At 31.7% G+C, this 72,089-nt stretch overlaps 2 protein-coding genes across 2 annotated transcripts; both read right to left on the bottom strand.

Annotated features, from left to right (window-relative positions):
- Positions 1 to 2,275: 2,275 nt before the first annotated feature.
- LOC129224887 (protein fantom-like) lies at positions 2,276 to 25,515 on the bottom strand. Its single transcript, XM_054859433.1, has 9 exons — positions 25,404 to 25,515; positions 19,102 to 19,230; positions 12,073 to 12,214; positions 10,639 to 10,703; positions 9,434 to 9,528; positions 5,479 to 5,559; positions 4,600 to 4,676; positions 2,879 to 2,953; positions 2,276 to 2,470 (listed from the first exon to the last, which is right to left on the bottom strand). The coding sequence occupies exons 2-9, from the start codon at positions 19,181 to 19,183 to the stop codon at positions 2,344 to 2,346; spliced, it is 744 nt and encodes a 247-aa protein (XP_054715408.1). The 5' UTR covers positions 19,184 to 19,230; positions 25,404 to 25,515; the 3' UTR covers positions 2,276 to 2,343.
- Positions 25,516 to 45,893: 20,378 nt separating this feature from the next.
- On the bottom strand, positions 45,894 to 63,589 carry LOC129224618 (sprouty-related, EVH1 domain-containing protein 2-like). The gene is made up of 5 exons (XM_054859103.1): positions 63,452 to 63,589; positions 58,635 to 58,812; positions 51,995 to 52,163; positions 48,710 to 48,768; positions 45,894 to 46,987 (listed from the first exon to the last, which is right to left on the bottom strand). The coding sequence occupies exons 1-5, from the start codon at positions 63,469 to 63,471 to the stop codon at positions 46,082 to 46,084; spliced, it is 1,332 nt and encodes a 443-aa protein (XP_054715078.1). The 5' UTR covers positions 63,472 to 63,589; the 3' UTR covers positions 45,894 to 46,081.
- Between the last annotated feature and the right edge of the window lie 8,500 nt (positions 63,590 to 72,089).

Genomic DNA, 72,089 nt, shown 5'->3' with positions numbered 1-72,089 from the left:
GAAAATCAGCTAAACTTTTTATTGCAAAATGAAACTAAATGTGAGCTATTTATTTTGAAAATGCGGCAAGTCAATAGTTGAAGAAAAAAATGATGATAATGGTAAATCTAGATAAAAATTACAAAGATCTTTTTATCTGACAACTTAGAGACAAAAAAATTCAAAATCCTGATATTTGGGAGGTGGAAGTTTAAACCCTTTATTAATAAAATAACTTAAATATCTTGCAATAACAAAAAAAAAGGACTTTCCCCACTTTATAAATAAATAGGCACATGCATTACATTTAAAAGTATATATCATTAGACATAAACAAAACAGGAAACCACATTAGTTGGCTACATTTATACTGCTATCTCAAAACTTTTAATCTTTAAATTATGCATAATTGAAGATAAATTTCATGAAAGCATATTGACTGTAAAATGTAACTGATAACTGGGAATGAAAACATCATATCTCAAAAAAAAAAAATGTACAGTGGCTCCCAAAAGTGTTTGTACACTTTGAAATTTTTTAGTAAAACCAAAATAACTCAAAACTGAATTTGAATATGAAGTTCAATATTTTTTCACATCATTCCTATATTATTCTAAATAAAACCCTATAGTTTCTTCAAATTATTGACGGATCTTCTTTTTGAAATGGATCAAAAAACGAAGAGACAGAAAAATTTACGCCACAAAAGTCATCGTACACTTAAATATTTTCGAATAAATTCATGATTAAAATTATCATATGTCGTTTTATTAATATTTTTGCATTGTGTTGACCCTTTATAAGTCATTTGGCTTTAATTTTTTGTTTATTTATTCCTTAATATTGTGCTTATTACTGTAAAATGGCTGGTATTCGTAAAAAACCGCAAACACCATTCAAAATTTAAATTTTTTTCCCACAGTAGTGGTAAATTGGTTTGAAATGCCTCTAAATTAGTTAATTTATTTGTTTGCATAGTAAAGTGCTTGATAAAATGCTTTAAAGAAAGGAATCGGACCGAAAACAAGGTAAGAAAAGGTCAACCGGCAAAGTTGACAAAAAGTGATCGGAGATTTAAAGTTAAAAAATTTATGAAAAATACACATTTGAGTGCTGTAAAAGTTTCTAAAGAGTTAAATGAAACATTTTACATTCAATTTTCCGCTAAAATTGTTCGTCAAGTTCTCTGATTAGCTGGACTAAATGGGACCTCTTCCCGCAGAAATTTTCTTGGCCGTGCGAAAAACAGAAAGCTTGCGCTTTTCGTCGCAAAATCAATGATAAATAAGCTAAAAACGTTTTATAATCACGTCTTACTTATGGATAAAAATTAATTCAACATTTTTGGTTAAATTATTGTATAACTGTAAGTAGAAGAAAAAATTAGGAACTTAATCTTTCGAACTTATTTGGATCAGTAATCAGGACAGTGGAGGTGTTCTAGTGTGAGGGTGCCTTTTAGCACCAGGACTTGGTAGTTTGTAATGTTTTGATGAAATAATGAATCATGCTGTTCCTTTAAATATTTTAAAAACCAATTTTGAACTCTTAGCCAAAAATTTGGTTATTAGAAACAACTTTGTTTTTTATCAAGATAACGATAAGAAGCACATGGTTTTCAACGTTTGCGTATAGTGCTTCGAAAATTGTCCTAAAGTTTAGAAAATACCCCCTCAATCTCCTGTTTTTTACTTAATGTAACGTATATAGAGATATCTGGAGGCTAGATTACGAAAATAGGGCTTTAAAACGAAAATAGAGCTAGAAACAGTTAGACTCAAAATGTGGTTGAACACTTACTCAGAAATTACGCAAAAAAAAAAGAAAGAAAAAGAATAAAATCTATTCCCAGACGTTTAAAAGGTGTTATGAATACTGGATGATATTGAACTAATTAATAACTTAATCAAAAGTTAGATTATTCAATAATATATAGACATTTTATAAAGTGTACGAAGACTTTTGTGAGATAAAATTTCCAGCACTTTTTGGTTTTTGATTTTAAAAAAATTAAGTTTTAATATTTTTTAAAAACTTTTTATGTAGTTTTGTTAAAAATTGATCATACATCTTATAATTAAATACCTATTCCAAAATATTAATCCTAACCAATGGATTGAGGCCTATTTCGTTGAAAGTCGTAGGTGTACGAAGACTTTTGGGAGCCACTGTATATTTTCAGATATCATATGTTATTAGATGTATAACCTCAAATTTCCCAATACTTGAGAATAATTGTTATAAAATATAAAAAATATTTTGTCACAGGCATGCTCAAGTATTGAGAGAAATTAGCTTTATTCATCAAATAACATATAAAACATATTTAAGATTTTTTTTTTTTTTTTTGAGGTATGGGGTTTTTCATTCTAGGCTATTGATATGCTCAGAAAAAAAACTAATTACAATAAGAATTACCTTTTGTTTCAAAATCTCATTCTCCTGTTCATAAAATTCAATTTGAGATTTTTGATTTGACACCATCATTTTCCTTAAAGAAAGGATAAAAAAATACTTTACAAAGCTTGTTCTGTTAAATACATTTAAGTTTCGTTTATTTTATTTTTTATTTTATTTTATTTATTTATTTATTTTTTTTTTAATGTTGCAATAATTGTTTTTATAACAATTCTAAAAAGGATTACATTATAACTGTCAGACATCTCCTAATTAAAATACTTTCGAAAACTAAAAAAAAATTGCACATATAACTGTATCAATGTTCTTTATGAGTTGGAGTTAGAAAGGAGGATGTCAATCTAAAATCTCTTGTATAAAATTTACATACACAAACAAAAATTTTACAAGCTTTAAGAAAATTAAGTGCTATAAGTTTTTTTTTTTCTAAAAAAAATTTATTTTAGTGTAAAAATATCACTTCCGACACACAGATACATACAGCTCTGAAATATCATTTCTTGCTTCCTCCAATAAACTAATTGCATAAGGAGGTATAGGTGCAACAGGTGGTTTTCTAAAAGGAAAAAAAAAGATTTTAAAAACTTAACTACAGGTTATTTATATGAAATCAGCATATTTAAACTAAATGCATTGATAATATTACAACTATTCTTCCATGCAATTACACCAAAGTATCAATATTAGAGTCTTTTTTAAAAATATTATACTAATAGATGAAATGAAACTTTTATATCAGTTTTTCAAAATAGGAACCCCCCCCCCCCTTTTTTTTTTCTTTTTTCAGCTTAGGATTATTGCTATTACGTATTTCACAGTGCTTCTAAGTAGGAGAGGATTAATTGGCAATACTAATTTAAACAGCCATAATTAGTCACTTTGCAGAACAAATTTTACTATTATTTGACAGAGAAAATATTTTCCACAATAATTGTTTTTAAGTATACCTTCGACCAGAAACTATGCCTAAATGCCAGAACATGCATGAAACTAATGCCAGAAAGCATGCCCAATTTCAGTCCGATCCGTCCAGTGATTTGGGCTGTGCGTTGATAGATCACTATGTCAGTCAGTCAGTCACCTTTGAGTTTTATATTATTTAGATACATTCACCCTAGCTTTTGATGCCACCATTTTTTTTCCAGTTATTTTCTAGAACTATACAAATGATTGCATCACACATTTTGCAACTTACTCTAGAAATTATCAATTTTCGATTCAACAAAATATATCTTATTATTGAACATCATTTGATTTCTGGAAAATTTATGTACTTACTTTACTAGGTTTTTTAACATACTGGTGGTTGAAGTAATGTTATTTTATTAATTACTTTTTTTTCTATTTTGAGTGAATATACAAATATGTACAATATAGCAATATTTTTTATACATTGATACTTTTGTCCTTTAGCAGAGTGATTTTAAATAACCATATGATTTTTCATAAGGAATGAAAGTCTTGAACTAAATAGCTTCTAATATTTAAAAAAAATAAATAATTAATTAAAAGGGCTCCTAAATTAGCCTGCTGACCACAAACTACTCCCTCAGATTTTTAAATTTTCAAGTTTAATTAACATAATTAAGTTTAAAAACGATAATATGAACATTTGCTCAAAGAAATCGGATGAAATTTTGAAATCAATTTAGGAAAATTAGGAAAGTGGAGAAAAATAAATCATTTCTCAAAAATAAACTACTAACTATTTCTAAAGTCAAAATTATGAAAGAAAACAATACATCACTTCTCATGAATGATCCTTCATAAGTAAAATATTATTAGTGGCTATTTTAATTATTTCATTATTTATTTTATTGTTTGAGAATAAGCTAAAGTAATTATAAAAATAGTCAAAGGAACATTGGTAAGAAACTATTTAACTTACATTTGATTTTTGATAGAGTAGTTTGCTTACACTGAACTTAACGCTTCACCCTAACTTATCTCAGACAAACTAGTTTTTTTTATCACCAACTGTACCCAGCTCTTCAATTAATTAAAATAAAATTATATCCTATTACAAAAATCGTGCAAAAGTTTTCAGTTGAATGAAACATAAAAAAAGAAGAAAATAAATTGTTAAACATAGTGTTTTCATTAACAACTCTAAAATCTTCAGCATAAAATTAAAAAGAAAGAATTTATTAATATCATGGGAAAATTATACATAAAAGATACTTGAAAATTATGTTTACAAACCTTGACAATGATTGAGGACTTTTCCCTTTGAAGCTAAGAGACAAAAAATATGGAGATATTCCACTCCTAGAAATCCCCTAAGAAAAAAAAAAAACACACACACACACACGCAGGATATATTGCATTAAATTGACTAACACAAAATGACATTTTTTACATAAAACAACCAACTTGATGTAAATGAATGCATAAAATTAAGTCAAGAGATGTACAACAAATAAGTTAACAGTAATGATAAATAATTCTTATAATGCAAAATATGCTTAGAAAAGAACCTTTTTCTTGATCATTTCTTCATTTCAAAACTAGTTATTCTTTAAAAACTTTATTGTGCTGTTTAAAAATATGAATATATACAGTCAAATGCTCATATGTGAGAGACTTTTATGCAACAATTTCAAAAATGTTTTTAAACTTTGAATGAAACTTTGAATGAAATAAACTCAATGAAAGGTTTTGCATCAAATATTAAACAAAGTTGCTGGGAAAAATAGAATAAAAGAATTTCAAACTCTTAAAAGAACAGTAAGAAAAATAGTGGAACCTTTTTAATATGGATGCTAAGTTAATCGACAAAAAGTATCTCTTTCAGACTTAAAAATCAACTTATTTTCAGTAGTTACATAAATTACTAGAGAGAAAAACCCTTTTCAAAATGTATAAGTATGGAATTTCTCGATCTTTTTTGCAATTTATATTCCAGCAACATTTGATTGATCATTAACTATTTCTGCAGGCAAAAGGATAAGTTTTTACTTCTTAAACGGACTATATTTATTCAAAACACATTCAATTCAAGTACTAAAATATTGTTTTAGAAATTTATCAATACGGTAAGTTGAAATGCATATACTGAATGAAATGAATTTCCATACTTACAGAATTTACTTTAGGTGGAATATGACTGTATGGATTTGGTCGTCTGACTTGGTTAATGACTTGTTGTTTTGCAACTAACATCTAAAAAAGAACATTTACTCATAGGCAAATACAATGCTAATCATATTCTAGTACAAGGCCTCAAATCCAGAAACCATTCTGCGATTCTTCAAAATCCATATATTTTTGTAAATGATCATTTGGAATGGAAAATAGAAAACATAAACATAACAAAAAATTATTTATTAAAGGAATTTTGTTCTAAATTTATTCTCCACCTTTTAAAGAATAGTTACTTTTTGTGCGGTTATGTTTAATATTTCAACCTGTATGTATGTATATATATATATATATATATATATATACATTAACTTCATTTATTACTGCTTTTGCAGCTTGTCAGCTAGATTACAGGAATAACTGTTTCAATAAGGGCTTTGACACATTTTTCTCATGTCAAGGAGCAACAATTTGGGAGAAACCTTACCAAGAAAAGAAAACTCGAAAATGGTAAGAGAAAAAGTACTGTGCCAAATTGCATGACTATAACTGGCTTTCAACCACTGGAAAAGTACTGTATTATGTGTAGTTAAAAATTTAGGGCATGTAATAATAAATGTCTTCTCTATGCCTAAAATATTATTACCATAAGGAATGTACGGTGCATTATTTACAGAGAACTATCTGACCTATTTTAGGATACAGTAACCCCTCATTATATCCCGTTCTTTGGGACACTATAAAGAACACACTATGTCTGAAACCGTGACATAATCGAGCGCATGAAAAGTACCTATTCATTTAACATATAAATAAATTACTTGACACAAAGTACACAAAAACATAAGTATAACCATACAATTGAGGCAGTGAGAAGCAAAGGGATGTAATTGGACATTTTCAAGTTTTGAGTAAAACGTGTTTAAAGCAGGGTTGGCAGGATTGGACGCATAGTTTTTTTTTTTTTTTTTTTTTTTTTTTTTTTTTTTTTTTTTTTTTTTTTTTTTTTTTTTTTACAGGGTGGCGACAGGAACTGTGAAAAAAAGTTCCCTGACTTTTCCCTGATTAAGTTCGCCAAATTTCCCTGATTTACGTTACCAATGATAATGGTTTTCTTTCTTTGCTCTACTTGAAATCCATTGTATGTTTGTATAAAATGCAGTATTTTAAACGTTTTAAGTTGTGTAAAAGTTGTTGAACTAAAGATGTATTTTAAAAAGATGCTACTTTTTTAATAAAATGGTTAAAAAAACATATCAAGTCAATTTTTTTAGGGAAAAAAAGCCTACAAAACAGCATATTCAATTTTTCTACATGGAAAGATTATAGAAAATTTAAAAAAAAAATACTTTCCTTCCAGAAACCACTTAGGATAAGAATTTTAAGAAACTATTAAAATTACTCTTAAAAACATATGTGTATTTATGATAGAACTAAAAAGCAATTGAAATTATTTTGAACTAAGTTTTCAAACAGTATAATAATTGTTGCAAGAATAACAAATAATAGTGAAATAATAGAAGTAATGTAGTTATTCTTATATAACTAATTGAGATATTTATGCAAAACAGATGAAACCATTTGACATCCATTCATAGGGAGCTTTTCTCTAATCAAGAACATAGGTTTTAATGAATGAATACAGCATTTTAACAATAAAAAAATAAAGATATTTACTTAAGTGCACAAGTTAACTCTATTTCAAATGATTTCAGTATGTAACGAAAAAAAATCTTAGATTCCTTTCGTAAGAAAGAACTTGAAAATGAGAGAAAAAAAAAGAAAAAGAAGATAATTTTAAAATATATAAAAGAAGAGTATAACTTGGTTATAAAATTAAGGAATCACTTAAGTCTGAAGAAAAGAAAACCTTTATAATCTGCGGTGACAACAAATAGTATAACGGCAAAAACAAAAGTTTTTTTTATTGAAAGTTCAATTTTAGCAATTAAATTTAAAACGCGAGGAAGTAATAACTTTTAAGCTTTTCTAGTATTAATTCGAAAATCAAAGATTTCTTCTTGAAATCGTGATTACAGTATGCTAATTACTTCGAGACAACGGAATAAAGGCAAAGGAGCTAAGGCATTAATAAAGGCTTCCTCTTTGCCTGTATGGTTGTTTATTTTACATAGCATTGGAAGCTTTAAAGGAAATTTCAAGCTAGGTAAAATAAACAACTTAACAGACACAGAAGCAATCTTAGGAAGTTCATCCTGTGGTTAATAAGTAAGATTCAATACTTTGACGTTGAGGAAAAAAGATGCACAAATATGCGGCGGTGTATAATCGCACCTCATTAATTTTACTTTATTTTGGACGCATAATTGGCAAAAAATGTGTAGGGAATTAGAGTACTTAATTTCGTAAAGCAAAAAAAAAATTTTTTTCTTCATAAAATCAATTTTCCCTGATATTTTGTTATTTTTTCAAATTTCCCTGATATTTCCCTGACTTTTCCCTGATTAATAAAGTTCCCTGACTTTTCCCTGATCTCCCTGATTTCCCTGATCTGTCGCCACCCTGTTTTAACATTTCAAAAAACCCATTCATTCTTTAGCCCACTTTTGGGTTTTTTAAAATTTTCTGAGACGTTTTTAAAAAAATTAATTTAAATGCTTTCACAATTTAAACTTCTTTTTTATTTGTTCTTCACCACAGACAATGGATATAAAAAATGAATTTTCAACTTAAAAAGTATTTCTTAACTCGTAATGGCATTAAAAAATACTTCAAAGATTTTAAATACATATATTTAACTTTTTTCTTTAACTGGTCAATTAATAACTCAAAATAACTTGACTAAATTCTGTCACGTCTGATTTTCTCAATATTTGTAGATTGTGAAGAGGAAACTACTCTAACTAAAAGGCTTTCATTTGAATTATTTCCTGCAAACCAACATGTGACAAATCTCGAATAAACAAGGTATATTTTTTAGAAAATTAACAGCTGTTACAAACGAGGAAATGTCTTGATTAAGCTGGAATTCAGTAAAAAGGGATTTAAACTACTTGAGGTTCTACAGTAGTTTTGCATAACAGAATGAAATACAATAAAGTAAAATTCAAAAAAAAAATTTAGTAATTAAAAACAAACAAATGTACAATAGATTTTATCACTCGAGAAGTAACTTTGCCTTAACTGTTGATAATCATGGAAACTAAAAAATCTGAAACTTCACCATTCTTGGGTTTCGTCATCTTTTATACTATTCTTCAGAAAACGCTGAGTTTTCCAGCTTTTTTTTTACCCCAAGACAATTTTTGTGCTTTGTCCATATACTTACACTACAATATGCTACAAGTACCCACATTTTCCCTAAAAAAGACAAAAAAAAAAAAAAAAAAAAAAAAAAACATTTCTTTTTAAAAACCCAGCTTTAGTTAGGTTTTTTTTTTTGGGTTTTATTTTTAAAAAAAAACCAAGGTCCATGGGCTTTTTTTTTTTTTTTAATTGTTTTTTTGCCAACCCTGATTTAAAGTTATTGTACTAGGTAGACTTTCATTGGAAAGTTTTTTTTTATAATTTTGTTGTATAGCAGTACTTACTAGGGTTACTAGTACTATCAACAGAGGGGTTCACTGTTGACAAAACACAGTATAACACAGTATGGAAAGATTCACCTACCATTAGTACAGAGCATCTCCGAATTTTTAATTTTTGTACTTACATCCCTTTACTTTCCACTGCTTTGATTGTTCTTTAAATAGGAAAATGAATTCAAAATATTTCTATAGTCTGTCGATTAAATAAGAATCTAAAGTTGCAACTTAAAATGCAGCAAAATTAGGTGCATGGAAAACTCTAGTTTTGTTCATTTATAAGCAAAGGGGAAAAAGAAGAAGAAATTATTTTCCCTGAGGAATACAAGTACAATGTTGAATGAACATTATAATGTGGTGCAATGTAATGTTGCAGTAATATCAAAAAACATTAACTAAAGAAAACTTACTTTCTCTCTCAAATGAGAATTTGTTTTTTCTAATTGACGAACTTTATCTTGTAAATCTTCAACCATTTCTTCAAGTTCTAAGTCCCTTTTATGACCTGTAAAAATGTTAAAAGAAAACAAATGTTGTGAAGTCCCTTTAGTTTGACAGTTTTCAAGTTTTGCGACTTAGAAATATTTGAACAAAATAGAAATGAAACTGAAAGCAATATAAGAGAAGCTTGCTTTTTGGATTTTTCACATTTTTTTAACAAAATCAAAATTGTACGATTTAAACATTACATAAAGCATTATGAAATGTAAAAATAGCCAAAATGTTTTCTAGCCAAGTATGAGAAATTATCAATGGGTGAAACATTACGTATACAAATTCCTCAAACCTGTTCTCTCTCCTCTCTCTCTCTCTCAATATAATGACAGTGTTAAAATGAGGCTCACATAAATCTTTGTAGCCCTAGCCTTAGGGTCTTGCTCATTGTTTTTCAAGGTACAATAGTGTACAAGTGTACCAACTACTACTAAATCATATTTGTAGATGCTAATAAATATTACTATTGTTAGGACATTAAAAATCACTGAAGAATATTCATTTTTGTATCATAAACAGCACAAAGCTGCGATACCCTTACAGATTCTTGAAGGAATCTGCAGACTATTTCTGATACGGATTTTTTTTTTTTTTTTTTTTTTTTCATTTTCTGCATTAATGTCTCTTAAAGAAGAATAATAAAGCTCAGAATGAATAAGGAATAACAGTAACAACAAAAAAGTTCCTAAACTATGTAGGAATCCTCAGTAGCTGAGAGGTTAAAAGCACTTCTTCCAGCAACTAACCTGCTGTCAGTTGCCTGTTTTACTTTGAACCATTTTTCCCTTCATTTCACTTGGAACTTTTAAACTTAGCATTTTATTTTCAGGCATTTCTTGGTGATGCTTTATAATAAGGGTTATGACTAATCCCTCGCAGATTGCTGAAAACAATTCTACTACTGGGGACTAACAGAGCTTCTTGCACAATTTAATGTAAATGAATCAGGTACTGTCAAGTAACAATTAAATTAGGAAAGGAACAGACATCATGATTTTTGTTTCAAATGTTAAAAATAACAATTCATCAGGAAAACCATTTTATGACAAAATGGGCTAAAGCTAACTGGACATGAAGCAAAATTTTAATAAGACAACAACAAAGAGAAGAATATACTCACCCGGGCTATTTATAAGTTCCATATTTTTCTTTTCTCTTAATAATCTAGTCATTTTGGTAGCTAATCTGTACGAAAAGAAATACAAGAGGAACCTTGAGCAAAACACTTTAATATTCTTTTATTTGTAGAAAATAAAAGTGAAATGAAAAGAAAATAACAGCATACTTACTAATAAAAAAACATAAATTATCACAACCATTCTGCTCCATTTAACACTCATTAAAAAGAAGCAGACATGGGAGATTTTTTTCAAGTGCGTTTTTAATCAATGGTGACACATGTACTGTACACACAAAGGTTTCATATTATTTTATTTCATTAGGTACTCCCCCCCCCCCCTTTCTTTTCGACAATGCAGTCCATGAAAAAAAGTGAATTACGCCCTACATTTGACAGGGGAAAATATTAAAAAATATATTTGTCTCTATATCTGTTTAAATACAAATGTACAAATTTACTAGAAAATATTTGGTGCAGATCTTAAATAATTGTGGAATTCTTGGCAGAATTTCACGCATTCAATTTTAAAATCAACATTGGTTTAAGAACTGCAATTTGTACTCTGCTTTTTGCTAGTCTTCAAATTAGTTATGAGCGAAAATACCCTTCCTACACGCACATTAGGCACGGGAAAAACATAAAACATATTAAATAACTATGCATGATTTAATTTACTGTCATAAAGATGATTCAACAGCTCCACCCAGTGACTTTCAGTTGAAGTATTCAATGTTTCATTTTGTCAGAAAACAGGACTTTTCAGAACGTGCAAAGAGAACAGGACAGAATACCTGAAAATAGGACTGTCCCTATTTTCTGAAAAATATGGCTCCCAAAAGCCATACATATGGTCACCTTATATATCATGCACACAATCCGTGAGATATAGGTGTTACTTCCATGATACATTTTTTCATATTGAAATATTTACGCTGATGGCAGTGCAAAACTTAGCAAATGTTTAACGCATTTAAAAATATTTTAATATATTCACAAGCATAATGCGGGGCGTCAGATCTAAGAAATATTAACATTACTAGCGGTACCTGCACAGCTTTGCCCATAGTAGAAAATTAAAAGGTCATTTGGTTCGCCTGTATATTTACAAATAATGGATGATGAATTTCTCACCAATTTGCTTGCCCATGTTACGGTTCTACGTTATGAAAATTTGTTAATTTATTCGTCCATGTTATGATAAATTGCTTGGTAAAATGTTCTTAAAATTGGAATAGAAAAAGGAAAAAATCGAATTTTCCAAAAATCACTTCGAAGAGCACACCCCATGCTACAAGCTAATTTTGTGTCGAATCTCGAATTTCATGAAAATCAGCCGAACCGTCTAGGCGCTATGCATGTCACAGAGATTCAGACATTCAGCTTTATTATTAGTAAAGATAAAGATAAGCCCAAAATGAAAATAAAGATGCATACCGTTTTAGTTCATCTTCTTGCTTTTTAGCTGCTTTCTTCAATTGATAATTTTCTTCCTTAAATTTATAAAACTGATCTTCCAGGTCACTTCTAGTGATATGAGGACCTGTTCTTTTCTCTATAAAAGTATGTCTATCTGGAACTAACAGAAAATAAAATGTATTAATATTCAGATTTTTTGAATCAATTCAATATCAGAATGATTATCATTAGGAAAGAAGAAAAATAAGATAAATAAATACCTTTGCGCTGAAAAGTAAAGTAAGAAAAAACAACGTTAAAAAGCCCAAATTGCAGATTACTTGCAGACTCATGTTTCAGTGTTACAAGGAACACCTTTATCAATACAAAAAGTAACAAACTTATGGATGTAAAGCTTGCTAATTTGTTTTGTTTTAGCTTTGTTTTCTTTTAGCTTTGTTTTGTTTAGCTTTCCTTTTGTTTTAGCTTTGGCTTAATCTTTGTCCAATTGAATTCTTTCTTTCAGCTTTACTGTGCCTGTGAGAGAGCTCCTGCCCTTTGTTTGCATTCCTATTGGTTCTTTTTGGTTTACAATTTTCTTATTGGTGTTTGGTTAATCTGCTATTCTTACTGTTTGCTTATCTGCTCTTGGCTTTTGTCGGATGTCTTTTCATCCATAAGCTCGTAACTTTTTGCATTGATAAAGGCGTTTCTTGTAACGCCAAAACACGTGTCTACAGTAATCTGCAATTTGCTTTTTAACGTTGTTTTTTTTTTACTTTACCATTAAGAAAATTTGAATAATTTTATTGTAGGGCCTTTTCATGGAAAAAAGTCATTTTGTCTTGCATTTTACACCTCATATATTTCACTAAAAATATTAAATAAAAAGGGTAATGATAAAAATTTTATTGCTTAACAAATTGCAAATAAATGTGTGATTTTTAAAACATAAGATTTCATCCTTACTTTTTTTTTAAATTACTTTTTAGTTAAATATATGAACCATCATGTTCGGGACAAAAGAACAACATTTTTGTGGAATGACGCACAACATATCTTTGTCAATGGTTTAAAAAATTGTTTCTCAACAAATGAGATATGTTTTCCTTACATTGGAGCCTTTACTCTAAAATCTACAATTTATTTTAACATTAATATAGTAACAGAGCAAAAATATTAACTAATTCGTAAGCAAGTTACAAGAGGTTGATTTTGGATGTCCAGCACGTGACGCACAGGGTTGGTAAGAAAACCGTTTTTTTTTGTTTAAACCAGGTTTTTCTGGTTTAAACCGGGTTTTGGAACTGATGTGATATACCCCACCCTTGGCGACTTTTTCCTGTTGGCGCCAAGAAAGCGTCGCCAAGAAAACGATGTATGACGACATATGTCATACATCGTTCTTAGCGATGCTTTTTTAGCGCCAACAGGAAAAAATCAGATAAGAAAACATGATCAAAGCACTTCAGAACACAATATATATAAAAACAACATAAAAGCACAACAAAAAACATCACGAATATATGCTTCAAAAATGTACAGGGCCGGGGTTTTTTGTAAACATATTAAAATACAATGAAATAAATTATTGTATTAATTACAAGTCGAAATTAATGCATTAATTTTTTTTTCATCATTTCTCCGGGATACGAGCCCTCGGTCTCATAGTACTTTCGTAATGAGACCTCGGCTCGCCGGCCCTGCCTCGGTCTCATTACGAAAGTACTATGAGACCTCTGGCTCACCAGGACCTCGCTTCGCTCGGTCCGTTATACCTCCGACTGTTAATATACATTACAGTCGGAGTATGATCACAGTTATGTATACTACAAGAACCCCTCAAGGATTTGTAAAAACAAAGAATTTTGGAAGTGAGAGGTTTTTTTTGAATTCTAAAATAAAGAACTTACCTTTTTATATGGTATAAATATTCACACTCAGTCTAAAACAATACATCATATGACAATGGCACGTTACAGATACACACCACGTTGGAGTTAACTTTTAATTAACCTTCAAGTTTGAAGAAACTGGCATTTTCTAATGTTTTTACTTCAAAACACAACTACTGAATTTAAACTAACACAAAATAAGCATTCCTGTAAGGTATATTGCATGAAACAACACCACGTCGTAAAATCCCCCTAAGAGTGGTACATATGTGCACCTACCTCCACGGACACACGTGCGAAAAGAATTAGTTCACATCTGTACTTCCCAGGTATATTCTGCAGGGTTACTAGGGCTACCGGAAAAAGTTTTATCGCCAACGTTGGCGATTTTCGAAATGAGCTAAAAATTCTATCCTCGCCAAGGGGGGGGGGTATATCACATCTGTACCCCGGGTTTTTTTGGTTTAAATACTATTTGCGAGAAAAACAATTAATTTTCGGAAGGTAATTAAGGTTCCATGTAATTAACAGTTATTCAATAGTCACATTATACCTAATTTCTTGATTAATCAAAGAGATAAGAACAAAATCTTGTAACTAAATTAAATAATTAAAATAGCTTTCTGCTTCCAATGAACAAAAGGGGGGAAAAAAATAAGAATTATCTGCATCCAATAGTCATAAAGCAGCATAGGTGTATAGACAATCAAACTCTTTTGAGCACACAGAATCCAAAAAAAAAAAAAACACCAATGGAGAGTGTAGTTTATATGTGAAGATTTATAAATTTCTCAATCAATTTTTACACATACATTTGCATTTTGTTCTGGGAATTTAAAAATTTGTCTTTCAATCTTCCTACATTATAATATAAGGAACTATTATGTATCATAATATGAAGCATAAACTTTTTTTTTAATTTGATTCAAAAAATATTATTTGTGTTCACCTGCAGAACAAATCTTATTTTTTAGGTGCAAACAATTAAGTTAGACTGTTGATTACCTTACAAGTCAGTTAAAATTCCAGGACAGTGCAAATAAATGGGCAAAAATGTCACACCCCTGCAACAGGAGTGAGCAATATAATGAATTGCATCTACAATAAAAGATTCAATCCTTAGTAAATCTTAACTAATCATGCAAATTAAGCATAATGATGGAAGTTAACTGAAATCTGCTTTATAGCACATATATGAAATAAAAAATATATTAATATTTTTGTCGATTAAAGCTTGTAATACATTTTGAAGAAGCAACTTTGCAATTTTAGTATTTGTCTCTGCAACTTAGCTAGGAACTTAGCATAAATAGAATTTTACATTTTTCAATATGTGTGGGGAAATCAATGTAAACCTGTTAAATAGTTTTTTTTTTTGGCTTTTAAAAAAAAAAATAAAAACATTTTAAAAAAAAATGCATGGTTTTTTTAAAAACCAATTGGTTTAAACCATGGTTTAAATCAACGTGGTTTAAACCAAACAACCCTGGTGACGTATGCAAATAAATTAAATTTAAACTAACAAAAGTGTTTAGTAAAAATGTAACTGTGTTAGGAGTAGCTTGGTATCAAATGTAAAAAATAAAAAATTTGCTTATCCCTGTTTAATTAAAATTAAGAGATATGATAAAATGTGAATAAAATCTAAGCGTCTTTTTGTCCCGTACGAGACGGTGGAATGGCCCAGTTCATGAGTTTGACATTATACATAGCTGTACATAGTCTATGTACTGCTCTTTTTGTACAAACTTAATTTTAGATTGACACAATGAGCTTAATTAAATCCATTAAAAAAAAAACCTCGCACATTTCACAAAGAAAAACTTTCTTTTTAAAATACAGAATAAGTACTTCTGAAAGAACAAAATAAAACTTCTTTTTTCTCTCAAATGTTCGACTTTTTGTAATCAAACAATAAGGAACATTAAAACTCCTGCACATTAAAAATGAAATGTTGAACAATATTTTAGCTTAAGGTTTTTTCCACAATGCCATTTGTAGCCAATTGAGCTACAAATGGCACAAAATATATTAAAGCTGTAAAAAAAAATATTTAAGCATTAAAATACGTTTTAAATTTATCTTTCATTCAGTTTTCAATTCATAAAAATGTTACTCAATAAATAAATTCAGACTGGTACACATTTTTACCTATTCAACCTTTCATATTTTTTAGCAAAAACTTAAATGTTCTAAGAATGAATCACCAATTTAATATTTGTAATCTTGTGACTAAAAACTAGTATGTTGTGGCCATCATAAAACTTTCTTCTATATTTTTCTTATAATTCTGATACCCATGCTTGATGAGGAAGCAATATTCCCAACAAAAACAAAATTACACGCTCCAAAACTTGACGACCATCCGAATTCCCGATTTGTCTCAAAAGCAAAGCAAAGAACGAAAACTGAAAATTATTTAAAAAGTCTTGCTTAAAATAATTGTTAACAAATTAATTTGTTAACAAACGCAATTTGGCTACAGTTAAAAAGTTTAAATCATCCCGATTTTCTGGTCATTTTCCAACAATTAAAATCACCCGAAATACGCAGACGACAGTCATTACGATTTATATCCTTCTTATTGTTGCATTTATAAAGATATTTTTATTCGCACAAACCCAACCCCCACCCACCCCCATGGAGCGATTGGCACCAAAACTGAGCCAACGCCTGTTTACATATGGATTCATATTCATTCCATTTCATCCAGAACATAGCATTACTTCTTGAGATATGGCAGACTTAAAATGAAAAAAAATAATTTGAATTTTGACACCTTGAATACAAATTATACTTTTCGCAATCACGAGTGTGTTTGTGTGTGGGGGTATGTGTGTTTGTGTGTGGGGGTATGTGTGTTTGTGTGTGGGGGTATGTGTGTTTGTGTGTGGGGGTATGTGTGTTTGTGTGTGGGGGTATGTGTGTTTGTGTGTGGGGGCATGTGTGTTTATGTGTAGGGGGTATGTGTATGTGTGTAGGCATGCATGTTTGTGTCTGTGTGTGGGGGGGTATGTGTGTGTAGGCATATGTTTGTGTCTGTGTGCAGGCATGAATGTGTGGATAGTTGTGTGTATGTGTTTGTGTGTGTATATGTGTGTGTAGGTGTGTGTATGCGCATGTGTATAGGACATGGATGCAACCTGGAGACGGCTTTCGCTATAGGAGCAGCATCGTGAGGAGCCGGTCGACGGTGATGGTGCGGAGGGTGGCAGTGAGAAAATAAAATGATAGGACATCAAAAACAGTCAAGTGAAAGCAATAAGCAATCGTGATTGCTCAAAAAAAAAAAGCTTTCGATTGCGCCATTCCCTTTTCAGCTATTGATGCCAAAATAGAATCAGGTCTTATACCCTTTAAGGGCTACTTGTCGATAAATTTTTGTTTGATTCCATTCATTATTTCTTGAGATACAGCAGTCACAATTGACAACGAAAACGTTCTATAGCTCAACCCCCGTTTGAGTTATTGACACCAAAATTGAATCAACATTTGTACCTGTTAAGGATAACATATGGACCAAATTTTGTTTGATTCCACCATTACTTCCTGGGGAATAGCAGGCGCACATAACTCAAGAAACGTCCCATTGCTCCCCCCCCCCCCCCCAGGAGGAATTTGTGCCAAAAACCAAGTTCACATAGAGGCACATATGTATACCAAATTTCGTTTGATTTCATGCGGTAGTTTTTGCTGTAGAGAGGCCACAAAAAACTGGTCACACACCATACGGACACACACACAGACAGGCATTTTCCAAAAATGGTGGAAATGAACTCAGCACACCTCAAAATGTTTGAATCCGGTCAAAATTCGAAATTTGAAAATTTGCACGAATCCAATCCCTTCTTCTGTATATTAGATTTATAACAGGGCTGTCCAACTGACGACCGCGGGCCGCATGCGGCCCGTTAGCTTTTTATTCAGCATATTTCTTTTTTTGACATTTTATGGCATCAAGAAGCTACCGAGACTACCATTCTTGGTTAAGCCGGGGTCCCCGAAATTTCCTCTGGACGCTTTTTTACTCCATTCATTGTAAGGGAGAAAAAGGTACAGGATATCGACAGGTGAAGGTCAAACAGTCCTACCCTGCACGCTAGTGTTAAAACGAATTCCCCCCTTTCTTTTGGTGCCCCCTTTCTTGGTGCCCTGAGCCTGTGCCCTATAGGCCCTTCTCTTAATCCAGCCCTGGGTAAGAGGTTATTGTTCAACTTTTTCAAACTGTGGCCCGCAAGGTGATCAGTGACTGGAATTCTGGCCTGTAGGCTCTTTGCAGTTGGACAGCCCTGATGTAGAAGAAAGTAAAAACATTTTCAAACAGCAGTTTTTTTTTAAATTGCAACAAATAAATCTTTTGTTAAAAAAACTTTACATAAATGACAAAGACAAAGCATGTTTATTTATGCATTTCACATTAACAAAATTTTAAAATCAAATAAATTACGAAAAACGATACAGTCAACTCTCTTAAACCTGCCAAGTTGAAATCCACAATTGTCTAAAATCCGCTCAAGATTTGAGATATGAACAGAGAAATTTACAATTAAATATGAAGCAGTACTCAATAGAAATAACATTATGAATGTTAAAAATACGGAATAAATTCTTATTTTAATTTTTAATTTTAGGGTTAGGTTTGCATAACAATGATGAAGGCAGTGGCGGATACAAGGGGAGGGTAATGGGGATCATGCCCCCCCCCCCCAAAACGTCAACAATAGTATCCGTTCACCATAATAAAAAAACATAAAAGTGTCTGCACATATTGCTCAAAACTATCTGCAGGACTGAAAATCAACATGCAGTGGGCAGATGAAAAATTTAGTAAGAAAATGCCTTTTGCTTTCATTCAAACATTCAGAAAAGCATCAATGAAAAATTTTCATTTATTTATGTTTTAATATTGAAGATAATCAGTATTTAGTATGGATATTATCAACAATTTTCGGCGAATGCACACATCTACAGCAAATGTATGCACAGTATCAAATGTATTCCTGGAAATTAAGGGCGATGATTTTGCAATGTAACAGAACAAAAAAAGATGGTTAAACAAATAAATGACTCTTTATCTGCAAAATTCAAAACTACTTGGCTTCAAGCTGCGCAAATTTGCATCAGTTGACTGTAACATAACTCTACATTATTAATGAATAAATTTTTACAGTACCATGAATTTCAAAATCTCCTTGTGAATGCAGCTCTTTCATTTCTTTTGTAGGATACACATCTCGTTCTGGATCATCGGCCATTCTTTAAGCTTTACACAAAATTCATGTACATTTGAGCCATTTTAAATCTGAAAGGATGGATTTCCTTTCACTCATTATTTGGGTTTGAAAATGTCACATTTATCAAAATATAAAAAATATTACACATTTTAATATATATCTGGTATGTCTAATCAGCACAAACTAAATTCTTCAAATAGTAATCTGCATGCTCCAATCACACAACTGATTATTTTCCTATATTATTAATATATTTTACAGGCAGTGACGTACATAGCAACCCTGCAAACCTCATGGAGAAGGAAGGCGCAAAAAGTATGAGGGTGCATACTCTAAAAAAATAAGTGTTAAAATTAAAATTTTAATTTTTTTTTTTTTTTTTTGTATTTTTTTTTTTTTTTTTTTTTTTTTTTTTTTTGTTTTTTTTTTTTCAAATTCAATGTAACTTTCAGGATTTCCGACTGAAATCTACACCAATAAGTCACATGATGCGTATCTTATGCCCACTGTCCATTTCCAACAAATGCAAATGTACATGCAAAACTGAAACTGAATTGCCTATAAAAAGACATATGAGAGTTAAATGCTTTTTCATGAGTTAGAAAAGATTCAATCAAACCCATATCATAGCTTCAAAGTATATTTTTTTACAGTGCTACTGACATAATGGTAAACCAACTTTAAAAGATTTTGGAGCATTTCCTCAGTTAAAAATATGTTCAATTTCTTAAGTCCCAAAGTGTTAACAGACAAAGATAAAGAACTTGTGGATGCAGATATTAAGTTTTGCGAAAAGTATAAAAACAATGTGTCTAGTTCAATTACATCAGAAATTTTTTGTATGCCAAACCCTTTGTCAGACGAAATAAAGGAGAGAAACTTGATAAAAACTGCTCAAGTTGTTGATCTTGTCATGATAGAGAACAATATTATATCAACCAGTCTCCCAGATATTGCATACCTAATACAACACTGCCACAAGCCAAAAATTTTTGATTTTGAATTATATACATATCCTGGAGCATTTTTATTAGTTCATAATCAAGTGCAAGACAGCCACAAAGGGAAAAAAATGAGATGTATCAGTGTGTTATTACTATAAGAATTTAAACTAACTAAGGCGCATTACATTTAAATTGATTTTTCTTGAAAAGTAGTTTTTGCAGATGTGGCGGAGTTACACTAGGTGTGCGATATATGCAGCTTTTATTATATTTCTCATGCTGCCATTAACATACGGATCAGCAGAAAGATCTGTTTTTAAATTAAAACTAATAAAGAAACATCGCACATTTTAGGTTCTTGAGAAAATCTGCAGACTATTTCTTAGTAGGAAGCGAATAGAAAAAAAACTTAAATTTCAGCAAGCGAAGATTTGTATTCTAGTTCACAGGTAGCATATACTTGCACTTTTAAAATTTAGTAAGTGAATTTTAAAAATTTTTAAGCAACAATGTCTTTGGTACAGATGTGATATCCCCCCCCCCCCATTTGGCGACATCCGATTTTTTGCACAAAATTGAAATATTTTTCTCGCCAATGAGGCGATAAATTTTTAAGCATGGCATCCCTGGTGAAACTAACCTGCGGTTGGCAACGCGAAGGCAAACTTGTTCGAACTTGTTTACTTGGGTTCTTTACTTGGTTTTACGCAGGAGAGATACGTGTTGTTTTGTGCAATATACCTTACAGGAATGCTTATTTTGTGTTAGTTTAGATTCAGTAGTTGTGTTTTGGAGTAAAAACATTAGAAAATGCCAGTTTCTTCAAACTTGAAGGTTAATTAAAAGTTAACTCCAACGTGGTGTGTATCTGTAATGCGCCATTGTCAGATGATGTTTTGTTTTGGACTGAGTGTGAGGATTTATACCATAAAAAGGTAAGTTCTTTATTTTAGAATTCACATAAAAATTCTCACTTCGGAAATTCTTTGTTTTTTACAAATCCTTGAGGGGTTCTTGTAGCTTTTAACTTTATTTTTACTGTATGTTAATTAATTTTACAAAAATAGTTCGGTTATTTTGTTCTAAAAGTTAATTCTTATCGATGCCACGAATTATTTAGACATTAACGTGCCTCCTTTAGGTACTGAATTTTATGTTAACAATTGAAAGTTCTTTCGGTTGTACTCTTAAAAATGCTGAATTTTATTAATAAATCTGCACAATAATGGTGCATATTTCACACTTAAAACTGTGTCATTATTGTACACTGAACGGAAGGAGCCACCCTTGGGTGTACATACACATGAATATGCATAATATACATAAATATACATAATTGTGACCATACTTCGACTGTAATGTATGTTAACAGTCGGAGGGATAACGGACCGAGCGGAGCGAGGTCCTGGCGAGCCAGAGGTCTCATAGTACCTTCGTAATGAGACCGAGGCAGGGCCGGCGAGCCGAGGTCTCATTACGAAAGTACTATGAGACCGAGGGCTCGTATTCCGGAGAAATGATGAAAAAAAATTAATGCATTAATTTCGACTTGTAATTAATACAATAATTTATTTCATTGTATTTTAATATGTTTACAAAAAACACCGGCCCTGTACATTTTTGAAGCATATATTCGTGATGTTTTTTGTTGTGCTTTTATGTTGTTTTTATATATATTGTGTTCTGAAGTGCTTTGATCATGTTTTTTTATCTGATTTTTTCCTGTTGGCGCTAAAAAAGCATCGCTAAGAACGATGTATGACATATGTCGTCATACATCGTTTTCTTGGCGACGCTTTCTTGGCGCCAACAGGAAAAAGTCGCCAAGGGTGGGGTATATCACATCAGTTCCATGTCTTTTCTATGAACTCCAAAATTTTAAGGAAGCAGGTCACATAAAAATAATGTAAAAAAGCACAAATTCATGTAATTTGCAACATTTCTCATTCGCAACAAAATAATAATAATAACAAAGAAAAAAATGAAAATTCCATGATTTTGATATTTTATCATCATTCAAAATGTCTTTAATTAATTTATTAGACCAATTTTATTTTCAAAACTCTTTATGATTTTAAGATAAACACTGGTGAAACTGGATAATAATTTTTACAAGTGATATTAGCTTGAATCAATTTGGATGCAAATGGATTAAAATTTTTGAGTGTGCATGGTAAAATGATGCGTGTGCAACCTTTCAATTACCTAATATGAAGTATAAGAGAATTACACTGGTCGACACCAAAAATGCATCCCGCTCAAAAATAGCTATTTCCGAAGCATTTTGCCTCGCTAAACACGAGAGTCCCCAAAAAAAGTTGAGATTAGCTCTATAGTTTTCAAGATATAGGGCCAACTAAGATAGTGAGTTCTCACTAATGCTTTTTTTCCCTGGCAAATAGAAAAACCCCCATGGGACTGACTGTCTTCTAAACTTCAACCCAAGGTTGGGATAGAAAATCTCACTATATGAAAACCGAAATGGATTTCAAGAAATTTAAATTCTGGGAAGAGAAATGCCCAAAATCAGCCTCTACTGCTCTACCCATGCTCATTCTGCTGGGAATGATGAAAAACTTTGTGAAAGCTGTGAACAAAGACAATTTTCAAATACATTAAAGGGAAATTTCTAAGATATATTGAAGCTAAGGTTAAGGAGAGAATTTTTAACAGCCCTTTAAATACGTGCAGTTATGAAAATCACCGTTTTTGATGAAAACAAATTGCGAGGGGAGAAAAAAAAACCCAATGAAGCCTTTAAGGGTGTATTACAAGTATTTCTAAGCAGCAGAGAAGACGAGAACCAAAAGCAGTTGGTCAAACAATCCCTACGGAAGTTCTGTGACCATTGACGAATGATGTGTCTCTGAAACTCATATTTGTTCACTTCTTCCAGAATATTTTGTTTAAAAACTAAGCTACGAGCAGTGGGCATTAGAGACGTACCGAGTAGAACTTTGGCCGAGTAGCCGAGTATCGAGTACTCGACCTTTCACTACTCGGCCGAGTACCGAGTTACCGAGTCCTCGGCCTTTTATTACTCTGCCGAGTTACCGAGTACCAATTATGTTTTAAGTAGAACCACTGGCACACATGTGATGAATTTTGAACTTATTGGAATAGTAGTATAGACCTCCTTGTCCATATAATAGTTTTTAAAACTAAATTCCAGCTGAAATTTAAGTATGCATTACATAAACAATTTTGTTTGTGTCAAAAATTTTACAAAAAAATTTTTTTTTAAAATAAATACATAAAAGGTATGATAATCAAGTTGGAATTAAAACAAATTACAGTAAAACCCCTCTAATGCAGACATTAACAGGACATTTTTTTTTGTATACCTTTTTTGCATAATTTTTAATAAATAAGTTTTATTTACTTTGGGGACATTAAAATAAAGATTTATTCCATTGAAGCATTACAAACTTCATTATTCTCAAAATTTAAATTTGACTTATAAGTTTTAATTGTAAATGATTGCAGAATATAATGCTTGCTCTTTTTTTATATAAATTTTAGAATCTGTCTTGGACAATATTCAATTTTTTAAAACTACTCGGTATTGGCCGAGTATCTGATCAGAATTTCGCCGAGTACCGAGTACTCGGCAAATTGGCCGAGTAGGCCGAGTAGTTACCGAGTACTCGGTACGTCTCTAGTGGGCATGATTAAAAGTTCCACCAAGATATCTTTACAATGGAATGCAAATATCAGGGTCATTGAGCTGAGTTAACGCTCGCTCACCCAATGCTCCTGAACTATTACCAGAGGTCCTTCTTTGACATGCAAAAAGCAACCGAAAATGAAGCGTTTACAGCAACAAGCCAGAAGCAACCACTACTTTCAAAAAATAAACATTGTTTAATAGAATAAGACCTATTTAACAACATTTATTGTACAGGATTTTTTTTTCCTTTTTAACATTACTTTTAAATGATTGCTGTGTATCTTTCTCCAGTGAACTTTTATGTATCTTAAAAACAAGAGCTAATAAAAGAAAATCCACTACCATTTTCGTTTTTTTTTTTTTTTTCTAGACCCAAAATCAGTAAGAATTGACTAAACCAGGATACAGACAAAAAGTTATTTTTTGTTGACTAGTGTCATTAATGTCCAAGTGAAAAAATCACATTATAAAGAAAAACCAGTGAGTTTTATTAAAGCGGATGCGACCAGATTTTGATTTACTTTAAAAATTGGGACTAAACACGTAAAAATGTAAAAGCAGCTAAAATGCTCAAATTTTAAACTTAATCTGTAAAGTTTTGTGAAAGATGTATGTTTTAGAACTCAAAATCCGCACACAAGAACAATTGTCAATTCCCCTGATTTTGGACCATTTTTTGTTGCAAATCCTGATTTTCCATTACTAAATTCGATCATAGTTGAAATTGAAATCCATCATTTTATATAACTTTCCAGGTGCAAGGATACCCTACAAAATATATATTTCCTTTAGAAGGATTAGGTCATTAAAGCAAAATAAAACAGCCAAAATATTAGCGGATTCCACCTCGGCGTAAAATGAAGCCTTCAAAGTTGAAAGGCCACTTTTATGATGCGGAATTTAGTGAAGGGGCGCAAAGCCGGATTGCTTCCAGTCTATACATTATTTATGAACTCTTTCAGTATAATTTCTAGTTCTGGGCGGGGGGGGGGGGGGGGGGAATTAAGGCAGGTTAATTGGTGAAAATTGTTTGCTGGTAAATAAACAGTAACATGCCATATAACCAGTGCATCCCTAATATTTACTCTTAAAAAATAAATGCCAAGGAATTTTACATCACTACACGCCTGAGGCTAAACAGAATACCGAATCAATAACGTAAAAAAATAAAGTTATGGCCAAATTGCTAGTCAAATACAAAAGTTAAATGACCACGCCACAATATCTAACTTTACACAATCTGAAACATTTTAATTGAAAATATTCAAATTTCGTTAAATGTTTCTCAATGTAAATTAATTTTTTGCTTTGTCGAAATACTTTGTAGCATTGTAGTAGTTATATATCATGATAAATATATCTGCGAAGGAAAACTAACTGAATGAATATCCATTTCCACTTTCGAAAACAAAAAAAAAAGAGGAAAAATCTTCGGAGAAAAAAATTTGTGCATTTTAAAATTCACTGATAAAAACTTTCAATTTTACATTGGGTAGATAAAAAAACGTTTAGCATTTTCCAACGCTAAGTCTACAACAATCTTTTCATGCCATCAAATTTTTCTATCTCAAGAAAAACCATAAAAAACAACGTCAAACAAAAAAGGGTGAAAAAAACGAACGTTTACCTCGGCTGATTTGTTCGTTGAAAGCAATGAGTTTGAATTAGTTCAATTCGCAAAGTTTTAAAAAGAAAGCAAAGCGTAAACAAAACAAACGCACGCAGGTGACATGTTGCCACACAACTGCAAACAAATTGAGGGAAAAAAAATACCTGTCCTCACTGTTTGGTTGTGTTCGATGAGCGATTCACGTGATCAATTTACCGGTCGCTACCGGTGAAGGACGTCGAACGTAAACTTCAAGTGACACTCCAGTCTAAAGTAAAACTTTTCCTCCGTTCAACGCTAGAGAGAAAAAAAAAAAGAAAAGAAAATTAATTTGAACTCTTAAATTTTGAATTCAAATTATGTTTTTCGCAATTATGAACTGCGACAGTACCCTACTCATTGGAGTTATTGTTTCTAGAAACGGCTCCTGTAGCTCAGGACCGGAGGAGCCGCGTCTCTGCAGAGGACGGTGGGCGGCGGTGCTGCAGAGGCCCCTGGTCCAAGCTGAAAAAGGAACCACAACGCCAAGGACGGTCAAGTGAGAACAATAAGCAATTGTGATTGCTCAAAAAAAATATATTAATATATATGTGTGTTGATTCAAATATATTAATATTTATATTTGAATTCTGGCACTTTGAATTCAAATTATGTTTTTCGCAATCACGAGTTGCTACAGGACCCTACTCATTGGAGGCTATTGTTTCTAGAAACGGCTCATGTCCTCCCAAGCCTGCCCCTCCTCTTGGGCGGTTACGTGTGTGTGTGTGTGTGTGTGTGTGTGCGTAAGGACTTGTTTGTGTGTAGACGTGTGTGTATGTAGGAGTGTGTGTATGCAGGACATGGACGCCACCGCCTAGGAGGAGGGGATTCCGGTGGACAGTGCTACTATAGTGGAGGCTAGGACCAGAGCAGCAGCTCCGTCCTCCGGTGGACGGTGGTGCTGCAGAGGCTCGCTCCTGGTCCATTCTGAAAAGGGAACCGGACATAAAGAACGGTCAAATGAAAGCAATAAAGCAATCGTGATTGCTCAAAAAAATTAATTTAAATTTTGTCATCTTGAATTCAAATTATGTTTTTCGCAATCACGAGTGTGTGCGTATATGTAGGCGTGTGTTTGTGTGTGGAAGGGGAGGTATGTGTGTTTGTGTGCAGGGGTTTGTGTATGTGTGTAGGCATGTGTGTTTATGTCTGTGTTCAGGCAGGAGTGTTGGTAGTTATGTGTATGAGTGTTTGTGTGCGTGGGGGCGGAGTGTGTATGTGTGTGTAGACATATGTGTTATTTGTGTCTGTGTGCAGGCGTGAATGTGTGGGTAGTTATGTGTGTGTAGGTGTCTGCATGTATGCGTGTGTGTGTGTGTATGTGTGTGTAGTTGTGTATGTATGCGCGTGTGTGTAGCATATGGATGCAACCTGGAGTCGGTTTTCGTTATAGGAGCAGCATCGTGCGGAGCCGGTCGACGGTGATGCTGCAGATGCTGGCGGAAAAATAAAATCATAGGACATCAAAACAGTCAAATGAAAGCAATAAGCAATCGTGATTGCTCAAAAAGAAAGATGTATTAATATATGTATATATGTGCGTGTATATATATATCTAATTTGAATCCTGCTGGGCGGTTACGTGTGTAAGGACTTGTTTGTGTGTAGACGGGTATGTATGTAGGAGTGTGTGTATGCAGGACATGGAAGCCACCGCCTAGGAGGAGGGTATTCCGGTAGACAGTGCTGCTAGTGGAGCCTAGGACCAGAGGAGCAGCTCCGTCCTCCGGTGGACGGCGGTGCTGCAGAGGCCCCTGGTCCATTCTTAAAAAGGAACCGGACATCAAGGACGGTCAAATGAAAGCAATAAGCAATCGTAATTGCTCAAAAAGACTTGTGACTCACCACTCACACTTCCCCCAATCAACTCTAATTTGAATTCTGAAACTTTTAATTCAAATTATGTTTTTCGCAATCATGAGTTGCGACAAGACTCTACTCATTGGAGTTATTGTTTCTACAGAAACGGCTCCCCCCCTCCCCAAGCTTATACCTCATCCTGATTGGTTAAGTGTGTAAAGTTGAGTATGTGTGTGTAGGCTTACGTGTGTGCACGTAGGGCTGTGTGTGTATGTGTGTAAAAAGACCCGCGCGTGTGTGAGTGTGAATGTGTATGAGCATGCGTGTGTAGGACATGGACGTCACTGTCCAGCAGAAGTGGATTCTGGGGGACAGTGTTCAGGACGAGAGGAGTCGCGCTGGTGAGCGGTGGTGCTGCAGAGGTCCCTGTCCAAGCTGAAAAAGGAACCACATCATCAAGGACGGTCAAGTGAGAGTAATAAGCAATCGTCATTACTCAATAAGGAAAGAAATCAGATAAGCTGTAGGGAATTCGCAATTCCAACAAATTATAGGGGGCACTGCAGCCACTGTCTAATGGCGGATGAAAAAGGTAAAACAAACAAATGCCGTAACTTATAACTTGCTTTGACGCTTTAATTTTTCATCGTGTTTGTGGGAAGTTTTCTCGTCTATTCTTCTGAAATTACAGTACACCATAAACTGTCTGAATTCTGTAATTTACCCCAAAGAAAACACGTGGAATGGAATGTCTTACCTTTTTCTTTTGCATTGTTAATCACTGCAAAGTAGCGTATTCGAGCTCTGGAGTTGCGAACTATTAAGCAATCACGATTGCTTATAAATTTCACTCAACACCACTGTGGTGTTGTAGGGACTCTAGTGTAGTCCTATCCTTTTTGAGGCCCACCGTTGTTCGCGCGCGGGTGCTCCTCCTTGGGGATGGTGAGGGAGGAGGCCTCCGGCTCCTCGTCTGTTAGAATTTACTTTATTTATACCCGACTCTCTCGACTTTTTCCAATTATCTTTGACAAAAACAGCAACCAGCACACAATATTTAGCATAAAGCCCCTGTCTAGAGTGCCCCGCCTACACAACGTAGTTTTTCTCATAGGATATACCCCTGGCGACCTGGCCTTAATTTAAATTTTGACGTCTTGAATTCAAGTCACGTTTTTATGATCGTTCTATTTTTCCCCCCTTCTACTTATTATTATTCGTATTTCATTTCTGTTGAAAAGCGACGACCAAAAAGGAATGCAAATAAAATAAAATAAAATAAAATAAAATAAAATATTGCAAATCCTGTTTCTTGTACTCGAAAATTTGCCTTCAATTTTCGAGTCGAACCGCACCACCAAGGTGCAGTCACTCGATGGTGAGATACATTTCCTTTATCTACCAGTTTGTTTGGCGATCTCAGCTGTAATGAGAAGACGTCCCAGATTAATGAGTTCTAATTTCTAATAAGAACGAAACATAAGTCTCTGGATGTGATAAGGTGGTCTCTGGTGTGAATGGAGTTTCAGCTACTTTTTATTGACAATATGTACCTAGTTGTAAGTACAAAATTCACCCAGAGAGGGCCCGTTTTTTTTTTTTCGAATATGTACAGTAAAAAATATATTTAAAATCTTTTTATTAATGTTAGGGGGAGGAGAAGTTTGGGGACGTTCTTTCGTCCATTTTTCAAAATTGAAAAGTTAAAAACACAATCGTTTTCCCTCGACTACATATTGGAACACAAGTGGCCATCTTATGTCTCTCCTTTAAAGTGGCAGAAAATCTATCCCAATCCAATTGTAAACGAGCTGATGTGTGCATCACATGACTTCCTTTTACACCAATTTAATGCTATTTCCCTATTATTGCAATTTTAATGGGATTCTCTCTCTAACTCTTTAAATATCACTAGCAACGGCCACATTGAAAGCAGATTTAAAAAAAAAAAAAAAAAAAATGCCAAATTTTTCGCCAAGTTGGCGACAAAACTTGGCAACCAAAAGACTGGCGATATATCGCCAAGTGACCGCCAAATTATAACACCACTTGAGTTTGCATCGAAATTAACAATGATTTCCCCCCAAAAAGGTGCAAAAGACCCCTTTAGAAACACCCGAATGCAACCAAAATAGGAGGTGCACAACTAGACCCCACTACGAGTCTATGTACCAAATTTCAATTTTCTAGGACATACCATTTTTGAGTTATGCGAGATACATACGCACATACGCACATACACACATACGCACATACATACAGACGTCACGAGAAAATTCGTTGTAATTACCTCGGTGATGGTCAAAATGGATATTTCGCGTGTCTATACATTTTTAGGCACTTTTCCGCATGTGGTCGAATCGAAAAAAAAACTCAACATTCATTTGGGGGTGAGCAAAATGGAAATTAAGGGCGATTTTTGAGTGAAAATTTTTTCGCGAATACAATACTTCCTTTTTTGTAAAAGGAAGTAAAAATGCTGTAAAGCAACTCCAGAGGTAAAGCAATTGCAACAACTTTTGGAATGGGGATTCAGGTGTTCTCCACTAGAGATTAGTTTGGGCTCATTTTTGAGAGCCCCGGCCCGCCCCAGCCCGAGTGATATTGTCTCGGACCAAAATCCGAGCCCCCCACCCCACCCCCCACGCCCGAAGGAAACTTTTTTGTATCAAAAACTGTGCCTTCTACAGTCTGACATGATCTCTATGTTAATGAAAAATGTTACGTCAAATGTTCTTCATTAACAGAAGTTTCTAAATTTTCTTGAAATGCTTCACTTCGAACGCATTACTGTATGACATATTGCAATTGTAATCGCAAAAAAAAAAAAAAAAAAAAAAAAAAAAAAAAAAAAAACCTACTATGAATAAGAGTTAATTTATTTTCTGTTTTTCTTTTTTTTGGTAAATTTGACAGAGATAGAACTGATTTAAATGATCCTTTCGTTTTCTCACAGTAGGAAAATGTTTGCTTTCAATTTGTTTGGAGATTGACGATTGAACATCTATGCTCGAGTCCGAGCCCGTGCTGAACCCATTTCATCTCTATTCTCCACTAGAAATTTTTTGAAAATGTAGCCCTAAAAAACGCAGCTTGAGACAATCTTTAGGAATGTTACATAGAGGAGAGATTTTTGAGGGCGCATTCCCCATTTTTGAAATCGAAACTTTAAAAATGCCATTATATCTGCGTATAGGGTCATTCCATACGAAATGAGCAAAAATCGCAAAAAAACTGGTGGCTGCATGGTAACAGATTTTTATGAAATTTAGTATACAGGTTCCTTTTATGCCTATAGAAAAACATCTAAAATATTTTTGCTTAAAATTTTTTATTTGAATAGTTACATGCGATTGAAAATTGGTCAAATTGAACAGCATTCTCATAAATGCTAAATGTTGCATTTTTGAAGGCTTGTATCTTATTAACTACTAGCTTTTGCCCGCGGCTTCGCTCACGTTGATGTAGTTTTTTTTTTTTTTTTCAATTGATTCAAGTTAATGGTCATTACAGGCAGAGGTCAAACAGTTACCAAAACATTGTTTGTCTCTAGTTTCGCCGACATTTCAAATTGTCTGCCCCCTTAAATGTATAAAAAGGTATGATTAAAACTGAAAATTAGGGGGAAAGGGAGTAAATGAAATGTTGGCAAAACTGAGAAGAAACCCAAAAATCACAAAAAATAAATCACGAAAACGTTCAGGAGTTGTAAAGAAGTCAGTTTGGGTAAGTCCCAAAAAATCCAATTCGAGTGAGGTCAACTATTCTTAAATAAAGTGAAACAGTTCCCTTATAATCCCGATCTCCATCAAATACATAATATCCAGCGCTACACCGGCAATCTAAATTATTGTATAATGTGTAACTTCTTACCGTAGAAATCGTCCCAAAATAGGGTCAACAATGATGCTAACATGAAATGTTTCCAATAAACAGTAAAAATTTGGCAATTGTTTGAAATTGTGTGCAAAGACAAAGTAATGGAAGTTTTTGCGCTGTTTATGAATTTGCGAATTATTTTACGTGTTAACAAATTTAAAGAAAGAAATGTAAAAGAAATGGCGATACTTGGTTACATGGTGAAAACCGAGAAACAGTATTGCGTAGTCTTTAGCTTTAAAAACAGCGACAGTTGAAAGAAATGCCAAATGCCTTAGCTATTAAAATGATTCCACAAAAAAAGTTTGGCTAGATTCCAGCTGATCGATTAAATACCCAGTCAATACAAATAAATAAAAAAAAAACATTAATTGCCTCCAAGTTGCATTAAAATGGAAAAAAATCAGCCAAATCTATGTATTATTTGCCAACCTTGTGCAAAAATCTTACTTCAAGATTTGACTTGAGAAAAGTTTTGAACAGTCACGAACATAGAACTAAAGCCTTCGAACATAGAACTAAAAAGCTCGTAACTCGTTTTTCATTCTACTTAGAAATTTCGAACAGGTGCCATCTTCAGCAGAAAAATCAGAGCTTTCGATGGACATATAATGTTAATATGTGCAAGTATTTTTTCATCCCCATATTAGAGAATTTATACGAAAATTGTGTTTTATTGCCCCCCTAAGGGGGTTTTGCCCCCCATAATGGAACGAAAACTACCCTATGTGTTATTCTGACGCATAAGCTATATTATTGTAAACTTTCATCAAAATCCATTCAGTAGTTTTTGCGTGAAAGAGTAACAAACATCCATACATCCATACAGACAAACTTTCGCATATATAATAGTAGTAAGATTTAATGAAAACATAAAAGTTATACAGTGGCTCCCAAAAGTGTTCGTACACCTTGAAATTTTATAGTAAAACCAAAATAACGCAAACCTGAATTCGAATATGAAGTCCAAATTTTTTTCACACCACTCCTATGCCATTCTGAATAAAACCCAGTAGTTATTTTCAAAATATTGCCAGATTTTATTTTTGAAATTTGTCAAAAAACGAAGAGATAGAGAAAAAATACGCCACAAAAGTCATCGTACACTGAAATATTTTCGAATAAATTCATAATTAAAATTATCATATGTGTTTTTTTTTATTATTTTTGCATTGTAATGATACTATAAAGTCATTTGCCTTTAATTTTTTTGTGTATTTATTCCCTAATATTCTGCTTATTATTTTTAAATGGCAGGTATGCGTAGAAAACAACAAACACGGCTCGAAATTCGATTTTTTTCCCTCACAGTAGCCATAAATTGGTTTAAAATGTCTCTAAATTGGTTAATTTATACCATTCTATAGTGAAGTGCTTGATAAAATGCTTTAAAGACAAGAATAATTTTTACCTAAATTTGTTCGTCAAGTTCTCTGATTAGCTGGATTAAATGGGACCTCTTCCCGCAGGAATTTTCTTGTTCGTGCGGAAAGCAGTACGCTTTCCGTCGTAAAATCAATGATAAATAAGCTCAAAACGTTCTGGAACAACGTCTTACTTGTAGATGAAAACAAATTCAACATTTTGAGTTAAATTGTTGTATAATTGTAAATGGAAGAAAAAAAATGAGGAATTTAATCTTAAGAACTTAGTTGTATCAGTTAATCAGTCCGTGAAGGTGTTCTTGTGTGAGGGTGCATCTCAGCATCAGAACTTGGAAATTTGGAATTTTTTGATGAAATAATGAATTATGGTGTTCATTTAAATATTTTAAAAAAACAATTTTAAACTATTAGCCCAAAATTTGGTAATCGGAAATAACTTTGTTTTTTTTTTTAATCAAGATAACTATAAGAAGCACACGTTCGCGTTTGGTGCCTCAAAATTTGCCCTTAAGCTTTAGAAATATCGCCTCAATCGCCAGATTTAAACTTAATGGAACATATTTGGAGATATCTGGTGGTCAGATTATGAAAATACACTATTGAAACAAAAAGCGAACTAGAGACAGTAAAACTCGTAGTGCGGCTGAACACTTACTCAGAAATTGCACAAAAAAAGAAAGAAAAAACAATGAAATCTATTCCCAGACGCTTAAAAGCTGTTGTTGTTACTGCATGATATTCTACTAAATAATAACTTAGTAAAAAGTTAGATAATTTACTAATTTTTTGACATTTTTTCAAAGTGTACGAAGACTTTTGTGAGATAAAATTTCCGGCACTTTTTGGTTTTTGATTTTTAAAAAATTAAGTTTTAATGTTTTATTAAAAATTTTCATGCAGTTTTGTTAAAAATATATCATAGAGCTTATAATAAACTATCTATTTCGAAATATTAATTCTAACGAATGGATAAGGGCCTATTTCATTGAAAGTTGTAAGTGTACGAACACTTTTGGGAGCCACTGTATATTGTTACAATCTATAGAATAGGGTAATTAATCTGATGTCAGTAAAATTTTGAAAGTTATTATAGTTAACTTTTAACCAAATTTCAAAAAATGAAAATATTTCAATTTTCTCGTAATTGAGCATTTTATTTTTTAATCTCAATCTTTAAGGAATGCATTAACTTTGATGAAATTAATACCCAATAATGTGCTAAGTATCATAAAAGAAATACCTTACTTTTGAAGTTGTATTTTAAATCCTTTTTCTTCAAAATCAGTTTAGTGCCATTTTGTAAACTGATGATTTTCCCCTTCACATAGATCCAAAAATTCAAATGAGGGAAAATTCAGACAACTTTAAAATTTTAAAAGAATATAGAGCTGTGTTTCTACTATTTGCTTGAAGAAATTCGAAATTGGTTTTTGATTTCCAAACGTAAAATAAAATTTAGAAAAATCGCATTTTCTTTGTTTTATGGGTCAATTCATACAGGTTCGACGGATGGGTGCGCTCGACCATTTTTAATTTTTTTGAAATTCATGTCCCTAAAAGCTGGATATGAAAGATGTTTAAAACCACTTTTATTTTTTCTCTCAACTGGACCTTTGATTTTTTAGGGGTCATCAAAAGTGATTTTCGTAGTCAAAAATGGAACTTTTAGACCTTTGCATTTTGGTCAAAATCTATTTGAATTACATTTATGACAGTTAATTTAACGCTTTGATGTTAAAGTGCATAAATTGATAGTCTTACATGCTGAGTTAAGAAGCTGTAAGTTAATAATTAAAATAACGGCAACAGATTCAAGTTCAGGGTCAAATGTAAAAATTTTACTTATTTCAAAGGGGGGATAATTCGCGTAGGGGACGGAAACACAAAATGAAATACGGCAAAAAATAATCACTGGAACCATGCTAAACAGAATATGTAAATCTTGCTGTGTGTTTGTGCACCATTTATAGATTACAGCCCCTCAAAAATCGGAAAAATGACAAAAATGACATTTTTAGACCCCTGTAAACCGAAAGGGGATGGAATTAAAAATAAAATTTCTTGGCCAATTGAATATTCCATTCAAGTACTATACAGGTTATGCATATTGTTTTTTGTATTTGGTTTGTAAAAAAGATACAGGTCTTTAAAATTGAGCAATTTTGCTAGTCAATTCACACACTAAAACAGAAATAAAAAGTGTGAAAACTTCATTGTACCTTCTTAAATTACGTATATTGTGCCCTATGTAATACATTATACTGAAAAAACATATTGTAATTTTCAAAATAATTATTTTAATTTTATAACTTAGAAATATCTGAACATAAATGAGTAGTTTATACTGTATGGAACCGGTATGGATTAACCCTTATGTGAAATTACGAGAATTCAAAAAACTAAATAAACGACTCAATAATGCAAAAGCAAGTATATCTAACATTTATTTCGATTTTTAAAAAATGTACATTTTAGCAGGTTCTTCATAAACATGCTTTTGAGAAAATGAGACACGAAAGAAATGGTTAGTTTTGCTAAACTTACAGTAAAAAGAAGTAACTAATGAAATTTGCCTTAGTTCAAGTTACTCTAGTTACAAAAATACGCTGATACCAATAATTAAAATTTAGTAGCATCTAAAAGATACTTCAATATGTTATGTAAACAAACTTGAGTAAATTTAGAGCATTCCCTCATCTTCAAAAAAACATCTGAAATAGAGGAAAAAATGAAATTTTCGATTTTTTAAAGTACGATTTCGTCATCAAGAAATTCATAAACAATTACTAAATTAGAGCAGATATTTAATTACAGATAGTTTTTCAATCTGAATCATTTTTACTGTTATTTTTTTCATTAAAAGAGCTAGAAGAGTGATTTGAAATCTGAAGTAAATTGGCAAAATTTCAATATTTGTTAATATCTCAGATTCAAAAAAAGATCCGAATAAATTTTACTTTGCTCTTTCTCAATAGAGATTTGTCTATAGAATGCGGAAACATTTATTGTTTAAATGTATGTTTATAACTTACGGAGTTATTGAGTCACAAACTGGCAGCAATGAACTCTGAAAATTTAGGCTTAGCGTAAGCATCAACTTCCAATTTCAATAACAAAGCAACAAACAGTTTTTAAACTTCCATACTTTGCATGCCCTCATAGATATGTGTGGTTTACCTAAATAAAAATTTTCGTTGAAATCTGTGACATGACAGCCACAGCTGATTTGCTCATTTCGCATGGAATGACCCTATAGTGAGAGGCGAGTTTGGGGACCCTTCCCAAAATTTGTAGCTGTAAAAATCCAGTTTTAGATTACTATGTACCGTCGTCATTAAAGGGGACTGGGCGACGTTAAATATGCTCGTGGTCTCAATGTCCTCCAAGTGAAAGCTATTAGCTCCTGGACTAGTTCAAAATTCTCACTAACTGTTCGATCCGGTGATGGTGCTGCCATCTATCGGTATATAAAATAATGGAGGCAAGGCACTTAGTATGCAGGCCTCGACATAAATACAGTTGAAGTCAGTTGTGACTCTTGAATAGAATAGAATAGATTACTATGTGTCGGGAGAGATTCAAGGCCTTACCCCGGAAATATCTTTGAAACTGAAGTCTTAAAAACTTGATTATAGAACATCTATTTGGTAGTTAAGAAGACCGGTTAGAAAAAAAAACGTATTTTCGGCCGATTTTCAATAGTGGGCGACGAGTTCTCGGGAGCTTTCCCCTGGAAACACTTTTTAAAATTCAAGCCCTCAAAATAAAATTTAAGACGATCTTTTAATGATACCAGTGCGTTTCACAGAAAAAAAAATTTCGTCCTAAAATTCGTTTTCAAAAGTTTTTGACCAATTTCGGTAATGTTTTAGTGGGGGGAGAAGTTCAGTTGTTTGCCTTCGGTAATTTTTTCGGTAGACGATCTTTAATGATGGGGTAGAGACGGTTCTCGAGGGTTTGGATATGAGTTCTCTTCAGGAAGCTCTGCAAAGTTGAGAATCCTAAATAAGTAAAGGTCTTTTTTGCTGAAGATGGGCGAGGGGAAGTGATGAGATTCTTTATTCTTTCACAATCAAAGTTTCGAAAATGCTCTTCTCGGCTACTTGGTGGTGTGAAATGATTGGGTAAGTTTCGACCCCCCCCCTTTTCCATTTCTTGGTAAGTCCCTATCTTCTATAATTTGAATAAATTATTGACTAAAGTGTTGTAGGAAACCCACACCAAGTGTTTTTTTTTTCCTGAAACCATTATTTCAGTGCATTAGATCCCCCCCCCCCCAAAAAAAAATTCCTGCCTGATATTTGTTTCAAATAAAAGCGCCCCGGTAAAAAAAAACAGAAAGACATTCGAACCTTGGATCCCATGGGTTTTTGCACCACTAAGTAAACTTTATTTCAAATATCATGCCTCCTGAATCTCGACTAAGTTTTGATTTACTTTCATTTTTGAGTTCAAAAACTGCGGTCGTGAGTAGTCATTTTGAATTAACAAGGTATATTTTGAAACGCATTCGTAAGTATAATAAAAACTTTCTGAAAAAGCTCATATCAGTTAATGAAAGATGCTAAAGAATACACGCCACCATAAATCATTACATAATGACTCGATTTCAGAAAACAAGAAAAGAAATTGATATATTTATTCATTTTTATAATACATAAAAATTCAACATAAGGACAATTTCAAACTAACTATATAAAATGCATTTTCTTCAAGATTTTCTTATAAATTTTCTTTTGTAGAATTTCAAAATAATTCAACATTTAATCAACAACAGATTGGATATTTTTGATTAATTCCTCTTTACAAAATTTTTATTATAAACTATAACATGCAAGTGAAAAACAGGCATTATAAACTTCATTTGTTTATTTTATGCTAATTGGCATTTTGATAATCTGAAGAAAAATACTTTGTCGAAACATATTTTTACATGCCTATAAATATACATACAACTAAAAATAAATTAATAGTTAGTAAGCATTTTCTGAAAAATATTTCATTACATACATTTCTTTATAGAAGATTACAGTTTTTTCACAAAATTTATACTCATATGGGAAGAAAGAGCTAAATCATAACACATGAGCAAAAATTCAGTTAAAAATAAAATACTGTTGCACTAGTCATTTCTGCATTTAGAATGCTTTTAAAAACAAACAGTACACTTATTAAATAACTATGGCAGGTAAATGCAAATCATTTTTCCCTTAATCTTTTCCTTTTAACAGAGGATCAAATGCCTAAAGTAACAAATATACATTTATACTCAAGCAAGGAAAAATACTTTTAATGCAACGGTTATAAAAAATAAAAAAATCCATCACTAACAGATAAACTATTTATGGGGGAAAAAATTAATTTTGCATAGTTCATTAGTAAAAATGCATACATCTGCAAAAAAAATCACTTCTACAACTGATATAAAACAATGATAGAAAAAGCAATATAAATAAAATTTATTTTAATGTCCTAGAAGAATTTTGATAAAATAAAGTACTTCTAGTGAAAAAATCAATATTTGTGCCAAACTAAAAACATGGGATCCCAAAAGTGAAAGCACAAAAACCGAAATTCCATTTCAACAGATCGAATCTTTAGAAATATTTCACTTGTTTGTAAGAGACAAAATAAGAAAACTGAACTCTTTTTACTCCATTGCACCATGAACCTTACAATTACATTAGGAGTAAGTTATTAAATAATTTATGAAAATCTTGTTATTGAACTTTAAATTTAACCTATCTTGAAATATAATCAATTGTTACAAAAATTATTTTTAACTCTTGATGTTTGTTCATTATGCAGGGTTAGAAATAACAGAAACAAAATACATAATTTTTCATTAAAAAAAAGTAGGTTTTTAGATATTTAACACTGACATAGTAATTTGGATTAAGTTATTACAGTATGTAAACAAATTCTATGTAAACATCTTCCCTGAGGAATACTAAACAAAAACATTTTTGATTATATTATATTTTTTCGCAAGTCATTGAGACTTAGGGGTAAAAAACGGAGAAAATACTGAGATTTGGAATAAAAATCTTAATCTTTCATGGCAAAAAAAATCAGTTCATCTTATACACAATGAACCTTAAATTTGACAAATGAAACATGTCACCTCAGAAAAACGGGACATTAACAAATTAAATAAAATGAATTTCTCCATTGATATAGTCAACTTTTTAACAAAAAACAATTTTCTTGAAATTTTTGTTATTGTATTTAAATATAGTTTTACTTGTGAATTGTATCAAACTTTGAATTAAAAAGAAGCTTAATATTTTAAAAAATAGAGGACACTTTTTTTAAAAAGAATTGAAGTATTTTTTTATAATGACTAAATACTCATATGCACTATTTGGTCTAGATTTCAAATGGAAGTGAGGGGGAGGGGATTTTACCAATTGGAGAGTCTTTCAACTTTTATAATGATTCAAAATGTTTTTTTTTTTCATGATTCCAACTATGCATTTACAGTAATATCAATCAGAATATTTTTTCTCCCTTCACTTTCTAAAAGTGCAAGAAAGGTAAAAAGAAATATAGGTCAACTTTTAACCCTTCTTACGCCATCCAATCACCTAACTCAAGCAACAACAAAGTAAATCAAGTTGAACATTTAATATACATATGTTAAGTACTACAACTATTGTAGTTCATTTGAAAAGCAAAGAAACCTTTTGTGTGATGAAATTTGAATGTTTTTAGAATATATTATTCTAGAAGAATATTCAAATTTGCAAGCGTAGAGGAGATACTCCTCCAAGCTTCACATATGGAATGGATCATAATGCTTCGGAGGGAGAAAATATAAAAAATTTTGTGTGATTATTTCAATTGTGTGTATGCTCACATTTTAAAAGTTAGCGTACAATACCATGTATTTATTCCACAATTTAATCCAAATTCTAAACAATCCCTTACTACTTAATAATGTCTTCTGCTGGTCCAAAATTACCCACACAGGACTATTTTTCAGGAGAATTAAAGACATTTCGGTGGGAATCCTGCTCTGACTTTCTAGTTCTTGTCGAGAATTTGTCTAACGGAAAGAAATCTTGACAAACAATAGTTTAAAATAAAAAGAATGGAAGAAAATTCATGGTTGTTACGCTGAGAATTATGTTTAATGTTCTTAAATAATTTATGCTTTTCTATATCAAAGTTTCAAACTAATGTTTCTGAGATAAAACTGTATCTAATCAGACATTTTGGAATTATGTTTCCGATACATACAATAATGAAAAGAGATGCTAAAAAGACACTAATCACTTGAAAAGACTCATACTTTTAAACAAGACTAAAATTAAAACATTAATTTCTTAATCTGTATACAAGTTACTTTAGGCACATCAATGATCTTCAATTTAAACCACTCACCCCCCCCCCCCCCTTTAATGTCATTTCAGTACATCAACATATTTTTGAAACCTATTATTGGCTTCAGTATACATAAAAAAGAGATCAAGTATGTGGATGTATCTATACATACAAAAATGCATCTTATTACTTTTAACAAAATGAATATCCCAAAATTTTCAATGGATTGTAACTTTATATGGCATATTCTTGACACACTTGAAGCAATGATAGGAACTTACATTTTTCAACAGATACAAACTAAATATATTTTTCCATGAAATGATACCGAATACATTTTGAAGATTGTGAAGCAAGTCTAAAATGCAATACATAAAAGAAATTAAAGAAGCAAAAATTTATGATAGAAAATATAAAACATTTACAGATTGTATGCAACACTGACTGCAAGAGATTTTCAACACTAGACTCTGAATGGTTTTGTGTTGGCAATTATAAAAATAAATGCACTCAATATTTTAAAACTCCAAGTTTTCTGTAATGAAATTGAAGAATAATTTCAAAGTTTATATACAGCAACAAATCAAGAACAGTTAATCAACTACAAAAGTAAGGACTATGGGAATAAATTGGGGTAAAAATCTTTCTTGATAAAAATGTTTTAATATTTACATGTGAGGAAGTTCATAAAAAGTTAAATGAATAATACAGTAAACCATTATACTGTTCACATTGTAATAATTCAAGAGCAAAAACAGGGAAGACCTAATATTGACAAGTGTTTTTAAAAATATATTTAGATGAGCTTCTATACTGTAAAATTTTTATATCATCATAACCAAGGGACAAAACAAATAAATAATGTTTCTAAACTCTATTTTTCAATCAGCTAAAAAATTCAATGAAGGCTGCAATAACCGTTAATTGTGGACAACAGTTCATCAGAGATAAATATGAGTAGGAAACTGTATCAGCTCTTATTTAACATCTCAAGGTAATCAGATAAACTCTGCGAAGCTATCAAAAATTACAAAATACAGAATGACTTAAATTTAACAATACCCAATGTAATGACTTTCTCAATTTAAAGAGGTATTTCAGTGGTCTGGATTTGTCTGCAATGAATTTCAAGGTAAAGCTTCCTCAATTTAACTCTTTCCGATACGGTAGTTGCAAAAAGGACTCCCCCCACCAATTAAAAAGAAATATATATATATCAAAAAAAAAAAAAGAGGTTTCTTTGGAAACAAATTTTGCAGCAGATAATATTTTGGCCTTTTTAACTATTATAGATGGCAGCACTAAAAATGTTTTTTTCCCCTTGTTGACTCATTTTTTTGTTAAAAGCATTTTAAGTTCTAAGCTAAAAAATAGAAATAGTAATAAGATTTTAAAATTTTCAATTTTTGCAACAACAGTTGAAACATTTTCCTTTATTTACCCTGAATTATCCTATCACATTTTTTAAAAGATTCAAATTCATTTTTGAATGCATAAACATTTTTCCTACCCTATGTTTGAACAAATGGGGACACCACCTCCTGCCAAAGATTCTTAAAAAAAAAAAAAAAATGATGGTAAAAACTATGTCTACATGATCAATTCAACCCACTCACAGCATTTCTTCATTCTAATTCCCAAAATTTAATGGCTTGTGCCAGAAAGTGTAAATGGTATTCATTGGTCTTGAACCAACAAGAAGAGTCATCAGAAGTATCCTAGCATATGTTTAAAAAAGATGTTTTTCTAACCATTGTACTAACTAAAATGCTAAATATGTGTTCTTTTGCTTTTCTTCCCTTTTCAAAAGCTAAAGAGCAGTAATGATAAACATGTGGGAGCAAGTTGAATAATTCCCATCTGCCCAGAGGCAGAGTAGAAACAGATCTCTAAGACCACAATTTAAAATTGAACTGAAAGCTACAATTCTGAACACACAGGTGGAGAAATCAGAGCACATATAACATAGGCCCCTGAAAAGCATTCTAGTACACTCCAAGCATAGAGTCAAAGGTTATGTTTGCATACCACTACCCGTCAACCACAGTTCACCAGTGACTAAACAGGAGCATGGCTACACATTTTTAATTGGTTGTTACCAATAATTTGGTTGATACCTGTTTTAATAGCTTTACCCGTCAACCGCAATTTAAGCAGGCACAATGAACCAGGTAACATTTTTCACCATTATTAAACATTTGGTTAATAACGCAAATAACTGCGTTATTAACCAAAAAGCGCTTGATAAAGCATCGGTTGGTGAGCAACTGGTTTATTTCCACTGACGTTATTAGCTGTCATGTGATCAATCAACTGCGGTCGACAGATAGCTTTAGGTGAACATGTGTACTATGAGTCATTGTTTTACTATGACTTAATGCAATAACTATCAATAAAAGATTTATTACAAAAATAAGGTTTTATTTTTCTTAAAGCAACAGAGGTTTGTAAAAACCTATGTATGTATTCCTTTAATAATGAATATTTTTTACTATTTAACTGATAAAGCCTCCATGATTCAACAAAAACCTTTTCAGTTTCTTGGCAATCATAAATCAAGAGCCTTTACTGTATTTTGAATTTTTTTTGTAAATAGCAAAATTTTTGTTTCAAACTACAGTTAATTCGCGATAACTCAAAGTTTTTATCAAGTCTCGACTCCTTTGTCTTTAATTTTATGCTAATTATTCTCAATATATCGAAATTAACTTCCTTTAACTGAAAGTTTTTTCAAAGATGACTCAAAATTTATTTCGAAAGACCGAAAAAAAAAGAAAGAAGTGACTATGAGAGAAAAATTAATTCACCTTCCCACTTGCAATTCCAGCACAATAGATCTCTAAAGCAAAAGGAGCACCTGTTAAGCCAATGTGCGATACAGGAGTTACATGTGCGGAAATGAGTTAGCTGGTTTTCTTTTGCTGTACAGTACCATTTACACTTTGCCATGTTGCTGGACTAAATTTGTTTTTAAACAGTCAAGTTGACAGATTGTACCTTTTCAAAGGCTGACCTAAGTCAATATGCGCTCCCCTTCATTCTTTAGTTCGATCATTTGCTGATAAGTTCTTGAGAGACAGAGTGAGTTTTCTTAGTTATTAAAGATGTCTAAGCAAGTACTCTTTCAATGATATTAAAAGAAAAAGAGAAACTTCTAAAGCGGTAGAATTCATCATTCCTAATTTGAAACGAATGAAGAAGTGCACCTTTCCTGAAGCAGAATCAGCTCTATTTAAGTGGTTCCAGAAGTGTCGAAATCAAAACCATGCTTTTGATTTTTTTTCTCTCAATATTTTTGATTAAACTGTACATGTTGTGCTTAAAAACTTTTAAGTTCTGTAACTGTATCTATTATACCTACATATTAAAATATTTGGCAGTTTTTCATATTAAAATGTCGAAAACTGAAACTAGCGGCAAGTCGAATTTTCGATAAGTCAAAGTTTTTCGTCGGTCCCTTTAGATTCAAGTTATTGCGAATTGACTGTATTTGTTTAACATTTGATATCAATTTTCAATGTACAGATAAAATGGATTAATTTTAATATTTTGTAACTTGAATTTGATTTTGTGGGATATTAACCCTTTTCTGCTGCATGAATAAGACAGGTTTCCCAAAGACATATTTCTCACAAGTATCTTGAATGATAGTAATTTTCATCAACTTGCAGTAAAAATGCATAAATATATATTTTTAGCAAACACACATATTTTAAAAACTGGTACTTTGAAAAAGAGAATTTTAAGAACACATGCATAAAATTTTTAAAAACCTGTTTCAGTGGAATTAAGCAGATAGCGTAGCAAATTCACATATGGCAATTGGTACGAATTAAAAAAGGGCACCACTTAACGATTGTCTTTTGGATAAACTTTATACATCTGCTAGTGTTGACCAATAACAATACATAAACTTAAGCCATAGTGCAAATTAAATAGGACAATTTAGGAATGCACTAAAGCACAAACATTAATAGTTAACGGTAAAAAAAAAAGCACACATAGTTGGAAGTAGCTAGGAAAAAACATTAATTAGCAATGAAATTTTTGATATTAATGTTGAAAAATATTGTTACTATAAAAGAACAGACCTTTTCTACTTATTATTGTAATACAATATAAATATTCAAACACATAAAATAATTTAATCACAATGTTTAACAGCTATTCATTTTAAACTTGCTTCACTCTATTAAACACAAAAACTTTTTTCTTTTAAGTTTACAAGCTCAGAAATTCTGGATCAGTGTGCTTCACAATTGGCTTTAAGTTATGTCAGATTTTATACTTGAGACATCGCAGCCATTTCAAATAACACCGAGATGGTTTGACATTAATTTTATAAAAATGTCTTTGTCAATAGGTGGCAAAATGGAAACTAAACAAAACTCATGATTGAACATCGACACAACCAATTTATACCTTTGTGCAGAAAACATTGGAAGCATCTATTCTTGGTTAAAACACAACCAATTTATACTTGTGTGCAGAATATATTGGAAGCATTTGTTCTTGATTAAAAAGACAAACATCAAATGGATCATTTTCAAAAAACTCTCAGTTCTCTAAGCTCACTCATTTTATTTATTTTGAGGCAATTATTATCAAATATGTCTTTTTGCAAAGAATAAATGTTACCCAAGGGAAAAAAAACCTTTTTCTTTTTACCGTATTACCCTGCCTTAGCTTTTCATGCTGGAAAAAGGTAAAGTTGACCAGCATGCCATATAATTTGAATTTTCCGGCACGCTGGATAATTTGAACTTTATTTTGCAACAAAACAAAAGTAAATTTTGTCATTCAGTTACAATCAGAAAGCAAACAACTGTAAGGAAAAAAAATTAAAATTATTTTAAGTTCTTTTTAGAGAGGTAAATTAAATTTTTATTTATTGAACAGCTATGGTAAATATGGCTTAGGGGCAGTAACTTACTGCTTAAACGTTTGCTTAGTTTTAGTTTAATTTTAAAAAAAATTAGTTTTTGAATAATGTTTTTCTTGTTAAAATAACAAATGCATTGTTAGTTAATATTTTTACAAAATTAAATTGCTAATTAATACTAATAAGACATGAAAAGAACATGTATTATTTTTTACGCTGAACATCTATTTTTTTGTAGCATTAATTTTTTCCCCCTAACCTCAATTTTTTCGGCATGCCGGAAAGGACCAGGCAAGTGGAATTGAAAAACTGGCGATCCTCGAATTTCGTGGCATGCCGGCTAATACGGTAAATCAATTTACAATGTTTCACTTTCCTTTCGACTAATATAAAAATGGACTATTTCAGGAAAAGCATAACAGCAAATGAGTATGATTTGAATATGAGCTTTTAAATATATATATATTTTTTTCTAGTTTGAATGAAACCACTAACAGCACAAAATAGGTTCTTTTTAATTTCCCACAGATCTTTCATAGGTATTAGACTCACTCCTCAAATTAACTAAAACTCAAACAATCTAAGAAACAAAAAATTTATGAAGGAGATGAAATACCAGTTTAATTAAAGCTACTAATCATCCCCCCCTAGTCAGAGCTAAGGCACATTGCAAGCAAATATTGAACAGCTCAGTTACAACATCACGTAACTAAACTGTTCAGTATTTGCATATAACAGTTCAATTCTTTACACTAAATCTTTGGTGCCTTGGTTTTTTGAATAAGAACAAAATAATTCTAATTAAAAATTCCTTAAAAAAGAGTATTCATCAAAAAATTTCTCAAAATTAAAATTTTTGTCTGAAATAAAAAAAAAACTTTTCTGGGAAAAAAAATGTCATTTTTAGAAGGCCTATGCTGAACTTTAAAAAATCAAGATCATCAGCAGCAAAGCTAACTAGAGAAGACAATTCTCAACATAAAAGAATGCATATCAATAAGTATGCATCTCAGATCTATGTAAGATAAAAAAAAAAGGATATTTTCAAATTACTGATTATGGATGTAGAGTTCGGTTTTGCAGCAAGTCATAATATTTGAACTCTGTCACATTGTTAAATTACTAATCTATAATTTCGAACATTAGCATGATAGTCAGGCAATGAGTTACTTTTCATTTTACTTCCCTGAAAACTCTGCTTAGTGTGACTTATCAACATTCACCTGGTCCTAAGAATCACAATGTGAAAACATCCTCTAAACTCATTTGCAAAACAAGTTGCGTCATCACATTATGATCAGTACGAAGTTGGATGTTTCCATTTTGCCACCACTATTTGATGAAATGTAGTCAATACTCATATCTAACAAAAATGCAATTCCTCAGGCAGGGTCATGCCTGCCACCACACACACCACATCGCACTCCACATCGATGGCAGGCACGGCACGGAAGGTAGCACCAGAGACAGGGCACAATCAGAGAGAGTAACGCAAGGGCAGTCCAACGCTTAGGGCAGCGCCTATCTGAAGTGTCACAAGAACAAGGATGTTCATGCCCCCCGAAATCCCCCTCACTATCGGACATGCAATGGTATAACATGCACTGAGCACAAGAGAGGCATGTTGCAGCACCAATGCATGCTAGCACAGGGTCCGGTGCATACTCACAGCTGCCACAATGATTATCGGCTTCGGAGTATGTTTCCAGGCAATAGCGGCACTGCGCACGAGCAAAAGACATGGTTTTCCGGTTATCTTTCTTGCGCCAATCTTTCTTTTTCTTCGCTTTGACAGGGAGACGGGGGGCAGGCTGGCTACTGAACGCGTCGAAAGGATTTTTCCGAGGGGGTTCTCCTCGAGTCGATTTGTAACTGTCCATGACTGGGTAAGAGTAGTCATGATCCTTTTTTGCACCCTTATCTCGAGATAGCTGCACATAGGAATTGAGATCTCCGGACAATTCAATTTTATCAGAATCTAAATAGTCTTTTCGTGAAGCTACTGTCATGTCCTTTGTCCATGCTTCTTCACTATGGTAATTTTGTCCACCCAATGGAGGGTTGCCAGAAGAGGGATTGATGCTCGTGGGAAAACGCGGAGATCTCACAAAGTTCATACGATGCAAGTGATGGTGGTTGCCATGTGGATGATACATGTGCATGTAAGGTGATGTGGAGGAGCCCATATCTGGATATTGGAAAGGTGTGCCTGATCCAGGTCGGAAAGAGCCTCCACTGAATGTGCTTGAGCCAGAGGAAGACCTCGAGTCAATGGGGAGCTCAAGTGCCTAAAAAAGGAGAGGGATTTTATTTTAGTACTGTTTGAAAGCAAAACTAATCAATGAATTCTAACTTTAATTTTTTGAGGAAATTGCTGTGAACATTTTGTATTTTTGTAACCCTCTCATGTCATTGTGTAACATAACATGTAAAACGATGCAGTATAAAAGATAACTTCATTTTCAATTGTTTACAATGCAAATTTCAATAACTAGTAAAGATATCAAATAAAAATTCAACAATACAGGAAGAAATAACAAACACCTGAGTTGGGGTTACAAGGAACTTTTTTCCACAGCAAAAGATGAGTGCTTTAAGATGAAAGACACTAAGAAAGTAAGCCAGGAGCTCACATTTTGCACTAAAAAGAGATCGTAGTAACCCTGAAACAACTTTTATTGCTATTGCATATTTTGTACAAGTAAACATATGGGCTAAAAAAATGTGTCTTAACTAATATTATGTAGCAGAATCCAAATATGTCAAAAGGGTTAAAAGTTTTAACCAGAAAATTGACCTTAAATGAATGGAAGTAGAGAATTAATTTGTACAACAATATCTCCCCTTCACCTAAATTTAATTCATGCAATAAAATCCAAAAAACTGCAGCAATTTCATTTTCTGTTTAAAAATAATTGATGAAATTCATTTAAACTTTCTTTAATATGTGAATCGCTCATTCTAGGTTTCAGGTCGAATTTCAATACCCCAAAATACATATCAGAAATAGATTTTAAAAGTGAAATTGTTTAACATAAATTGCATTTTTATAGAGACTTAATTTGAGCAATTTACATGTTTTACATTAAATAATTAAAGGGTTTAAAAAGTCTTTAATTAACTCAAAGCTCATAGATACAACCATCATAAAAATTTCAAACATTATTAGCAGATTTTCATAGTGAGAAGAAACATTTTGGCACGCTTTATAATTAACTGGCATAAGTGTAGAAATATTCTAATTCAGCAAACTTAAACATTTCATACCACGGTTGTGATACAAATCTTGAAACTTTCGTCTTTAAAGCTACAAAAAATGCTTGCTCCATTTGTTTGAAAACCATTTACAGTAGAACAAAATAACTAAAATATGCGATTTAGAATTAAATGCATAGAACGAACAAAATAATGGTAAAAAAATTTCAACTATGAGGTATAATGGTACACTATGAACTTACTACATATGAGGCAGTGAGAAGCAAAGAAATGTAAGTGGCAAAATTTAAAATTTGGAAATAACCAGTACAAATAGGAGAACCTCTTCTCTGTTTTAGGGCAAGAGATAGTACTATTAGCCCTGGTAGGTGCTGCTGTACAGCATGATTTAGAAAAAACAACCACGCAAAGCCTACCTAGGACGTTATCTTTAAACACGTTTACTCAAAACTTGAAAAATTTCACTTATGTCTCTTTGCTTCTCACTGCCTCATATATGCTCTACTGTTATGCTAAGTATAATTATTTCACTTTAAATTAACCTTTTCACATTAGAATATAATGCTGCTACATGTAGTGTAAAAAAAAGTCATTCCTTACACTTCTTTAATGTTTACTTCGCATTTCTATTGAATGAACTTGGAAGTTAATTTTAAGTTTTGTTTTTGTTAGAGAAGCATTTTTAGCTTTAAACTTGTAACTAAACTTAACCTATTGTAAATTACTAAATTTACCTATTGTATAATTAGGCCATACATTTTCAATCAATATGTCACGAACATAAATACACTTACCATGAAAACATCATCATCTCCCAGATCTGAATCATGAAAATTTGGAAAATCACCAGTTCCTTAAATAATAAAATTTATTTCAGATTAGAAATTCAACATTTTAAAGATTTAAGTTTCAAAAAAATAAAAATAAATAAATAAATAAAAACACTTGAAGGAAAGAGGGATTTTATACTTAATAAAGAACCAATTGGTTTATTTACTTTCTCAAGAATAATACTTAGTGCTACTAGTATTTGAATTTAAACAACAACAAAATAGAAAATTTACCACTACATAACAATTTTGCATTTATTTAAACACATAAATGCAAAAAATGCCTTTAAGTTGTATATAGGGTTGATTGACCTTTAGGGTAAAATCAAACCTTATAATTAAATATTAATATTTGGCAGCAAATATGAAAAAATTACACAATTTTCATGCAGAAGGAAATAATATAAGTGGTCGTAAGGTATATTTTATAACCAAAAGTTTCCCTAACTTTCAAACCTACGGGCCTAATTTGATTTAACAATTTTAAATGTCAATGTCAGTAAACCATTCCCCCCCCCCAATCATTACAACAGCAACTTACAATTGAAATAAAGGAATAAACACATGCTCCTTCAATTTTTACGCTTTTAAGTAGTACATATTAACTAGGGTTCTCATGCGTGTTTGCTCTATTGAATGTTTTTGAAAAACACATATGAATTTGATTTATTAATTATGTCACCAACATTTTTCATTTTGACACCTAGAAAAGGCATACTAGGCAACACTGTGATGTTTAGTATGGATTTAAATTTGTATTTCTAAATTTGGTCTTGACTCAATTTAAGCCAGAGGAAATTTAAAATAAATTTTGTTAATTTTATACATAAATGTAAATTTATAATCTTTTGAATTTCCTTAGAATGTAACACATGAAAAAGTAACCTGAAATACCATGAACAAAATTGTTTACATAATGTATAAAAAATTTTTAGCACACTAATTTTAAAGTGGGGAAACATAGTTCACTCACCAGAGGATCACAAAGCAGCATAAGAGATGTAAAATAATATGTTAGTTAAAATTACAAAATGTTTTAGACCATTATAGTACAAAATTAAAACTAGAAGCAAAGTAAGAACAAGGAAAAAAAAGAGCTAGAATACTGATTTAAAATGATTAGTACATCAGTATTTTGTTACGAACATTCAACTTTAATCTGCGAATCAGTTAAAAAAAAACTAAATCTTTTACGCATATGTTTCCAATTGAAAACATTGAAGTTTCAACAAAAAAGAAAAAAAAAAGGTTTTTAAGAGTGACACAGAAAATTTTGCTTTTACACAACACAAATTCAGTTTGATTTTTGAGGTTAAGAAAAAATCAGTTATGACAGGGCACATGCAGAAAAAAATGCAAAGATTTTATTTTTGGCCAGCGAAACTTGAATTATCTTTTTCTCATAAAAGTAAGCCTCAGCATGTATGTGTTTATGAGTGATATCTAGATAAATGTAATCACATTCAAAAACATGAAATTTGGCTCTCACAGAATGGTTTTGTAGAAAATTCATTGAACCTGAAGTCTGAATTTAAAAATACAATAAGGAATAACCCATTAACCACAAGGAATAACCCATTAACCACTTCCCGTTCGCTAAGGTCAAAATCACGGGTGAGCATTTGTCTCTCTATCATTAGAATGAAGTATTCTTTTTATCTATAGATTACTAGATTATCGAATCCTTTTTTAACATTACCATTAAGTCTTAATTTACAAGGTTTTGATTTATGTTGCATTTTTGTGGAACATAATCCCTGCATAAAACAAGGGACCATTGTATTTGCTATTAATATTTTTCACTCTCTCTCTCTATATATATATATACTAGCAGACCCAACGAACGCATATATAACGTTATATCTTGTAAAAAAAAAAATAATAAACTATACATTGTTAGAAATGTTTTGTTGAAAAAAAAGTAAAACAAAAATGTTCTTAAAATACCTGGTGCCACAAGGCATACATTACAACTTAACTTTTCTAATGCGTGAGACTCTCTAATGCATGCTAGCATAATTGAATAATCTTTATATATAGCATGGTTAGTTCTTTCATTTAAACTTGAAGGATAAAAATCTCCTACTGATACTGAGCATACAGAACTAACTACATTATTGTGCAAAAGAAGCAGTCTAAATTGTGATTTATTTGGATGGATATAAAATATATTTCTTCTGCAAAATGCCACCATCTTTCTCTTAAATGATGTAGTTAATTATTTGATCATCGTTAAGTTTTCTCGCCATTGGCACAAAGCCTTGGATGAATTGGAGCCAGGATCAAATGTTGCTACTGTTGGAAGATTTCCAACCCCTTCCCCTTCTTTTAGCTCACTGAACTAAATGTACAAACTTATCAAATGTACTTTCTGATCATTGGGTCAGAAAAGGCCAAGGCAAAAATCCCAAGCCATATTGGAGGCTGACAGGCAATTAACATCGAGGTTACAGGCAAGACTAAGAAATTGAAGCCAGAAGTTTGACAGATGTATACATAGATCCTTTGATTTGCAGTAAAGATCTTAGAACATATTGATTCAAAACATTGTATTATTGAATTTAATTTGGTAGTTAATTTAAACTAAGGTATTGTTGCAAGTTTATAAAGCTTGTTAATGAAAGTACTTTAAAACTTGAATGAAGATGTTAACCAATCCCCCAGCTCCATTAATTATCACCAGTCTTGTGAAACCTCCACCTTAGCATAACCCCGCCCATTTTTTTGATGATGTATCCCATAATTGCAGATTCGATTTTATCTCCTTTTTAATATAGGTGTGTCATATTTTTAAAATTTCGTTGCTCTATGTTCTGTTCAACTATGACAAATGGAAGACCTGTTTTACGTGAACCCAGTGAAAGAAACCAGATTTCTTTCAATACAATTCAATTCAATTCTTTAAAATAAAGCATGTGACTTGAAATCTTTGAAGACAGAAAGCAGAGCTGAGTTTCTAATTATCCTTTGCTATAGGGTTAAGTACATACTTAATTTTACAGTAGTTTAACAATAGGCTAAAATACAAATTAGTCACTTGTAAGATATAACCATCAAAAGTTCAAATAAATAAATTAGAAAAACATTTCTATTGAACCAAACTGTGATTCTAAACCATTCTCGAATCAACTTAATCACACACACACAAAATTTAATCAAAATATTAGGAGGCGTTCGGTGACAAATACACATACAGAAAAAATTCATCTATAACTATGTAAAATCAAGAGGCTTCAAATGGTATGTTACCATCTGAGAGGTCTTCGATGGCTGCTCGAACTCCTTTGTCAAAGGCCCTTGCATCTGCTGCAGTCTGGAAGGTAAGGCCAAATTTTTTGTCTCCTGTACGCCAGTGATGGAAGGTTGGCATTACTTTATTATACTGGAAATCTTTTTTTATAATACAGCTAAGAATTACCTAAAAGAAGAGGAAAGAAATGAATGCCATCATTATAAAAATAGTGGGTAAAATATTTCATCTAGTTTTGAATAACAATATTAAGAAAAATTATTCAATTTTAAATAACTTTAAACATTTAGCTGAAAAGTAAGAAATGTAATTTAAAGCTTTTTCAATGAGCCTTTTGACATCATGATATTATTTTAGTTTATCAAGTTTAGTATAGCAGGTATAATTAAAATGTTTCATCTTAAAAAATATAAATTCGATTCAGCAGAGAGAAAGTGAAAAAGAAAATTAATTTGAAAACTGGAATTTTTAATTCAAATTATGTTTTTCGCAATCAAGAGATGTGACAGGAACCTACTCATTGGAGTTATTGTTTCTAGAAACGGCTCCTGTTCCTTCAAGCCTCCCCAAGCTCCTCTTGGGCCGTTACGTGTGTATAGTTGTGTATGTGTAGGCTTGTGTGTGCCTAGACCTGTGTGAATGCACGTTGGTGTGTATGTACATAAAGGCGTGTGTGTGTATGAGACTTTGTGCATGTGTATGAGCTTGCATGTGTGTAGGACATGGATGCCACCGACCAGGAGAGCGGATTCTAGGGGACAGCACTTAGGACTGGAGGAGCCACGCCTGCAGAGGACGGTGGGGGTGAAAAAGGAACCAAACGATGAGGACGGTTAAAAGAAAACATATAGCAATCGTGATTGCTCAAAAGAGAGAAAACAAGCATGGTAACCCTCTCGAAATTATCATCACACCTGATGTTCATCACTGCTGTCATGCTAAGTTATTTTGGAGCATAGAAACTGATTTTTTAAAGCAGTTATTACAGATTTATAACAGGAAAAAAAAATTTTGAAATTGACTGTGTTGGCGTTTTAATTAAATATAAAAATACCAACACATAACAGATCATAAAATTTTAAATTAATAGGAAAAAAAAAAGGATTTAAAAAACAAAATCAAAAATGAAACTTGGTAGTTTAATAAACAATTAGAAATTTATAGGTTTAAAAATTTTGTTTAAATACTTGAGCATTTTATTTATTTAAAATTTATCATCTCTGAATATAGGTAACAACAAGTAGTTTTCCGATTATTAAAAACAAATGTAGAGCACCTAGCGGTTTTTGATACGTTGCGGAAGAGTCGAAAACAATAAAATTGCAAAAATGAGAAGGACAATAGAAAAAATTATATTTTGTGCTACAGGCTACAGCAGACCTCAAAAATGGAAATAAAAGCACATATGTTCCTTTGTGCAGAAAAGTAAATGTTGACCAACAACGTTTTGAAGCACGAAATTAGCATCATTGTACACATGTGTTTCGAGGTTTCAAGGAACCTTTTCTTCAATGCCAATAGTAAACTTTTAGATGCAAAGACATCAAGTAAAAGCAACGAGAATGAATAGTAGACAGTTTAAATGGTAAATTAACAAAATGTAACAGACAGCCGAAATTTATTACATGATTCAATTCCAGGAAAAACAGTTAAACCTTGAAACACGTGTATGCAGTAATTTGCTAATTTTGGGCCTCAAAGCGCTGTTGATTCCCATTTATTTATGTTTCTTTGCTTCCCGAAGAACTGTAATGTTCAAAAGCATTGAGTAAATATTTGCCGCAGCCAAAGTACGTTTTTACTTGAAAATATTAAATTTTGTTTTCAAACATTTTGGAGATGAAGCTTACATAAGGGACTCAAAATAAGATAATTTTATTCAGTAAGTTACCATCCTATAGCCAGGGCTAAGGCAGAAATACATGAAATACACTGCCAGCTAAGTCAATTCCAGCCGAGGACTGCAGTTCTGTGCTTATTAGCGCTCATCAGCTCGGCATAGGATTGACTGAGCTCGGGCTGATGAGTGCTAATAAGCACAAAACTACAGTCCTCGGCTGGAATTGACTGAGCTGGCGGTGTAATTCATGTAAGAGATTTTTGTTCAAACCCTAGCTAAAAATCTTTAAAAACTAGCAGCTAAGTAACTGCTCTTTCATTTGATGAGATAACTATTATGATCAACAATTGCTATGATAATGCTTGCTGTTACAATATTATGCTCCCATACCCCAATGCAGAATATTTACCGATGTTCTACAACATAAAATCATTTGACCAAAATTGTTCTGCAAGCATTGTATACACAAGCAACCAACGTGATCTTTTCCACAAAACACGAGCCCTAAATCAAAATCATTTCATACAGGAGGGTTTTTTTTTCAGATTTAAAACTTTACTGTTGCTATGCATATCCATGGAACCTAAACTAATTGAGATTTTCCAAAAATATTTTACATGCTTTATAAAATGCATAAAAAGAGCAAAGATACAAAATTTTATAAAAATCCGATTCTAGGTGTCAAACCACGTTTTTTTTGATTAATTTTATATGGCATAAAGGAGCTATTAAAACAATGTTAATAAATAAATTATTAAAATAATGAGTCGAGTTAGGGTAGCATAAAATAAAATGCTTCAAAACTTTCTAAATAATTCAAATGTTTTTAGGATTCAAAAGGATTGAAATTTAAAACAAGATACGCAATTTTCGGCGATGGACGTGTTTTAATTATTGTTTTGTTGCCATGTTTCCAAAACATACATATATGGAGGAAATCGCAGTGGATGAAGATCAAATCAGAAAAATAAGGAAAAAGGGAACCAAAAACACTAGAAAAATCAGAACGTTTCCAGACTTAAAATAAAAAATTTCTGCAGAAAAAATGCAGAAACTGCCATTTTCTACAAACATCTTCCAACTCAAGATATAATTTTGCACAAATCCTGCAGATTTCTTGAAAATTCAAAATAAATTTAAAGTTCCTGCAGATGACTTGTAGAATTCAATTTTTCGAGAGGTTTCCGCCAAATTATTGTAATTTCCGAGAATTTTGGTTTTTTTTTTTTTAAATTTAAAGAAATCTGCAGGATTTGTGTAAAATTCTGTCTTGAGCTGGAAGATATTTGCAGATAATCTGCCCTTTCTTCAAACTTTCACAGAAAACTGTAGAATTTCTGCAGAAAATGTTTCTGAGTTCCTCTCACATTTGAACAGAATTGTTCTGCAGCTCAGGAATCTGTTCTGAGATGTACGGCGCAAATTTAGAAGTATTCTGCTTTGGAGCTCCCATAAAAATATCCAGGGTTCGTACTCAATTTCAGAAATAAAATGAAGGAGTTTTGAAGGAGTAAAATGAGATTTTGAAGGAGTACTAATGGGCTGTCATTTAATGATGTTCCACTTCTTTTCAACATATTTTACCGCCTTCCCCCCTAGTCACACTGCACATTACTCCTCCTCTTGTCACATGTCATATTTTTTACAAACATATTGTTACAATAACTGTGATGTCACCCTCTTTCTTCCCCTTATCACAATTTCATGAACCCGTCTCCCCCATAAGGCATGTCATCACTTGTGGATGACCCTTTTTACAATATCATATCTGTGATTTACTAAACAACTGTTTTTTTAACACACTCACTTAATATAGTACATCAACATATGTATTTATAAATATTTAAATAATTAAACAACTTGACTTTTGCTGCTGAGAGTGTGGTGGAGAGAAAAACAATCATAAAACTTGAAAAAATAGTCATGCACCATTTAAGCATGTTTTACTTCACTTGGGAAACGTTTTAATTATGTAATAATATTTTCACCTTCAACTTTTATGACTTCTATGATCAATATGTAAATCACATCTTTATGAAACAAATATATGAATTCACATTAAAATTGCCCTTATACAATTACCCTTGTGATGAAGTTAAGTTATCGATTGAAATATTTTAAGCTATTGTCAAAGAAGAAGATTATGTAGTCTTGAACTAAGAAAAAATGAGTTAAAACCAAAATGAAGGAGTTTGAAGGGCGCTTCAAAAGAATTTCCTAAATGAAGGAGTATTGGAGGAGTTTTGAAGGAGCGTACGAACCCTGATATCCATTCTTAGCTCGTGGATTTAACGTATAATTGGAAGCAACCTATTTATACATTAAAAAATGGCTGTATACTTTTAAATCTTCCAACTCTCACCCTCTAAAAAGTTTTTTTCGGTGAATATGAAATTATGGGTAAAATTGTAGAACTCTAACCAGGCCCCGATCTATAAATTTTGAGCTCCCCTGCAACAAAATCTGCAGGGCACCAGAGACCAGCAGCGTATATATGCAACGTTGATAAGTCTAAGTGTTAGGGTTTTTCCCACCAATTTCTTCAGTCGTTGAGTCCCTTAAGTAGTCGAGTCACACCCTGCCCCACACTGCAGGGTCTGTGGGTAGACACAGATACGGGCCCGACTCTTAACTCTATGAAAAAGTTTAGACGTCCCCCAAGAATAGAATTCTCAGAAAATGTCTGAAATTTTGCAATATTTCACAGAAAACAGATATTCAGGAGCACTACAACTATTGAAGCATCTGAAAAGCTTAACTGGGTGATTCCACATCAAGTCAACCAATGGCCACCATCTCATGTCTTTGAATTTTGCTGATTTTCGGCTCGAATGGAGTATTAGCACAACAAGGAAAATAGACCAAGTTTTGGATTTTTTAAATCATTTGTTGTTGAGTTATAATTTTTTTAAGTTTTGACAAAGTCACAAATTTTGCATTACTTGCATAATCTTAAAAAGGCTGTAATTCAAAAGCTATTTGACTTAAAGAGTTAAAACTGGTACCGTTGTGTTTAATAAGTTCAGGCTCAGTGTTTAATAAGTTTTTATAAAATATATGACACGACCTAGCTACTATTCTTTTTTTTCAAAAAAAAAAAAAAAACCCCGACAAAATCGAAATTTTAAATTTTTTGAAATAAAATTTATGTTAAGTCTTTTTTTTAGCATCATTTATGCAAAATTTCAGGATGGCATTCCTGTGGTATCATACTTCCTCATTTTACCTCTTCATTCACATAACAATTCATACTAGATTGATCACCAAAGCAGGGGGGGGGGGGGCATGGCGAATACTGTGCCATAAAGGTATTTGAGGGGGTGTTTAATGGAGTCGTTTGTTCTCTGCGAATGAGGTTTCATTCCGGGGGTGGGGGAGGTGGAATCGGCACGCTGCACTTGATAACTTTATTATTATATTTTTGTAATATGTAACGTTTATTCATTTATTTTTTAAGTAGTTGAGAATGATCAGAACTAAGACATGATTAATTGCAGTTGACCAGGAATGAAATCTTGTAAATTATATATTTTTTTTTCACAAGTATCACTTTTTACTAGAAATAAATGACTAAAATTAAAATCATGCATTCTCAAGTCTTTTGTTATAATGCTTAAAAAAGGTTCAGTAAATCATTTTTTTAATTAATTTTAAATTTGATTAATTATTTTTTTAATTATAAATTTTTTCACTGAAAAATTGCTTTTATCTGTTGCTATAAATGGTTGTAATTGATAAGTATTTGTTTTTTCATGCAATAGCTATTGTGCATACTTGAATTACTCTTTTAACAGATCAGGTGTATTTTACAACTAGAATTGAAGGAACTGTTGAAAGAGGAAATTTTTTTTTTCTGCATGATACCAAAAGAATGCCATTTTGAAATGTTCAATAAATGTTGCTACCAAAGGCTAAGTAACATATTTTTTTCAAGAAAATTAAAATTTCGATTTTGAATTTTTACAAATTAAAAAACAATTTTTTTTTATTAAAAAAATGAATTTTTTTTTTAGCAACTAGGTTTTGTTATACATTTTTAAAAACCTCATGAAAAACTGAACAAAACAGCACCAATTGTAGATTTCTGAGTCAAATTGCACGTTAATTACAGCCCTCTTAAGATTTTGATCGACGCAAAATTTAAGATTCCTCCAAAATTTAAAAAAGGAATTGTTGAAAAAAAATTTGAAACTTGTTTTTTTTTTTTTTCATTCTGAAGGTAAGTATAATAAACAGACAAAAATCATAACAATCTAAAACATCGACTTTCAAAATTTATATTTTATTGGTTGATTTGATATGGAATGACCCAACTGTAATAATTTATAGGTATAAAATGCCTTAACAACTGCAATCTTTTTGCAAAATTTGTCTGCAGAGATCCAAATGTTTTTTGTGAGCTGGTAATTTTTCTTGTGTTATTTTCTTACGCCTTCTTTATTTGGGGGTGCCTACTTATTTATTTTTTGGGATATTAAACACTGTTTTTACAAATGTTAAAAATGTTTTCTAAACATTTCTATTAAAAAAAATATTGCTAATTTAGTAAAAATGAGTACATATTCTTTTCTCTCTAGTAGATCACACACCCTCAAGTTTTTCTAGCTGGCTTTAGCACCAGTTTTTAGTTCTTGGAACTTCTAGTACTTAACTTTGAATATGCCAACAGCAATAAACAGTTCTTTTAAAGATTCCAATTTCAAAGAGTTTAAAATTTAAATGAGAGAAATGAGAAATTAAGTAATGAATGAACAATGAGATATATTTCTCTATACAGAAACATACTGTTCAAGACTTACTGATTGATCTGCAATTCTTTTTCCAAATATGAGATATTCTGTTCGCTCAGTTTCCTCAATTGATGAATTCCTACAAACTGAGACATGACTCAAACCTCCTGCTCCCAAAGGAACCCAGCCTCCAGTTGAATCATCTCGTGTCATCACCTGTGCACGCACACGCACAAGGGACATACCACTGAATGGAAAAGATGAGAAAACATTAATCACACACAATACTTGAATAGGTCATATCAAAGAGGGTTCATAAATAATTTTCAAACATTTTATTTCTTTTTGTGAAACCCTTTTTTAAACGGGTTGTTCTCAATTGTGAATGCAGTTAAAATTTTATTTTCCTGTAGGCTAAAAGATAAGTGTTCAATTGGATTTATTCAGATAAAACTACTTGCTTAAAAACACATTCATATACAAGACCAAACAGAAAATTCAAGATATACCCTTTCTGAAGTCGCCAGTTCAGTTTGGTCCATGCAAAAGCATTACCTTTAAATGAAATCGTAAAACTAAAATAGAAAGAAAAACGGCAATTGTCCCCCCCCCCCCAAAAAAAACACATTTTAAAGATTTTATAAAACATTCAGAGCTGACAAAAGACCATGTCAGCCTAACAAGAGCTTAGGGACATGGTTCAGAATCTGAGTAGTAATCTGAGTAGTAAAAGTATTATAGGAGGAGGGAGCTAGCGACCAAACTGACAAGAAGTCACCTTAGCTCTCGGTGGCCCTAAAAGCATTTGATAGAGTGACACTATTGTTGTCTTGATTTCGACTTTCATGTAGGGGAACATGGGACAAAGTGAAAGGGTGAAATATTTACTCTGCTTTTAGCTCCAACTGTTTGGTATTATTTTAATGATATACTACCATAGGTGATGTATTCCAGTCAGGAAAAAAACACCGCCGAAGCCCGAAGTATTTGGAAATACAGACAATTTTAAAAAATTGATACTCAATTGTAATAAATTGTAAGCCAAAAATTATTTTTCCTATTAAACTAGAAAGCCGCCTGTCATGGTATGACAGGTGAAAATTTGCTTCTATGTACATTTGAATGTAACAATTGCCTGTTTGGTGGTATTTTGATAGTTTAAGTTAAATTTGGCAGTTTAACCCTAATTCCAGTGGATTAAACACATAGAGTAAAGAAATTTACATAGAGAGACCCTGTCTATGGAAATAAGGATGAAACTTAAGCCGGAATTTTGGGATACAGCTGTTCAATGATGGGCCGGGATGTGATAACATGATTGCTTAGCGATAATAGTTTTCATCAATCTCGCAAAGACTCATAAAACAGCTGGCATATTGGTTTGCATTTTAATTCATATTTTGATGCAATTTTAAAAACATGCCTCATAAACTTGCATCAATATTTACGATAAAATTAACAACCAATTCAGTAGTGGAATATTTTGAATCAAAATGTCTCTCGAGATGTTTAGCAAAAAGTTCAGGATTTTGGGATACAGAGGTGCAACTTCTGGTTTCAATTTTTCAGTATAGCGGGGCCTATCTATGTCATTTCTTTACTCTTTGATTAACCCTTAACTCCAGTAGATAGCTGTTATTGTTGACCATTTTTACGTTTCTTCATTCCCCTGAAATGACAGTCTTACCAGTAAAACAGTTAAGTCACCAGATCGTGTTCAGCCTTGTCACGATAAAGCATTTCCATGCATGTTAAACATTTATCAAATTATCATGTTGTGGTGCGAGTTTTATTGTTGAAATACGGGGGTTACTTTATCATTTGCTTATTGTTTCATAATCCCTTTCATTTATTCATTCAACCTTTTATTTACTGATTCTTTTGACAAAAAATATGCTTTATAACCGAATAGAAAATATTTCATTAGAAAAATATTTCATTTTTCACTTTGACCCATGGAAAAAAAGTGAAAAATTTCTTTTTTTTTTTAAGAAACAAATTTACTGCCGAAAATAAAAAATACTATTTCAACGCTGCAATTTTCAAAACAAATTTCCAATTTGTTCACTTAGAAAAAACTTAGTCATCTTAACCATTTCACTGTGCCCCACATTCCCCTACTTTTCGTTTTAAACAGCCACAGTTCAGAAGAACAATTAAATGGCCAGCTCTTATGTACATTAATAAAGATATATAGGGTCATTTCACAGTATTATGTCCAAATGTCGAGTCTGCAACATGACACTTTTTTTGCCAAAACTATTTAATTTACTGTTTGAGTAAATTTTTTTCTGAGTTAGTCGTACCAACACGCAATGTCAAAATAAAGCAATGTGCTAGTCAAACTTAAATAGTTATACAAAAATGAAATAGTTAAAACAAATAACTACTAAGCCACAGAAACTGCTGTGAATAATATTTACACATTAGAAATGATTGAAAATGAAAACAAGAATTTTTGATTTTAACACCCCTCCCAGATTTTTTTTTTCTGGCTGCGCTACTGATTGTATCAGCACAGCATCTGAAGTAACTAAGAGAAAGATTTTCATTATTTTGAGTTTTTATTGTTTTACATCATAATTGCTTAGGGAAAAATTAATGTTCATTTGTATTTATATTCTGAGAAAGCATGTGCATAGAAACATAAATGAATCACTTTAAACACACAGGAGTCCACATTATTTGTTTCATAAGTGTTACATTTTTGTAATTTTTTCAAACTGTGGAACTTGATAGGCAAGCTTCAGGAAACTAAGCTAAGGCTCAAATTTCAAGCACTCTTTTAAGGATAAAAACCGGATGGAAAAATTCAGGAGTAACGTTTATTGTATGTTTCTTTTGAGACTTCTTAAGCAGCATTCAATGATTCAGTTTTTAAGAAGCAACACTATTATGATCACTAATTGACAAAACAATTTTATTAAACTTAGATTAAAGTATCTTCATAAAAGGCGTTCCATAAGATAAGGGCAAATTCCCCAAAACTATGGTTCAAATAAAAATAAACTACTTCCAAAGAAGGAACACTACTATGACCACTAATTGGATAATTGATGGGTACAACACGATTTTGTAAATCTTCTTGATTAAAGCATCATGTCAGGCTTTATATAAGGTAGTAGTGCTCAACTTACAACCCGAGCGCCGCATCCAGCCCGTGAAACTAATCCGTGTCGCTCATTTCGCTCAATGCTACAAATCGAAAAGCACGATTAGGGACATCAAAAATTTGGAACCAAATATTCAAACATTGGTTTCTGAAAAGCACATGTTTAATAAAATAAGCACCAAATAATTGAGAACAATAATTATTGGTTTGTAATTTTCTTTCCTTTTCAATATTTTTCCATGTTAGTTAGAAAAACGAAATGTTTTTAAAATTTTTATATGTTCTGGCCCCCAAGAATGATTTTAATATGAGGACTGGCCCCTGGGCAGAAAAAGGTTTGGCACCACTGATATAAGGCAGTCCTTGCAACAAGGGTGAACCCCCCGAAACTGTAGTTCAAGAAAACCCCGCAAAGAAAAAGAAGAATCGCCATGTCATGAAGAAAAAACAAGATGGAATTTTGCATTGACACTTTAATTAGAATGGAAATTGTATTCTTAGTCCTATAAGAAGGCTTTCTATCGAAAAAAAAAAAAGACTGGCTCTTTCCCCTTGTTGCATGATACGCTTCATAACTATGTCTATATCAATTGATAAGGTAATTTACAAGACAAAAAATTAAAACAATAAAAAAAGTGAAAATTTCAAAAAACTGAAAATACATGAAAGAAAGCTTGCGAGTATGTGACAGATCAAAACGGCAACTTAATAGAAAAAAATATTATTTCTAGGGACGAGCTCAGTTCAAAATTTCACTTTATACACATCAAGACTCTAATAAGAATAGATAAGATCAACTAATAAAATGCCTACTATATTAAATATTATCAGAAAAAGTTATTACTGCTGTGCTTTTGTATTGTTTATTGAACAAATAGGGTTTAATTTTACAATTTTTGAACAGAAATTAGTAAATATATATGTGGAATGTTTGATTTATGAAATACATCATCAGAAGGAAGCTCAGAATAGAGGTACAGTTCCTAGAACAGGGAACATGACAAAATGTTACATTTTAAAGATTTATCTAAATACAAATGTGGGTGCATACATATAATACATGGTGAAATCACAAGCTTGATTATAAAAAAAAAGTTATGAATTATTAAACGTTTTCAATACAAACTTACAATTTTATTGCAACACAATTGTAGACGGTCATAAATAATTAAAAATTAAACAGTAATATAGATTGTAACCAATAAAGAGCCTAAACGTGAATAGATAACGTAAAAATTACGTCAAATCGCAGAACAAGAATCAAACAACGAAATTAAAAGATTAAATTCTTGGAAAATTACAGGAACAACCATCAAGAAAATACCCCGCTAGTTTTGCTCCCCTTTATTTACCATCAAAACAATACAAATAATTAGAACTTAAGCATTGAAAACAATCAATCCTAAGTAAAAAACTCATTCACAAGTAACCGATTTAAATGTTGAATACTTCCATCAAGAGTTGATCAACTACCCATGCATTTATCGTAATGTTACGATTTCATTCACAAATTCTGGTCCATTGAGAAAAATGATTTGACCTCAATATCAGGGCGACCTTCCCGAATAGTGAAAATTTGAACTTCGCGAAATCGTTCACCATATAAATTTCCTCTAGCCTCAGATTTTATAGAATTCTTCAAAAACTTTCAAAATTTAAATCGAATTCACATGTTCTAAGAAAGGTTTATTTGAGCGCACTAGCGTCACTACTAAGCCTAGCACTTAGAAACGCTCAGATTTTTTTTCCAAAACAAGTTAATGATATTACTTACTCTTCGTGGCTACCTTCCATCGTTTTTTGTCTGATTTCCACCCATGGTACGATGTTGTAATATTTAAATGTCCGCTTATTTCTTTATAAGCGGAACACAATTCCGTCACAATCAAAAACGAGGCTTAACCATTCCGAACTTCCACACAAACTCAAACACAGGAAATTGACCGCAGTGCGCAATGTATACTTCCGCCGAGTAAATAGAGTCAAGATATAGAATTTCTTTTAGAAATTGTGGCTGTAAATTTTATTTCAAAAATCCCACTTTTTTGCAAATCACGTATAGAACTATCATGTGGAAAACGTTTAGCTACATTATCTCCCAAACAGCCAAGATCATTTCATTGTTTTGATAGCCAGCGCGCGCTAATTCTTGGTTTGGCACCATTTGACAAGACAGAGAGCGAGAGGGGGAACTTAAGGGTCAGGGCTTTTTTCGTGAAACATATTTTAAAAAACTTTTTGAAACCATATCATATTAGAATACGATGAAAGTATTTCATTGGAATGCTGTGTGTTCAGAGTGAAAATCTTTCATTCGCATTCCGATGCTTTATTCATTAATATATTAAACGGAGACCATTCCATTTAATTTTTCGGGTAGATTAGAAAGCAGACGATTTCATCCGATATCGGGGGACAACAAGATTTCATGTTTCGTTTTTCCGCTCATCTTCGTTTTATAAATTTTGAGCTCTATCATAACTTCACAAGCTTTATTGATTTTGTTATAGAAATGCAGTTGCTTTTGGCCAATTAACAGTTTTGAAAATGAGTAGAGCTACATTTTTAAAAATTTATGATCATAAAGCTGACAGGAAATATGCTGGAAATAAACTTTAAAAAAATGCTAAAATAATTGGTTTATTTCCAAAACTAGGAAAATGGCTCAAAATTTAACTATTACATTTCTATTTCCTGTAATTTTTTAAAATTTTTTTTATTCAGTTTAAAGCCTGCCCCCCCCCTCTCTTTTCGAACAACTTTAATCCTCTACGATTTTCCACAAATTCTACAATTTAATCGGGAACGTTTTTTAGTGTTATTTAGTACGTATTTTAAGCAACCTAAAATTCAATTACTCATAAATAAAATTTGTTCAGAAACAAGCCCGTCATTTGGAGTTTTCTTGGGGAAGGGGGGGGGGGAGTTATATACTTCGTGCAAATTTTATCAGAAAGCAACAAAAAACACGCGCACATTAATTTAAAATATTGTAAAAATTGTAAAACCATTTATTTTTTACAGCCAGGACGCCAGGAGGGGAAGGGGAGCTATTTATCCACCTCACACCTAAATGACGAGCCTCTGTTAAGAATCTTGATTAGAATTGTTTACTGTGTGAAATTTATCGAATTGAAAGCAGAAATTTTTATTTAAATAGAAACTTATTGAACGTAGTTCATGGAATTAAAAAAATATATATATATGCGTATAATAATCAGTAATAATCGAAATTTGCATGAAATATATAAATTTTTTTTTTTTTCAAAATTAATATTTTAAATTTAAGAATCAAAACGTTAACCCCAGGTGGAAAAAAGAAATGATAAAATAACGAAATTGATGCATAAATGTGGATTTGCTAAAACTATTCCACAGAAGCTATCCACAAAAAAAAAAAAAAAAAAAAAAAAAGAAAAAAAAAGGCAATTTTTTTAATAGTTTTGTATCTTTTTAGTAGCGTAGCCTGGATATTTTTTTCGGGGAGGGAAGGGGGGGGGGTGCTGTCCGTGGTGCAATTAGAATTTTCCCCAGGTGTTGATCCTTATAAGTGTAATATATATTATCCCCGTAAAGCTCCCCCCCCCCCCAAATTCGTTCTTTGTTGCGCCTCTGGTGGCTGGACATGGCCAGCATTTCTTGTTGCACAAATTTGAATGTGAAGAAATGATTCAAATTAAAGGAGCACGTTTTTTGCCAAGTTTATATGTTGAAGTCAACACATTTTAATTTTTCTATTTTACCTTCGCATCAACTACATCATAATTATATCAACAAAATTTATTAGAAATAAATAATTAATTTTGAACTCTTAAAAAAGTGAAATTCATCAAAACCATTGTTTGCAAACAAAGAAAAAATGTACGGGAAATTCACAAAATACTAAATTAATTTCAGATAAACTTAACTAACTTAAGTATTGGGGTATTGCAGTTTTGTTCATACAAATTAATCAAAACATAGAAAAAATAGTAACGTATTATTTTCCGTTGAAATAAAGGAAATCGTTCAAGCAAAAATACTGAGTAAAAAAGTAAAACATTAGGTAAAATAACAGTAGTTGTAATTAATATCATATGAATAATAATTTTGATAAACAGCAACACACCTGGAAAATTTCTTAATCCTTGACGGATTTTCTCGAAAAGAATTAACAAATACGAGGGGAATAGGAATGTGAGTTGAACTGATTAAAAGTAAAAGCATACATAAACAAGAATTACAGTCAGATGGGCCTACCAAGAGGGTCGGGGGGGGGGGGGGGTCATGTCGCAAATTATTCCATTGAAATTTTTAGGGGGTTGTTTTAAAGGGTATTTTTCTCCTTGTGGGGAGGGGTGCTCTGTCTCTTGGAGGTGGGTTTTCGCGATATTTAGAGGAGGGGGGTCTTACTCTTTGGGGGTTGGGCACCCCTGTTTCCAGTGAACATAGTGATAGCTTCGTAAAAGATTGTCATACTTTGAAAATAAATTTACAAAGTTTTTTTTTGCTTAAAACAAGGGTAATAAGATGGACCTGACATTTTTCCTGGAAAAAAGACACAATTTGATGAATCTTCAGGAAGTAGTTAAAAATCCATAAGGGAGGAACCTCCTCCTCCCTTTGTTACAAAATCATACTTTGCCATATCCATTACCCTGTTGCATGTCCTGGGGCGCACCGATGCATAAGCGGCTGGTGCAACAAAAAAGCGCCCCCCCCCCCATCTTTAGCACGCTAAGATCCCTTTTTGGCCATTTAAATAACCCGTGATCCCAAATGTGTAGTATAAATAAAGAAATGAAAGCTATTAAAGTAAAACATATATTTCGACACATTTAAAGAATTCTTGCACTCTTAAAGTGCGAAAAAAAAAAAAAAAAAAAACTATTAAAATTGATGCTTATTCTTTTTTTTTTTTTCAATTGGATCATAAATCAAAATTGTTTCTGAAATTTCAAATGCAAAACAAAACAATAAGTGTAGTTTAAGTATGTAAAAAATAATTTAATATACCCGTTATGCACGGGACTCGGAAAGGAACAAAAAAAAAAAAAAAAAAAAAAAAAAAAAAAAAAAAAACCACTCTTACTTCTATATCTCATAAACTCTGAGTTTAGAACTTCTATCTATCCGTTGTATTTTTTTCCTAGCAGCAAAATAGTAGTTCAGTTCAATTATGCTACATTTTGGTCAAATACATTAATTAAAAAAAATGCAAATTTATTTAATTTATGTTATGCACGGAACATGTCTGAGTGTTACACTATCTCAGCTATGAGAATTCAAAAGTTAAAATGGTAGTTATGTTTCTAACGAAATAAAAACTAATATTGGCAATAATATATACCATTTTAAGTGAAAGTTCAGTAAAAAATATTTTACATAATTAATATATATATATACTTTAAACTGTTATAATGTAAACATTAGGATGATACGTTACTTTATACTAAAAAATCATTGAAATATCTACCTAAATCTCCAAAAAAAAAAAAAAAAAAAAACTGCGGTTTCTGCTATTGCAAAAAACGTGGGGTCAAACATTTCTAAATTGTCAGTGTAATAGTCAGTGATCAAGAGTCTCAGAATTTGTGCTCCAGTTTTTTTTTTTTACCCAAATATTGTATTTGCAACATCAGAGACGAAAGATGAGATTGAGATCACTATTTGTAAAAGTGGTAAAAAAAAAAAAGAAAGAAATTAGTAAAATTTTATTTATTTACATTGCTAAAAGAAGCATATTCTATTTTTAAAGTTGAAAATCCAAACTGTTTTATCAGCTTTTTAAAGTTTTGCATGCTACGACCAGAAAATGTTGTCTTATGCGTCTAACACCAGAAGATCAATGCAAATTTCTTCAACTAAATCATTGAAAAAAAAAAAAAAAAAAAATTCAAATGTTTTATTTTTTATTTTTTGGAAGGAATCTTTTTTTGCGACTATTCTCAAAACCGGTATACACTGAACAATTGGTTGGTATTCGGTAAACTGCCTATTCGACAGATAAGCCGAATATTCGGTTCGGTCGAATACTATGTTCAGCAACATAATAGTTAACAAATACAAATATTAGACAATTGAAAAAGTATAGACACACTTTTTTTTTGTACAATAACTGAAGGCCCATCGTGTTAAACCAAATACGGTCATTCCACTGTCTTGTGCGGTTATAATCAGATGCAAAAATTTAACCAACATTTTGAAATATATCTCAATATTTTAATTACGCAGAAGTAAGAACATTTTTTAAGCTTTACATTTGATACAAAGATACTACTGAGACAGTTATATTTTTATTAAATAATTTTGTTTTTTGAAATTTAATTTACTTGCATGCGTCACTTGCGCCACGGCCAAAGTCAACCTCTTACAACTTCCTATGTGAATTAGTTAATATATTTGCTCTATTAATACAACAATAACAAAATAAGTTGTTGGTTGTGAAAATTAAGGTTCCAAAGTGAAGGAAGCATATCTCATCTGTTGAGAAACAATAATTTAAACCGTGGAAAAAAATTATGTAGGGTTTTAACAAACACATGCTGATTTTTGAACAGTTTTTTTTTTTTTTTTTTTGAAAAAACAAATGTTTTCAAAATTTTTCCTTGTTTAAAAATGTGAAATCCAATCTATGCAAGGTAATCAGCAAAGCTTCAGAAAAATAACAGATTAATGATTTAAAAAATAAATTTTTATTACTATTATTATTATTTTCATTCTGTTACACCAGTTAATAAAAATATTGACACTAGCACTGTAAATGTTGCTGCAAAAATTGAGTAGTGGTGAAGTATGACAAGAGTTTGTATCTGTAGAAGTAACGTAGTTTTGGTTTACAATATGTTTCTGCGATAGAAAAGATTTTTTTTTTTTTTAATGGCCTACGCGAGATAATAAAGCATTCTACAACATAACTGAATTTTGTTGAAATAATTCATCCACTTGCAGTTATTTGCAGCACTATTCATACACTTTGCAGCAATTTATAAATGCTCGTGGAGTTTTTGACTTTTAGATTTTTAGAGAAATTTGCGTTATACACGGGACATGTAAAAACAATTGCTCATATTTCTTTTAATATTAAACCTTCATTAAAAAACCTTTTGGGAATGAATTTTAGTAGGAAAATAAAAGTATGATCAAAGCAGTTTCTATTGTTCGTGAAAATTAAGCTTAGAAAACCAAAAAAGGTAATGTTTTTGCGTTACGCACGGAACATCAAATTTTTGTTCAAAAAGGTCCTCCTTTTTTGAAAAATGTTACATCAATATTTTATTTTTTCTTTTATTCACGAAAAGGATGTAGACACATTCAAAAGTAAAAAAATAAAATTATATAATATTTTTACAATAAGTCAACAACATGCGAAGTATGCTGATTGTAATGGGAAAACTTAAAAATCATAATACTGACTTTCCAAAACTAATTCTACATTTAAAAATTCTGTTAAACATTTTATCTTATTTCCTGAGGCTCAACTAACATACTTTAATGCTACATAAATGAAAAAAAATATATCTTTTTTTTTAAAGTTGGACTTCAGAGGGTTTACAGTAGAGAATGGCTTTTCATTGCAATTACCATGAAGAGCTAAAAAATTTCAATATTGAAACCAATTTTTAAAGATTAAAGAAAAAAAAATATTGATAAAAAGGCTGAACTTTAGCTATAGTAACACTCATAAGAGATGGACTCTTGAAATAATTTATTGTAGAGTTGGGCTTTAATTCTTCTAAAATATGTAGTTATTTGAATACCATATTTTAAAAATTAAAGATTTCCTAAAAAAACGTGCCCAAATTTCATTTTTGCAAACATTAGTTTTGCGTCAATGTTCACTCTTCTATTTTTTGATAAATGTGAATTTATAAATATATATATGAGAAAAGATATATGTCTTCGATAAAGGTATATGAGTTAAAGGTAATAAAATATCCATAACTATGGATCCACTCATTATTTGGGTCTCTTTCATCAAGGTTGTCATGAATGTTACTTTTTAAAAGTAACACAAATGAGCGGTAACATTCATGAGATTTATAGAGAATTCTTCGCTGGAATAAATTCTATCGGTGTTTTTGAAAATTTAATTAGGTCTCTTGTTTCTTTAACACAAAATACATTAATGCTTAGTTGCATATTTCTATACTTAACAAATGTTTGCAAAATAAATGGGTAACACTCAGGAAATTTGATTAAAATACTCTTCACATTGAATTGTACATTTCAATATACAGCATAGTATAAAGGAATAAATATATCCAATCTTCGATTTAGGCTATCAAAGAAAATACAAATTTTTGGCTTCCTTAACACTGTTGTTAACTACGGTAAAGAAATATTTTTGCACATAAAAAAAATTAAGTTCCCTGGAGTAACACTCACGAGTTGCACTTAAAGACACACACTGCATTTTAATTGTAAAATGTTAGATGAGCAGTAATGTAAAATCAATTTCAGCTGTGTTTAACTAACAAATATTACTTTCTTTAATGCACAAAAAATAAAGCTGCTTTAAAAGGGCACAAAAAAGATAAAGTTTATGCGAACTTTCTAGTCAGGACAATGAAATTTCCATTACCAGATAACTAAAGTAATAGAAAAGGGCTAATAAATTTACAACAATGAAAAAACATACTGCATACAATGAATTTAGTGCAAAACAATGCCTTACTCCCTTACTACATGCGTATGCAACGCCAAAACATGATTTTGTTTACATTTAATTCAATGGAAAAAGTTAGGACACCGAACTGTGAATCGTTTTGGAAATCACCCTATGAAGGAATGCTTAAGTTAGATATGATTCAATCGAAGGTGTGGCCAATAGGGGAGGGGGGGGGGGGGGCGAAAAAAGAAAATTTTCGATGAGCGATTTCTAATAGTAAAAAAAAAGTTGTGTATTGTCGTTCTAAAAATAGGGAAAATAATTTAAAAAAGAATAATATTTATGTCTTCAAATCTCGCATTAACAGCAAAATTTGAAAAAAAAAAAAAAGGTCAATTTTTGAAAATTTTTATAAAAATTTAAAATGTTATTTTTTTTTTGTTCTAATACCATTCAAATGCTTTCTTTTAATAGTCTTTTCATATATCTTTCGAAATATTTACATTCCTTTTCAGTTTTTAGTTCGCACATAAGCCGCAAATTTATGTGAAATTAACCCAAAATCGACATTTTTAGCTTATTTGGCACATTGCAATCTTTCCTCTTTTAGATCACAGTTATAATTTGTTTTACAATAAATGTGCACTTTACAGCTCTTTGCTAGAAATGTAATCACATTTTATTGCATTAACATCCCGGAATCCACCCCAAGTAGGCAGGGCCGACGCTACCAGCAATGGGACCCGGTACCAATTTTAATTCCGGGCCCTTCTCCATGCCCCCCCCCCCCCCCCGCCATTACATATTTTTATATCGTCACTTCATTTCCTCTCACTCATACACTTATTAAATTCAAAATGAAATGTTTAAAGTTGTATTCATATGCTATGCTGCATTTTTTCGTTGCATATACAGTAGAGTCTCGAAAATTCGAGGTAATTGGGGCTCACGCCACCTCGGATTACTGAAAACTCGGATTATCCGAAAAATTCTATGGACTACATAAGGACATGCGCTGTTTACTTCTTCCCCTATGAAAAGGAAATATTGTCTCCTGGAAAAATTTATCACTCAAACTTCAAGATAAGTTTATGCTTTAATTGACCCTAAACGAGTTTTAATTGTTTTTTCTTTCTTGATGTCTGTACGTTTTTGTGTGTAAATTTGCAGTAAACCAAAAAATGCCCTTTGATCGTCCTCGAATAACGTTTGATGAGTTTTGTCGTGACATTTGAGTCTATGTGTGAGCGTGCGTAGGTACCTCACATAATACAAAAACGTTAGTCATAGAAGGAGAAAATTTCGTATATACGAATCTTACCGCGCCAAGTTTTACATTTTCCTTTTTAATTGCAATCGGATATTCTAAAAGAGATGTTTGTTCGTTCTTTGAGGCAAAACAATGTTTTGATTTCAAATTATTTTTTGAATCAACAAACTTTTGACTTTCTCCAAAGCATCTCTTAATCCATCTCTAACAGTCAATGAATATTTCTTGGCGACTGTTATTGCCATAAACCTTTGAATATCATGTTATTACCTTATTATAAGTTGTTGGGAAAGTTCTACATCGCAAAATATTTCGATTTTCAGATTCAAGTATTTTTTGTCTGTAAAAAGTATACCCTAAAATTGTCAACCAAACGCCTCAAATTAAGCGAAACCTCGGACTTTTGGGACTCGGATTTTCGAGACTCTACTGTAACTGAATTTTTAAATTTTAATGTAAATTAAAAAACAGTAGTTAGTTTTCACAAAAATATGTTTTCAAATACAGTATCTTTAAACAGCAAAAATTGTATAATTTGTCATGTTTGAGATC

This window comes from Uloborus diversus, chromosome 6 (genome assembly GCF_026930045.1).
Source record: "Uloborus diversus isolate 005 chromosome 6, Udiv.v.3.1, whole genome shotgun sequence".
Lineage (NCBI taxonomy): Eukaryota > Metazoa > Arthropoda > Arachnida > Araneae > Uloboridae > Uloborus > Uloborus diversus.
This window is presented reverse-complemented; position numbering and strand designations above follow the sequence as displayed.

Bases quoted from the DNA above. Each gene is read 5' to 3' on its own strand.
- LOC129224887 (XM_054859433.1), bottom strand. From the start codon at position 19,183: ATGGCCGATGATCCAGAACGAGATGTGTATCCTACAAAAGAAATGAAA. The intron at 10,704-12,072 runs GTATGCATCTTT...CTTTTCGTACAG, and splicing joins CAAGAAGATGAACTAAAACG to ATTAGCTACCAAAATGACTA. The intron at 9,529-10,638 runs GTGAGTATATTC...ACATTTTTACAG, and splicing joins GGAACTTATAAATAGCCCGG to GTCATAAAAGGGACTTAGAA.
- LOC129224618 (XM_054859103.1), bottom strand. From the start codon at position 63,471: ATGGAAGGTAGCCACGAAGA. The intron at 58,813-63,451 runs GTAAGTAATATC...TTTTCCATTCAG, and splicing joins ATGGAAGGTAGCCACGAAGA to TGGTATGTCCCTTGTGCGTG. The intron at 52,164-58,634 runs GTAAGTCTTGAA...CTCTTCTTTTAG, and splicing joins AAAGAATTGCAGATCAATCA to GTAATTCTTAGCTGTATTAT.